General features: G+C 40.9%; 4 protein-coding genes across 9 annotated transcripts in view; 1 reads left to right on the top strand and 3 right to left on the bottom strand.

Moving 5' to 3' along the window:
- LOC123773969 (blood vessel epicardial substance) overlaps positions 1-8,450 on the bottom strand; it is a 51,305-nt gene extending 42,855 nt beyond the window's left edge. The window contains exons 1-2 of the mRNA XM_069318695.1: positions 8,370-8,450; positions 6,830-7,117 (exon numbers count right to left, since the gene is read on the bottom strand). The gene's annotated coding sequence lies outside the window, so the exon portion shown is untranslated. The remainder of the gene's footprint in view (positions 1-6,829; positions 7,118-8,369) is intronic.
- Positions 8,451-12,853: 4,403 nt separating this feature from the next.
- LOC123773970 (popeye domain-containing protein 3) lies at positions 12,854-25,070 on the bottom strand. Its single transcript, XM_045767986.2, has 10 exons — positions 24,430-25,070; positions 20,620-20,726; positions 20,278-20,415; positions 19,797-19,978; positions 19,271-19,402; positions 18,806-18,913; positions 15,170-15,322; positions 14,298-14,413; positions 13,902-14,071; positions 12,854-13,751 (listed from the first exon to the last, which is right to left on the bottom strand). Exons 2-10 carry the CDS (start codon positions 20,723-20,725, stop codon positions 13,537-13,539), a joined length of 1,320 nt encoding a protein of 439 aa, XP_045623942.1. The 5' UTR covers position 20,726; positions 24,430-25,070; the 3' UTR covers positions 12,854-13,536.
- A 4,029-nt stretch (positions 25,071-29,099) lies between these two features.
- Positions 29,100-44,028, bottom strand: PGS1 (Phosphatidylglycerophosphate synthase 1). 2 transcript variants are annotated; one of them, XM_045767982.2, is made up of 9 exons: positions 43,879-44,028; positions 40,107-40,365; positions 39,782-39,904; positions 35,409-35,552; positions 34,391-34,518; positions 32,277-32,457; positions 30,807-31,181; positions 29,652-29,877; positions 29,100-29,450 (listed from the first exon to the last, which is right to left on the bottom strand). In XM_045767982.2, exons 1-9 carry the CDS (start codon positions 43,917-43,919, stop codon positions 29,248-29,250), a joined length of 1,680 nt encoding a protein of 559 aa, XP_045623938.1. In that variant the 5' UTR covers positions 43,920-44,028; the 3' UTR covers positions 29,100-29,247. The 2 variants fall into 2 exon arrangements, with proteins under 2 accessions (XP_045623938.1, XP_045623939.1); XM_045767983.2 differs by having other exon boundaries at positions 43,674-43,907.
- Positions 44,029-44,133: 105 nt separating this feature from the next.
- On the top strand, positions 44,134-58,754 carry LOC123773967 (E3 ubiquitin-protein ligase RAD18). Of its 5 annotated transcripts, none has more exons than XM_045767977.2 (13): positions 44,134-44,293; positions 45,288-45,353; positions 45,731-45,809; positions 47,011-47,143; positions 47,802-48,023; positions 48,231-48,491; positions 48,637-48,774; positions 50,998-51,138; positions 51,399-51,516; positions 51,956-52,016; positions 52,628-53,413; positions 56,639-56,907; positions 57,582-58,754. In XM_045767977.2, the coding sequence occupies exons 2-13, from the start codon at positions 45,303-45,305 to the stop codon at positions 57,693-57,695; spliced, it is 2,373 nt and encodes a 790-aa protein (XP_045623933.2). In that variant the 5' UTR covers positions 44,134-44,293; positions 45,288-45,302; the 3' UTR covers positions 57,696-58,754. The 5 variants fall into 5 exon arrangements, with proteins under 5 accessions (XP_045623933.2, XP_045623936.2, XP_045623932.2 ...); XM_045767976.2 differs by having other exon boundaries at positions 44,137-44,293; positions 45,059-45,353; XM_069318694.1 differs by having other exon boundaries at positions 44,137-44,332.
- The last annotated feature ends 13,335 nt before the right edge of the window (positions 58,755-72,089 follow it).

The following is a 72,089-nucleotide window of genomic DNA, read 5'->3' as shown; positions in this document are numbered from 1 at the left end:
TTATAATAAGTGTAATTTTGGTGAACGTTTGGTGAACTCCTCTTTCAGCTGAACTCTGATGCAAGAGCATTAGTAAGAGGGATAGAAGCCCTAAATCAGAAAATATTAAATACGGAATATGCTGTCATATTCAATGAGACATGAATAAAAGAAAACCTGCTGCCCGTATACACCAATATATATATATATATATATATATATATATATATATATATATATATATATATATATATATATATATATATATATATATATTTATATACATATATATATATATATATATATATATATATATATATATATATATATATTTACATATATATATATATATATATATATATATATATATATATATATATATATATATATATATAATATATATATAATATATATATTATTAAATATGACCGAAAAAGTAAGATTAATAATTCTAACACGAATTTTCTCAATCTTTCGTACATTTCTTTTCACTGTTGGTGGTAATTCAAAAATCAATTCTCCAAAATTCATTTTTATTTCTAGTCTGACGCGACACTTGAACGCGTTTCGTAATAACTTATTACATTTTCAAAGACTTTAGTTTACACACACACAACTATAACCTGCAAACACTAAACAGAGTTCTTCTATGCTATAATTTTAAACAGCTTTCATCTTATATACCTGCATTTGGGTGAGGTGATATGTTACAACAGTTTTGGATGAGGTGAACAAAACATTCAACACAAGACAGAACACGAAACAATGGGTATATATTGGGTAAATTAAAGGGAAGAATGGAAGTAACTGCAAAGGGCCTATTGGCCCATATTTCTTGACGCTTTTATATTGGTACGGAGTCTTGAAGTGGGTAGAATATAGTTGTGCATTAATTGGCTGTTGATTGCTGGTGTTGACTTTTTGATGTGATACACATGAAGAGTCGCTAATCTTCATAGTATGTTGTACAGTGAGGAACCAAAATGTACAAAATATAACGTATTAGTTGAGAGGTCGGGTTGCTCTACCCACACTGCAGAGACTTCGTCTTCTTATGAATGGCGCTGTAAAGCACCAACATAAGTTACCGGTGAATATATGAAGGTATAAACATATATGAGTGAGAGTGTACGTATATACTCTCCTTCCGACCAATCATTTTCCCGCAGACTCCAGCGGCCAGATTCACAAAAGCACTTACGAACCTGTACATCTTTTCTCAATCTTTGGCGGCTTTGTTTCCAATTATTAAACAGTTAATGAGCTCCGAAGCACCAGGAGGCTGTTTATAACAATAACAACTGCTGAATGGAAAGTTTTCATGCTTGAAACTGTTTAATAAATGTAACCAAAGCCGTCAAAGATTGAGGAAAGATGTACACGTTCATAAGTGCTTGCGTAAGAGCTTTCGTGAATTTGGCCCCAGAATCCCCTCCCACCCCTTTGAAAATGAGAGTGTTCTGGTTCATAATTCACTCGTAAAATTGACTAGCGTATAAAATGCATAGACCTATTACCTCCTTTAAACGTAATACCTGACTTTAGACAAAAATTATACCCCACCGAATTTACAGCTTTTTATTTTAAGGAAATATAAAAGTAAAGGTGTTATTTCGGGGTTACATAAAAGCGAACACGATAAGCACATTTATATACAATGTGCCTTTTGTCAACAAAGATTGATGCAAATTATTTTAATATTGGATGAAGTTGAAATAATTCACAACACAACAAGTAGCCTCGTCATAGATCTTCATGTCTTCTATAATCCACGAATTCCATATAATCTTACATAAGCTGCCGTTGCTACGAGCCTCCCCTCACAGCTGGGCCGTGTCATGAGTGAGCCAACAATATCGTCTTCGGTCTCCCGCGTGTTTGTAAACACTGGCCAACCACGTGCATCTGCGCGTCATCTTTGAAAATAGTGCTCAGGCTGAATTTAAGGGCCGGTGAGGGTGGAAAAATGACGGACGCTCAATTCAGCGTTTCTCAAGGTTCTAAATATATTCACATGGTTGACTTAGGTACCCGGTCGGCCGGAGCGGACAGCACGCTGGACTTGTGATCCTGTGGTCCTGGGTTCGATCCCAGGCGCCGGCGAGAAACAATGGGCAGAGTTTCTTTCACCCTATGCCCCTGTTACCTAGCAGTAAAATAGGTACCTGGGTGTTAGTCAGCTGTCACGGGCTGCTTCCTGGGGGTGGAGGCCTGGTCGAGGACCGGGCCGCGGGGACACTAAAGCCCCGAAATCATCTCAAGATAACCTCAAGATAACCCGAGGATGTAACACTGGCCTCAGCTTCCCTGGACGAATTTAACGGTACCCGAGGTTGCCAAACTATTATGGAACTAAAATTATAGCACTTTGCATCATAGTGTAAAATTATTGAGTGCTTCGTTTAGCATGAGAACATGGGAATTAAGAAAACTTTTAAATTATCTGATAAAACGAAAACGCTGGACTGATGTAAGCATAAGTTATATAAATAAATAAATAAATAAATAAATAAATAAATAAATAAATAAATATATATATATATATATATATATATATATATATATATATATATATATTTCTCAGATCTTTTTCCCATTTAGATTTATCAATTTTAACATTGCCAATGTGAAATATGGTAACTATTATTACAAAACTCTAAATTTCAATATTAAAAAGTATCTAACAATATTTCGTCTATATCAAAAGTCTATTCTAATCATTTTGTAATGATCTATGATCTATATTTTACTTTACCCCTGTGTGAATGCAGATATTTATATTACAAATAGATGGGGTACCCGACTTTGCCCGGGTCTATTTCTCCCATCCCCCCCTCTCTCATCTCTCTTCCTCCCCCCCCCTCCTCTCTTTCATTCTCCATTTCTCCCAATCCCCCCTTCTCTCTCTCTCTCCCACCTCGCCTTCTCCTCCTCTCTCTCCCCCGTCCTGTTCACCTGTCTCCCTATCATCCCCTTTTAGGATGGGAGTCTTCCCACAACCTATGATTTCATTTCAGACTTCTTGATAGACACAGGGAGGGAGGGGGTCGTTTAAAATGTTGATATTTCCTAAGTCATGACACATGGGCCGACACTGACTGGCCTATGATTATCCCATACCACACATGTTTCATATGTAGAAGTTGAGTGAGCCTAGCCCCTAGAGTCTAGCCCCCCTACGTCGGACAGACATTCTCTTCGATGGATATAGATATATGTAGACAACGCACGAGACAAATATAAAGGATTCCATATCTTTAAAGGCGTTTTCAATTATGGCATCAAGAATACAGCTTAATACTTCTTAACTGCTTATTAAAGCAATGGCAACTACCTTATTAAGGCCCTATAAAAGCTCTATTAATATCTTGTTTAGGCCCTATTAACTGTCAATTAAAGCAATTACATTCTCGTCAGGTTGTTATCAGTGGTATATTAAGCACCGATTAGCGGAGCCTATTCAGAGCACGGTAACTGTATATTAACCCACACTAACTTGTTACAGCCCAGGGAGGGAAGAGGGGAAGGGAGGGAGAGGGAGGGAGAGGGAGAGGGAGAGGGAGAGGAAGAGGGAGAGGGAGAGGGAGAGGGGGGGAGAGAGAGAGAGAGAGAGAGAGAGAGAGAGAGAGAGAGAGAGAGAGAGAGAGAGAGAGAGAGAGAGAGAGAGAGAGAGAGAGAGAGAGAGAGAGAGAGGGAGAGAGTCCCTCTCTCTCCCCCTCTGGCCTCCTGTCTTCAATTCCCATCCTCAATACTGTACAATTGCAAAGTTTGAACTCTAACAGCCATTTGTTTGCCTACTTCTGATTTTGTCACGGTCTTCTTGTAATTGTCTGCAGTATTGCTCCGTGATCATATTTCTCATTAGCTTTGCATTATCTTCAAACATTGACATTGGCCAATAAGTATTCACTATTAGGTCATTCGCATAAATTTGGAACAAGAAAATTCCTAGGACCTACTTTTCGGAGACCCCTACCTGTCAGCCCTCCTCTTCATTTCTTCCCTTACTGCGACCCTTAGATTTCTCTTCCTCGGGTACTGCCGTATCTCTCTCTCCATATTTCCACAGTTAGCTTGTATCCCCATATTGTATCGTTGACCAGACCACACTCTAGAAGGTGAAGGGACGACGACGTTTCGGTCCGTCCTAGACCATTCTCAAGTCGTTTGAGAATAGTCCAATCGACATGAGAATGGTCCAGGACAGACCGAAACGTCGTTGTCCCTTCACCTTCTAGAGTGTGGTTTGGTCAACTTACTTTAGCCACGTTATTGTGACTCATCACCTCCATCTTGTATCGTTTGACGAGTAACAGAATCAAATTTTTGTAGACACTCGCCGAAAGGTAGTCTACCCAGGTTTCGTTCTCTTGCCTTCTTTTAGAAACCTTATCATATAACGCCGTCAAGTTTGTCAGACAAGACTTTCCCGTTTTCTAAATTCCTCTTGCCTTTCCTTAACGATGTGTATCCCCTCCATACGCTCCATTATTTCCCTGATTATTCTTTCCGGCAATTTACAAGGCATGCATGTCAGCGACACTGGTCCCCAATTTTGTCTCCAGACATAGTAATATTAAGTCTGGTGTTATTGCTTACAATGCCTGGTTGCTTGGTTGCTAAACTCTACTAGGTTGTCAGATTTCCGAAAATCAGATTGTGAGAGATTTAGAAATTATTTTGGAGCAATAGATTGGGGGACTTGAACATGGTAGGTGGGCTGTCTTTTAGGCGAGCCGTTATAAAGGTAGAGGCATATGGTATTGTGGGGGTGCGGGAGGGTGTTATCCTAAGTTGGATTCGGACTCGGTTACTTCAAAGAAAGCGGAGTTAGCATAAAACGGAGTTATGTCCGAATGGTAAACCGCTTAAGTGTTGTGCCTCAGGCTTCCGTCCTGGGAGCTCTCTTTGTTTATTATTTATTTCACTGATTTACACAGGATTAAAAAGCAATATTTTCAAATTTGCAGACGATACCAAAATTAGGGTGAGAAATAAATTCAGACACAAAACTGCTACAAGGCGATCTAGATAGGCATTCAAAATGAACAAAAAGATTGGCAGATGCAGTTTAATGCTAACAAAAAATGCAGGGTTTTGAGGCTGGGTAATATAACAGTTACTAGCTGGGCAATTTTGAATTTGTGAAACAGGGATGCAAAAAAGATGTTTAGTAGCAATCTTAAGCCAAAAAATCAATGCATAAAACATACAAAATAAAACAAATAGAATACTGAAACTTAATTCTTGAAGCGTTAGCAGTATGACATTTAATATTCGTCTTCGGCTTTATCTTACCCTCCATTATTTGCTCCCATTTTAATTATGCAATTCAGTTTTGGTCTCCGTACTATGTAATGGACATGGAAATTGAATATTAATTTTGTCAATAACGATGTGAATCATCATCTCTGTATGGAGGCACTTAATATTTTTAGCCCCAGGTACTTTGACCATGAGTTTTGATTTCCTGTACTTTGTCAGGCTGTGAGAAACTTGTACAAAGGTCTGTCTGATCTTGAAGAAATTAATAGGAATCTTGATCTTCAAGAAATTAATAGGAACCCCAGGAAGGCCTTATGAAGACAGATTGAAAAAAAACAAATGACATTCGCCAGAAAGACGAAGAGTAGTGGGTGACATAACTGAAGAATATTAATGAATAAAAGGGTAAAACAAGAGGCTATACATTACTTTTTGTGGGGTTCAGTCCCTGAGAAACAGGCTTATGTGCCTCTGTAATCCATTCCACTACCGCCCACAGGATGGGTATAGGGTGCATAATAAATGAACTAAACTAATATATGAATATAAAATGGAACACGAAACAATGCATAGAAATTGGAGAAGTTCAGATTTAGGAAAGAGCTCGGAAAATACTGATTTAGAAATAGGGCGGCTGATTTATGAAACAAATTACGGGGTAATATAAAAAAGACGTGAGATCGCTAGTTTGTTTCAAGCGTAGGTTAAACATATTTGAGTTTGGGTGGATATAACTAGGAGCTGGCTAGTTTAGACCAATAGGCCTTCTGCAGTTTCATTAATTATTATTATCTTATGTATGTCTGATTATATTACTATGCTCAATTTTGTTGCGTCCTATTCCCAGTCTCCGTGGTGTAGTGGTAAGATACTCGCCTGGCGTTCCGCGAGCGCTTTGTCATGGGTTCGTATCCTAGCCGGGGGAGGATTTACTGGGCGCAGATCCTTAACTGTAGCCTTTGTTTAACTCAACAGTAAAATGGGTACTTGGTTGTAAAAACGATTCTTCATGGGGGGGGTTATCTTGAGGTTATCTTGAGATGATTTCGGGGCTTTTTTAGTGTCCCCGCGGCCCGGTCCTCGACCAGGCCTCCACCCCTAGGAAGCAGCCCGTAACAGCTGACAAACACCCAGGTACCTATTTTACTGCTAGGTAACAGGGGCATAGGGTGAAAGAAACTCTGCCCATTGTTTCTCGCCGGCGCCTGGGATCGAACCCAGGACCACAGGATCACAAGTCCCGCGTGCTGTCCGCTCGGCCGACCGGCCTCCCCTCCCGCTCGAATACGACCCCCCCCTGGGGGGTCGTATTCCAGGGACCTGCCCGAAACGCTACGCGTACTAGTGGCTGTACAAGAATATAACAACTCTTGTATATATCTAAAAAATATATATATATATATGCAGGCGATGAGTCACAATAACGTGGCTGAAGTATGTTGACCAGACCACACACTAGAAGTTGAAGGGACGACAATCGACTTGAGAATGGTCCAGGACGGACCGAAACGTCGTCGTCCCTTCAACTTCTAGTGTGTGGTCTGGTCAACAAATATATATACTGTATATTATTACTAATTCTTACCCTCTTTTTGACTTCCAATTGCGCCGAAATCAAGTAATACGGCTCTCCAGTCAATGGTATGTGTGTGGAAGCCGATGGAGTGGTTTGTGGTACTGACTAACCAGCTTGTGGCATTTATTAACCAGCTTGTGGCATTTATTAACCAGCTTGTGGCACTTATTAACCAGCTTGTGGCACTTATAATCCAGTTTGTGGCACCAATCACTCTAGTCCGCTTAACCACTGGTTTTTGTACCAACTGTTGTTTTCACACCACAACCCAGCCATTCTATATACAAATGATTCAACCTGGAAGATATATATTAGATCATAGTTCTGTAATGCACTTACATAAGAGCATAAAGATAATCACATATATTTTCTGTTCCATAACATAGGTTAGGCCTATATGGTGTTTCCGCAAAACAAGTTAGGCCTGTGTGGTTTCACAACGAAGGTTAGGGCTATATATGATTGACAGCGCCAGTTATGCCTGCAAATTATTTCACAACACTTCCAAGGCATATATGCTATTTCACAACACTTCCAAGGCATATATGCTATTTCACAACACTTTTAAGGCCTACATGCTATTTCACAACACAGGTTAGACCTATTAAATATAGGTCTAACCTATATTTGTTTCAAAATACTCGTCAGGCTTGTAAGTTATTTCACAATACACGTCGTGGCCTACAAGTTATTTCACAAAACACGTTAGACCTATAAGTTATTTCACAATACAAGTTAGGCCTATAAATTATTTCACCATACACGTTCGGCTTATAATTTTATTTCACAACAGGTCAGGCCTATTTGCTGTTTCACATTACAGGGTGATTATCCGAGCATTTATTGATACACAAATTCAATTTTTATACAATTATGTAGGCTTCTGAAGTAATGTTTTCCATTTTCATCGAAGCCGTAGACACGTTCACCTCCTTACTGGGTTAAGGATTACGGGGTCGGACTCCAGCTCCTGGTTGCGACGCAGGGATGTGTGGCGTCGTTTCCTCCTGACTTGTGGCTGGCCTGAGGACAGGTTAATTGGCGTCCTTGCTGCTGAAGGAAGGCAAGCTGCTTCACCACCACCTGTGACGGTAGGCAGCCGTCGGCAAAGGACACTTGCCTCACCGCCAGAGCATCATGGACATTAAACACCTCCGGAAACTATTACAGGAGTTGGGCCCCCGTGATGGCTGACTGAAGAGTCCTCACTCCAACGTCACCTGGCCTGTCAGGTGACACCACCTGCAGGTGCTGCACTCACCACCTGTCTATTGAGGTACAGTTAACGCACCGTCGGATGTTACAAGCGGGACGAGGCGAGATAAACGGCCTGGACTGACGGGTCAGGAAAAAATGCATCATAGCAACAGGTCTGTCCAATCTGATGCCTAACTAATAACAATTGACACTCCAGGCTCCCGTGATGCGCGCATAACCCAGCACGCTACGTCAATAACGCATCCCCACGGTCTCACTTTTCGGCACGTGTTCACCTCTGGATCAAAACACAACAACGGGTGTAGTACAAGTCTGAAAAAGCTAAGCTTACAGGATTAGAAAGGCGACGACACTCAACCGGTGGTCAAAAATAGTCTGAAGCCGCAGTGGTGGAGGGGACCGCTGGTGCTGCCGCCATCGCCTCCCACACGTCGTACCGCGCTCCTCCCTGACATACGCATTATCGTAGCAAATGCTCTTTTTCAGGACCTTGTTCAGAGGTCTATATACTACGGACATCAATGACTCTTTGGGATATTAATGGTTATTTGGGACATTATTGGTTCAGTTTCCGCAAATGAACTTTTTTCTGGATATATGCTTCCTAAAGTAGATAATGGAGAGAAGTACAAATAAGGAAAATAATATAGCCTATATATTTTTATAGGCTATAGAGTGATGTTTACATGATAAAATGTCATCAACGAAAAAAATTAGTAATTCCTAACAAAACTAATTTTGGTGAAAAGTGATTGTGTGTCTGGGTGAAAGTTGGGAGTCTAGCGATTTGGCGAAGCGAGGCTTGTCAGTCATTTGTGCTCTGGAGGCTACCACAGCAAACTGTTGTGATCAATATGGTAAGGGTGGAGACTGATGACAGTGGCGTAGACAGTGTTTGTGGTGTGGGTGTTGGTAGCGTGCTCCTTCCCCATTACACTCGCTTCCCCTTACCCCACCTCGTGTGTGTGCGTCTCCTATGACCCCAAGAGTCGATGCCTGGAAACCTCCTTAAAAGGGAGCCGTCTTCAAGAGAGATCCCGAAGGGTGATCGCCATCCAGAAGGATGTAATCCATGAAGACTCCTCCTTTTCTTAGGGACTTCTTCGAGTCAAAGTTTCTCTAAGGAGGAACTCGGTCAATTAGGAACCCGGCTAAGGGGGTCGTTCTTCAAGGGGACCTGGTCAAAGGACGACCGCCTTCCTAGAAGACTTCCTAGCGAGGGTCGTCCATAAGTAAACCCCCTCCAGATGTAACTCATGGCCCAAAGGTGTCTTCCGAAGAGAGGGTTATGTCCAGGCAGCGACGCACCTTCCAGTTGGTTCCAGGAAGGTGGCGGTGAAGACGCGTGCGCCCGCTGCGGGACCAACGCCCTAGTTAGTGGAGACCTACTGCAGGCTACGTAAGGTACGGCGCTACCACCTGCCTGCCTTCTCCACTCCCGTCCTCTTTCACTATGACCCGTTTTGCACTGCAAACTGCCTACCCGCCAGACATATAACCTTAACAGTGTAGCCTTCAGTGTCCCACCTCACCAGCCTGTAATTTCGCCACAACCTGTTTAATCTACTTCAAGCGACGCTGTCTGTAAGAGCGTCGTTCTTACAACCCGCCATCCTCGCCTGTATAGCTGCCTGGTCCACTGTAGCTTGTAATAATGCCACAAACTGCCGCGCAACATCCGTTACTTCTCCAAGCTACCTATCCTGCAGGCCACACTGATTAATATTCTTTATTACCCTGTAGGGTAGACTACTTTATAATAGATATCGTACTACTCTGGAGATAGTACTACCCTGCAGGCCGCACCATCCACTCTGCAGGATACACTTCTCGCCCCGCAAGCCACACTATCTGCCCTACAGGTTACACTACCTGCCCTGCACGCCACACCTCCCGCTGCCTCTTCTTATTCCTCTTCCTTTTTCTACTGGTTGATACCTGGTTGATGGGGTTCTGGGAGTTCTTCTACTCCCCAAGCCCGGCCCGAGGCCAGGCTCGACTTGTGAGAGTTTGGTCCACCAGGCTGTTGCTTGGAGCGGCCCGCAGGCCCACATACCCACCACAGCCCGGTTGGTCCGGCACTCCTTGGAGGAATAAATCTAGTTTCCTCTTGAAAATGTCCACGGTTGTTCCGGCAATATTTCTTATGCTTGCTGGGAGGACGTTGAACAACCGCGGACCTCTGATGTTTATACAGTGTTCTCTGATTGTGCCTATGGCACCTCTGCTCTTCATTGGTTCTATTCTACATTTTCTTCCATGTCGTTCACTCCAGTACGTTGTTATTTTACTGTGTAGATTTGGTACTTGGCCCTCCAGTATCTTTCAGGTGTATATTATTTGATATCTCTCTCGTCTTCTTTCTAGCGAGTACATTTGGAGGGCTTTGAGACGATCCCAATAATTTAGGTGCTTTATTGCGTCTATGCGTGCCGTATATGTTCTCTGTATTCCCTCTATTTCAGCAATCTCTCCTGCTTTGAAGGGGGAAGTGAGTACTGAGCAGTACTCAAGACGGGACAACACAAGTGCCTTGAAGAGTACAACCATTGTGATGGGATCCCTGGATTTGAAAGTTCTCGTAATCCATCCTATCATTTTTCTGGCTGTCGCAATATTTGCTTGGTTATGCTCCTTAAACGTTAGGTCGTCAGACATTATTATTCCCAAATCCTTTACATGCTGTTTTCCTACTATGGGTACATTTGATTGTGTTTTGTACTCTGTATTATGTTTAAGGTCCTCATTTTTACCGTACCTGAGTACCTGGAATTTATCACTGTTAAACATCATGTTATTTTCTGATGCCCAGTCGAAAACTTTATTAATATCAGCTTGAAGTTTTTCAATGTCCTCAGCCGAGGTAATTTTCATACTGATTTTTGTGTCATCTGCAAAGGATGATACGAAGCTGTGACTTGTATTTTTGTCTATATCTGATATGAGAATAAGGAAAAGCAGTGGTGCAAGGACTGTACCCTGAGGTACAGAGCTTTTCACTGCACTTGGACTAGATTTTATATGGTTGACAGTTACTCGCTGAGTCCTGTTTGACAGAAAACTGAGTATCCAGCGTCCTACTTTACCGGTTATTCCCATTGACTTCATTTTGTGTGCTATCACGCCATGGTCACATTTATCGAAGGCCTTTGCGAAGTCCGTGTATATCACATCAGCATTCTGTTTCTCTTCTAATGCCTCAGTGACTTTGTCGTAGTGCTCAAGTAGCTGTGAGAGGCACGATCTTCCCGCTCGAAATCCATGTTGGCCTGGGTTATGAAGGTCATTGGTCTCCATGAAATTGGTGACCTGACTCCTAATCACTCTCTCAAATACTTTTATGATGTGCGATGTTAGTGCAACTGGTCTATAATTTTTTGCCAATGCTTTGCTCCCTCCCTTGTGTAGAGGGGCTATGTCTGCTACTTTAAGTGCATCTGGTATCTCCCCCGTGTCCAAGCTCTTCCTCCACACTATACTGAGTGCCTGTGCTACCGGCACTTTGCATTTCTTTATAAATATTGAATTCCATGAGTCTGGACCTGGGGCCGAGTGCATGGGCATGTTTTCAATTTCTTTTTCAAAATTTAGTGCGCTCGTATTTATATCAGTTATATTTACCGGGGTTTGAATATCCCGCATAAAGAAAATGTCTGGATCTTCCACCTTCATGTTGTTTATTGGAGTGCTAAACATGTCCTCATACTGCTTTTTTAGGATTTCACTAATTTCTTTGTCATCCTCCGTGTATGAACCTTCACTTGTACGAATAGGTTCAATACTGGCAGTGGTTTTTGCTTTTGATTTCGCATATGAGAAGAAATATTTTGGATTTTTCTTTATTTCCTGAATTGCTTTCTGTTCTAACTGCCTTTCTTCAGTTTCATATGAGTGTTTCAATTTCCGCTCGATTTCTTCAATCTCCCTATTTAAATTATTCCTTCTTTGACGGGAAATTCGTGTCTGCATAAGCAGTTCCGTTATTTTTTTCCTGCGTTTATAGTGTCGTCTGCGTTCTCTTTCTACGTTAGATCTCTTTCTGGCTTTCCTCAAAGGAACATGTTTCAGACAGACTTGATACGCTTCTGAAGTAAGTTTTTCTATTCCTTCTGTAGGACTTGTATTATTTAGAACAGTTCCCCATGGAATGTTTGTAAGTTCCCTGTTTATTATCTCCCAGTCTATCCTTTTATTATTAAAATTGAATTTACTGAATAGCCCCTCTCGCTTTATCAACGTTTTAGGTCTATTCTGAGTATTGATGGTCGTTTGCACTTCAATGAGTTTGTGATCTGAGTATGTGGTATCTGATATCGTAATGTCTCTGATAATGTCTTCATTGTTCGTAAAGACCAGATCTAGAATATTTTCATTTCTCGTTGGCTCCGATATCTGCTGATTGAGTGAAAATTTGTCACAGAATCTAAGTAGTTCTCTAATCTGTGGTTGGTTAGGTCCTGATAGATTTCCTGGTATAATATTATTGTTTGCTGTTCTCCACCTGAGACTAGGCAAGTTGAAGTCACCTAGGAAAATAATATCAGGTATCGGGTTCTCCAAATTATCAAGGCTATTCTCTATTTTGCTTATCTGTTCTGTGAATTCCTCAGCCGTTGCATCTGGCGGTTTGTATATTAGTATAATCACTAAATTTATTTTCTCTATTTTTATCTATCTCTATTACTCTTTTCTTTTCTTTTACTTCCATAATATATAATAGTGAACTCTTGAACACAAAAGTGTTTTGAAAAAGTTCCCCCCCCCCCCCCCCAAAAAAAAGAAGAAAAAAACGAATTGGGAAATTAAAAATCACGGTTTGGAAACACCTTAAGCCTTTATTATACACATATATTATACAGTATACATTATCCGTCCTATATCAGTATAGAACACAGGCACACACATCCTGCGTGCGTGTATGTGTGCGTAATAAATTAATAAATAAATAAAATCTGTTTTTTTCTTTAGATCTAGACTAAAGACTTTCAATATCAAGATTAAGCTTTAAAAGCTGGACGTTTCGATATCTATTATAAAGTAGACTTTATTCATCACTGATTTGAACATTTTTCATTATATAGTTCCCTTGATGTAGCTACTAGCCCCTGGTATAGCTCTTAGCTTCACCAGGGGCAATGCTAGAGTTCGCGTTGTAGCTCCAAATTCTTAGTACAACTCCTAGCCTATCTAGTAATCCCTGACGTAGCATCTATTCCCTGGCGTGGTTCCTAGTAATGTTATAGTTTCTGGTATAGCTCCTCGCCCCTGGTACAGTCCCAGACGTTAGCCCCTAGTCCCTTAAGTAACTCACAGCCGCTTGAATAGTCCCTAGTCCTCTGGTGGAGCTCCAATTTGTCCCTGGAATAGTTCCTACTACAGCCTCTTATCTAGGGTGTAGTCCTTTGTAAACTCCTTGGTTCAAGCTTACAAAATCATCCAAGATACACTCCCTTCCTCCAGACTCCGGCAACACTGCATAGCACCTAGGGACACCCTTGCTAGTGCTGGGTGTATCGCGAGGAGTCTTCAAGCCAGGTCTGTATATCGTGGCTAGTGTCTGTAAGAGAATCGGTGGACGGCAGCTCTGTCAACGGCGTCATCTCTGGACGGCCGTTCGGAACGTAACCGTTCTCCCGGTAGGCCAGGCACGTGTCCCGGAAATTGGCCCGGCTCTCTCGGTACGTCAAGTCCAGCCGCTCACGTCCCTCGTGTCCTGTGGGGAGAGAAGGGAGAGAGAGTGAGATTGAATCATATTGTTGTGCATTAGGTATAGATAATATTTTCTATATCAGTGGACACTTCGAATTCTGCTAGGCGAAGGAAAAATAAATATATATATATATACACAGTGGCGATGACTTACGTGGGGCGGAGGTGGGGAGGATGGTGTAACCAAGGCGGGAGTGCTTGGCGCCCATGCCTAGGCCGGCCACGCCCGCGAAGGATGAGGCTAGGCCGCCCGTGCAGCCCATGCCAGCCCCGCTGCTCCCGCTACCCCCATGGCCCACCCCAAAGCCGCCCCCACCGGTAGACCTGAGGATACACACGTGTTCTCTAGAACACCTGTCATAGACTACAACATCTGCATGCATTTTCTATCCAAACATTTCCATGCCAACAAATAACATTTTTCCCAAATAGAGAAATGAGGCAGTTTGTCTTTTGTTTATGGACTCTATAGATAAGACTTGAAAGAGTGTTGGTATATGAGATAGTGTAGCCATGCGATAAAGGGCGTGGGTGTGAGAGGAGGACCTGCCTGAGGGAGAAGCGGGCGGGGGAGCGGAGGGAACCGTCGCCGCCACAGGACGACGACAGCGAGGAGGTCAGAGACGGCAGCCGGATGTCCAGGTGGGACCCTTTCTCCGTCACGATCTGTGGAAGTAACACCAACGTTACCATCCACAGTCCCACCATCACCACACTTTCTTGTCAGGAGATCGAGGCATTATAGATAACACTAATCAAGCAATGTATCGATACACAACTAACACCAAATTACACTCTGCCAACGTTCAGAACACGACGGAACACAGAGCATACTGTCCCAGCCGACATGCCAAGAGGAGAGTGACAAGATACAGTGAGCCTGTAAGTGCTTCACCTTCACCTCATCCTCGGGTACATATCCTGCCGCAAGAAACCTTGTAATCCTTCCAATTGTGCCGCTGACAATGTTGACAAGAGTTAACGAAACGAAACTCTTAGCGTGAGATAAAATAAAACTGTAGAAGAATTTTTTTTTGGAGAGTTTATTTTCCAACTTCTTTGTGTGAGAGAGAGAGAGAGAGAGAGAGAGAGAGAGAGAGAGAGAGAGAGAGAGAGAGAGAGAGAGAGAGAGAGAGAGAGAGAGAGAGAGAGAGACAGACAGAGACAGAGAGAGAGAGAGAGAGAGAGAGAGAGAGAGAGAGAGAGAGAGAGAGAGAGAGAGAGAGAGACAGAGACAGAGACAGAGAGAGAGAGAGAGAGAGAGAGAGAGAGAGAGAGAGAGAGAGAGAGAGAGAGAGAGAGAGAGAGAGAGAGAGAGAGAGAGAGAGAGAGAGAGAGAGAGAGAGAGAGAGAGAGAGAGAGAGAGAGAGAGAGAGAGAGAGAGAGAGAGAGAGAGAGAGAGAGAGAGAGAGAGAGACCCACCTTCTGGTTCATGTTATAGAGCTTGGTGGTGATGTCTCTGGCGATGATGGTGGAGAGGACGGTGGCCAGGTAGGACTCCTTCACAAACAGGTACTCCAGGCTCGTCCGCTGCCAGAACACGTACCGGCACGACGTCGCTGCGATGATTGACACCTGTCGAGGGTGTGGCCTGCTGTTAGAGGGGTGTGGCCTGGTGATAGAGGGGTGTGGCCTGGTGATAGAGGGGTGTGGCCTGTTGATAGAGAGGGTGTGGCCTGTTGTTAGAGGGGGTGTGGCCTAGTGCTAGAGGGGTGTGGCCTGGTGCTAGAAGGGTGTGGCCTAGTGATAGAGAGGGGTGTGGCCTAGTGATAGAGAGGGGTGTGGCCTGGTTGTAGGTAGTACTAAATTATTTAATGCATCTCACGTGAAGAGAAAGGAATCTGACTACTGTTAAAGAGGTTTAGTGTGGTATTATGGGAAAAGTCTACTTATGCTACACTGAGATACACGTCTCCACCACACTGAGACATCTCTGTGGGACAATGGCGCCCGACTGGACGCTTCAGTAGGCTCCGAACTAATTATTTACCCGACATCTAAAGGTGAGAATGGGAAGGAGAGAGATAGAAGAATGGAGGGAGACAGAGAGAGGTAGAGGGATGGAGGGAGATAGAGAGAGATGGGGAGAAGATCGAGAGAGATGGGGAGAAGATCGAGAGAGATGGGGAGAAGATCGAGAGAGATGGGGAGAAGATCGAGAGAGATGGAGAGAAGATACGAGATGGAGGGAGATATATATTGGGGAAAGTATAGGAATTAGCGCATTAATGACTGATGTGAACGTGTCAATTCAACGGGCCAGCCCACATTCAGATATTTTCTGAATAATTAGCAAAGTAATCACGGTCTGTCTCTGGTAAATGATTGTGAACAAGATGATAACAAGGAGTGAATAACTGGAGCACAATGGTGTTCACTACTTACAAGGAGTGAATAACTGGAGCACAATGGTGTTCCACCTAAATATACATAATTACACTGGTGAATGTACACTCCTTCACCACATCTGTGCCGGTAAGCACCCGGTGCGGTACACAGGACAGACGGGAGTATCAGGACCCAAAAGATATAATCTAATAATCAAATGAATAATGAATAATAAAACCAATACTAAATTCATCGTGGGACAATGACAGTGAACAAGGGGTGGGGGGGAAGGCATGTACTTTTAACTGCGATGATGCGCTTATTAACAGAAGCCTAGCTGACTATGTAACAAGAAAGCAGAAAGTGAGATAGTCAAATCTCAATGCCATCAACCTCCGCCCCTCTTCACTCCTCACATCCAACTGGGTTAGACATGAGCATGACTTCTTGTTCACGGCCGGGTTGCTGGTCCTCTAATTATTTAGTATTTTAATATTACTAGTTACAACTGTATGGCCTTCCTGACGTCATTAAATTTACGTTATATATTTAATCAAAGGGACAGAAGTAGCAACAAGTAATGGCGTGCAATAAAGTGGCCCTTAGTGAGCTACAAATTATTATGTAAATTCTCAGGTGAAATATCTCTAATCGGGCAGGCTGTTGCCACATTTCTCAAGCGTCGGCCTCCACAAGCTTTATTACTAAATATTGCCTTGCAATTCCACTAGCAACTATTACGGGAAACACCAATATTTAATACTTACTAACATAAACCCAAGAGCTAACTTGGCTCAATATTTCTCCCCCAAACTGAAATCACATTTTAAAATTATGCAAACATCTGACACCGCTGCTCGCCTTCCCGCCTTCTCTACCGGTTTTCGCTCGGTTTTCCACATGTAACCGTCAACCTCTGATTTCAACTAACATTATTCATCCTTTAATTACGCTATAATTATTTCCTGAGACCCGCAAGTAAATTTACATTCCGCACCAACATTGCGTAAGGCTTTGAGGATATGTTCCTTGAGAATCTCTTATGCAAATTAAAACAGCCTAATGATAATCTCATTACAGCTGTGTTCACGCCATTATTTCGTCTTCAATAAAACTGCCGAATCAGGACGGAACAATTAGCATGGAGGATTTATATTAGTTAAGAATTGAAGGTATCTGATGTTCTGCGAAAAATTACAGTAGCCTAATATGCAACTGGTTATGACTCATCCTAGACCGTAAAACTCCGTACATTATCCTTTCATTTCTCTCTTATTTCCTTTATCTACCTTTCTCTTTACCCATTCCGTCACTCTTTCTTGTTCTAGCTATCCATTCCGGTTTCCTTTCCTTCTTTAACAATTGCCGCCATTCTTGTCATTACAACTTTATCCCTTACTTCCATTCTCCTGGGCTGTATGGGACTCGAACTGGGGCCCCCACGCGCGTGAGGACGAAGCTCTATCGACTGAGCCATGAGTAGTCTTAAGAAGGAAAGTTTCCAGAAGCAGCAGGATGCTGCTTCTGGAACTATAGAGTGCTTCATAGACTACGTGAAGGGCAGTTTGTGTCGCGAACTACCTGTAGGATACAAAGATCCCCATCTGGCAGGATGGGTTGTCCCGCAGGGTCGGCTGCTCAGTAAGGTAGCGCTGGTTTGAAGGCGTTATGAGGATCTCTTAAAGTGCACGAGACATGATCAAATGTACACGAAGGGCTGTTCTGCAAGTCTACGGTGTCACAATGCCGCATTTCAGTATGTGACTGGCACAGTTATATGTAGGGGCGGCGGTGATGTCAGTACAGGTTCAGGTACAGTTTTAATTAGAGATATAAACATAGGTAAAAGTGGAGGCACACAGACACACACATACACAAATGTGCAAAAAGTCTACAGTTTAGACCATTAACTGATATTCTTCTGGTCCTTGCAAAGAAATGCCAGTATAATATTGGTAAAATCACATAGAATGACTTAAGTTTATAATTAATTAGCCTATTGACCTCATGAAAGATTTCCAAATGACCTTCGGGGTCATTTCCTTTCCTAATGACTGTAGGCAGTCTTCGAGTGCCCTCCAGATGGCATCAGAGTAACCTTTGAGTGACTTGAGAGACAAACAGTCTCCGTGGTGTAGTGGTAAGACGCTCGCCTGGCGTTTCGCGAGCGCTTTGTCCTGGGTTCGTATCCTGGCCGGGGAAGTTTGACTGGGCGCCAATCCTTAACTGTAACCTCTGTTTACCCAACAGTAAAATGGATACTTGGTTGTTAAACTGTTTGGCGGGTGGTGTTCCAGGGAACATTAGGATAAAGGACCTGCCCGGTACGCTACGCGTGCTGCTGGCTCTACAACACTGTAACAACTCTTGGATACAGTATATAAATAAATACATAAATAAATAAATAAATAAATAAAATATTTGGGTCACCCCGGAGTAAACGAAAATAGATCACGGTGCGGCTTTCTTCCCATTTGAGGATCGAGGATTTATCTGGTGACATCGGCGTCACCAGAACTTTGGATGCCGTGCAGTTGATCGAGTGGAGGCCTGGTCGACAACCGGGCCGCGGGGACGCTAAGCCCCGGAAGCACCTCAAAGTAACCCTTTGTGTGAATTCAATGACCTTCGAATGTGCTTCAGGTGACCTCTGGCTGACCTCCAGCGACATTTAAGTTCTCTTCGGTAGACCTGCGACAGATCTTTTGGTGACACTGAAATAATACCCACCTTAAACTTGTCCTCAAGCGACGCTCTTGACGACTCGAACTCGGGCGAGTCGAGGAACTGCATGTTGGTGATGGAGTGAAGGAACTGGTTGTCCGCCATCACGTTCACCTGCGAGGGAGAAGGGGTTATGGTGGTGTTGTGATGGTGGTGTTGTGATGGTGGTTGTTGATGTAAACATGGAACACCACGATCCACCACAACTAACCTTAAAACAGAACTACGAATCAACCATAAAAAAATTTACCAATATCCTTTAGAGAAGACATTAAAAATGTTCTGGGTCTCCTCACAAGTCAGCCAGAGACGCTCCGTCGTCCCACATAAATTATCTTGAAATATATTCAAACCCCACACAACGGTATCTTATAAAAAAGCAATAAACTCCTTGGAAGTTACAAGACAGTATTGATATAAGCCCCGTAAGGGTCAAAAGTCAAGATGCAAGCCAACCCGATGAGAACTGACCTTTCCGGAGAGAAGGAGGCCTAGTCTGTCCGTGCGGGTGAGGTTCTGCATGGCGTAGGCCTCCCCCGCGTGGAGGGACATGACCTGGGCGTACTCCACCGACACCAGCCTCTTGAACAGCAGCCGCGGCACCTGCACACACACAAACACCTCTTTACACATCCGCCACAAGCAACAGTCGTTTGTTGCTTATCAACAGTCGTAAGAGAACCCACTTACCTTCTTGTCTGTCTGCAAGATAATCTGGTTGTCCACCTGGAAGGTATTGTTGTATAACTGCCAGTCAGTTGTTTACACACACAGGAGCTACTCAATAACACTGCGAGACGGGCCATATTGTTGACTAAGAATATCACATGTTCATTTCCTGCAATCACCACCACACACCTGTTCGCTATTAGTTACACCTGTCAATTTGTTACCTGTGCATGTAAGAAACATCTGCTTCTCCGATTAAACGGGTCTAAAATATACAATGTGTATAAAGTGTATAACACAAGGACTATGGAAGTACTGCAGAGCTTACGTTGAGAGGCTGGAAGAGAGCCTCATACATCGCCTCCAGCTCCTTGTTGACCTTGACAGGACGCATCTGGTAGATAATGTAGAGCGTCTGCCCCATGTTGAGCAGCATGAAGGTGAAGTTCCAGGAGAAGACGTCTGGCGCACAGATCACGTTCCATGCCCACGTCGAGTACAGCAGAAATCCTGCAATGACACTCGCGTAGAGTAAAGGTAATCTTTCCCCCTGACATCACACCCACGTGCAGTAGAGCACAGGAAAACCCAGCAAATGATAACTTTTTGGCGTTTTCTCAACCCACAGAACCCACTAGTTATCCTCTGAAACCCACACGTCCTTGAGAGTTACAACGAAGTCAGGAAACGGCGTTCTTGTTTCACCATCAGTGAAGCACGCACAAACTGATACACAGGTCAAAAGGGGGGGAATGACGAGTATACATATAAGAAGAGAGAGAGTCCGAGTAAGAGACGCAGAGACATACCCAGGATGAGAACGAAGTGCATGAAGAGCAGCCCCTTACGCTGGGATGGAGCCAAGTAGCTGACGAAGAAGCAACCGTTGGCCAACTGGAAGAGGAGGTGCTGGGGCTGCGTCCACTTGTCGCAGGAGAAAAGCGCCCCTGCCACGGAGAAATAAAAAACACTTCTTATGTCTCTATCTCGCTGTAAACAACGATAATTAACCACATGTGTCCATATATTTGCAGCGCAAAAAAAGAGGTGTGAGCGTGTATATATAAACAACACGAAGATATATAATACAAACGGAAAAGGGGGCTAAATCAGATGGGGGAATGTGCAACCATAAGAGCAGCACAACATACCGAGGAAGGTGGCGTTGACGAAGGTCTGCCAGTCCTCGTGGGTGGCGTTGAAGGACTCCACCTCGGTGATGTTGTAGTCCCAGTCAGAGCCGCCATCGTCCCCCATCCTGCCCGCCAGCCGCCGCACGACCACACCACAACAAACGCGCGCGCCGGCAAAAGGTTCAACAATAATCATAACACAAGCAACAGGTGTCACATCAGGTAACTCTCAAACACTTAGGAATTAATGTAATATTAATAGTTTTATGGATACAAAACTAATAAATGACTGTGATACTGCTACTACTACTACAACTATTTTGATTAAAATAACAAAAGCTATCGTTTCTACAGCTACTACAATAACAACTGCTACGGCTACCACTGTTTCTGCGACAACTTCTACAACTATTACCGTTTCTACTACAACTACTACTACTGTCTGAACGACAATTGCCATAACTGCAACAAGCACTATTGTATACACAAAAGGGCCAATTTGTACGCTTTGTCGATGCTACTAAACAGGAAAATGGGAACAGATGCCATCGTGAGTGAATCTGGTCATCTTGAAACCGGGTCGAAAGAAAACATTGTTTAAAAATGTCTCAACTGCACGACTGAGAACTGAGAACCCTTCAAGAGGCTGACGTTGGTAAGGTCATTTGTGCATGGAGGAAATGTTCAAGACGGATCTTAGAAGTTCATCCTCGCTCTCCTTGTATAAGAAATAATATACAAAAGAATATATTTTTGTTGTTTGAAAGGAATTTTGCATAAAATAATCACAGTAAGCTCTCTTTTTTTTCATGCGTTCGCTTATCGCTGGCGATTCAAACTTTGTAATAGAATAGAACTTACGAATATGGATCTAGCAGCTCTTCCGGGTAGTATTAAACATGGAAGGGTAGCTGGGATTAACCCTCCCCCCTGATGGGTATCTGTTCCGCAGTCGTGTCCCGGCCGAAAAGGTTCCGGGTTCTATTCCGGCGACAGGATAGAAGCGTTTGGGCAAGTTTATTTTTCCTGGTGCTTCTGATCGCCTAGCAGTATGTAAGCACCCTGGAGTTATTCGACTGTCGTGGATTGCATAATGGGGAAGAACAGTACTGCAGTTGGTTTAAAGGGACCTCGATTAGACTTAGAGGCCACCCAACCATTGGAAAACCCATTAATAGGAAACTATTGTCACAAATAAACAGCTTCTTGACAATTTAAATAGTTTCGAAGCCTATTACATGATCAGTGTTCAAGAGTAACGTAATTCAGACGAGCCTCTGCAAATGTTGATAATGTTGGCTCACCGGGTACAATATTCAACACGGGTGTTGGTTCGACGTTGAACTGGCATTGCTCTTAGTATTTGCAATACGTCAATGGAGCGTTTAGAGAGGCGCGAATCAAACAAAGGAGGTAAACGAAGCACAGCTCCAGAAAAGTTCAGTCGGCATCAGCTGTGAGTTGACTAAGAGGAGGAATGTAGACATTTACATACCACAGAGTCTCTCCCAGATGAAGAAAGTGATTCGAAACAGAGCAATGCGAAAGATGTACAGTGACCACAACACAGCAGTTGCAACATCAGGATCTGAGGGTTGGCACAAGAATTCAACCAACTACGAACCACTTAGTTTGATGAACGGGGGCAGTAGAACAACAGAAGTGCACTTACATCGCATCAGGCTTGGATACCCATGTGCATGGGAAATAGGCTTACGGGTTCCGGAAGATGAGAGGAAATGTCAACACTGTGGAGAAATGCCCGATAGACCACTGGAACATTATCTAACACAGTGCACAGTTACAAACCCGTTAAGATTTCACCTTCGATTCAACAGAGCAGAGGAAGTTGTTAAATACATATGGCAAAATCTTACTGAAGCGACCATACGGGTCATACATGCTCATCCTCCGCCCAGGTAAAACAGAAACAAGCATCACTTAGTGGGCCAGCCAGAGGCTTAGGGCCCGCGCAGGATTATCCCTGCTAATAAGAAAAAAAAAAAAAAGCTGTGAGTTATTTGTGAATCTGTTGTTCATAATGCTGTATTATTCATGCCCTATACATGCTTCTATTGTTACCGTTGGCATTTTTATTATACGTTATATAATTATAAAGATTACGTATTAAGCTCTTTTTTATTACTTTTTTTGTGTGTGAAAATTAATGGGTTTTTGTGCAAACTAAATCTATTATGAATGTTTTATCAATCTTTTGCGAATAATGGATTTTAATTTGATTAATCTATATACATATTATCTTCGTAAGTTGTAATAATTTCATGTTTTAAAAGAAACTTCCTTGTCAAACTAAGTCTTACAAATATAATTTAATGTATTTGTGTTTCTTGATATTCATAGACTGTTCAAATTGCCATCAATTCTTATTATTTTTAGCGTCTGTGAGTCACCATTCATATTTTATTCTATAGGCTTCGTTAATATAAGTCTCAACACTCTAACTGTAAACTGTTAGTTTACTACGACTGTAAACACTTCTACTTCAGCTGCACTTGTAAACATTTATATGATTCAATTGAGAATGAAGCTTCTAAGTCTAAATGAAAGCTGTTATTAGAATCATTACAACGAGGGTAGAAATAGCCTAAGCTACTCTATCCTTTCTGAGATGTATTTCATTACCTCAATAAACCTACTTGAACTTGAACTATCATTACTATTGCTATTACAATTACTACTAAGCTACCAGTAGTACTGTTATTACTAGTATAACTAAGAGTGTAGCGAACGAGATGCAGTAAGAGTAATTAATTTTGTCAATAAAGATGTTAATAATAATAAGTCAAGTATCAGCATGTCAACAGTGTTCCTCTTATCACCTGCACCATCTGCGTTGAAAACGGAGAAGAGGAGAAGGAGGAGGAAGAAGAAGAGGTCTGTGGTCAACCCGTCCTCTCCAATAGTAGTACATTGCATTTTGACGTATTAAATTCCCTTCAGACCAAAAACTACTGTACTAAAAAATCACAACGGCTCGCAGAAATTGAAGTGATGTCCCGTTTTCTATTCGTGGGTCTTCGGTAAGGATAGAGTCGGACAAATTAGAACTGTACATCAGTGTTATGTTACCGTGTTTGGAACTGTTTCATTCTGTTACTGTGTTTGGGCCAGTGGTAGCTTTCTGTTACTGTGTTTGGAACTGTGTTTCATTCTGTTACTGTGTTTGGGCCAGTGGTATCTTTCTGTTACTGTGTTTGGAACTGTGTTTCATTCTGTTACAGTGTTTGGGCCAGTGGTATCTTTCTGTTACTGTGTTTGGAACTGTGTTTCATTCTGTTACAGTGTTTGGGCCAGTAGTGTCTTTCTGTTACTGTGTTTGAACCCGTGTTACCCTTCTGCTGCCTGTATGTTCATCCGTTTTCATTCTACCACGTCTCTACTTTTTTCTTGGAATGGATGTTTTTTATCCAATTTCCGTAGCAAATTACACATGAATTGGGGGGGGGGGATATTCTTTGTGATAAGCATTCATGTTTTGAGTAGTTAGTTCAGTGTGATAATCCCTGCGAAGAGTTTTTTGGGGACCGGACGAACACAAAGTCAAACATGCGAGGCGCGTAGCGTTGGAGTATTGTGTGGAGGCCGCCCGCCAGCGCCGCCTGGGGCCGGAGTTGGCACCCCAACAACAGGTGGCACTCTATGAAGGGTCACCACCCAGCTCTTGCTTCTTCCTCCACGCAATGATATAGCCTAAAGCAAGCTTAATCAAATTTACTTTATTGCTTTGCCAAATGAGAACAGTTCAAAGCTTTACTGGGATGTTAGATGACTATATGGATGGGGCTGACTGACAGGCGCTCCACTCACCTGAGAGGCGATCAGAGGGGGAATGGAAGGTGTTGGTAAGACGCCTTGCAGAAGGGGGCCGACGCAGTCCTGTCTTGTGACGCAGGACAAGCTCACTCTTATCTCAGTCAGGCCAGCACTTTCAGCAAGGCACACTTGGCCTGATGAACACCTGAGACCTACAAGGTAGGTCTTATAGCAATTTGTTGACTTGTTGTTCGGTGGCGGGGGGAGAAAAGACCACTAGAGGCTCAGCGAACATCATTAAAACTCCAACTGCAGGGCCGCGATATGCGTCAAGAGGGCGTGGTTGTGGCGTGGCGGCCGGGTGGCGACGACAGGTTAGCCTCCTGCCTGCACCTACGCCACACTGAGGTATATTTGGTGCAGTACCGTGGTCGATGGTGGCTCCCACGCTCCCACTCCTCCCACAACACTCCCACCAGCTATCCTCGCATCACCCCCCCTCTCACACTCCCACAGTCGTGTTTGCTTGTGAATTAATACGACGCAATTAGTGAATCATTAACCGAAATGTAGAATCCCCCCTAAGAGGCTTCCGGTGGACTGGGAAGATGAGGGGAGACTGGGGAGGTTGGTATCCATGACAACGAGTGATGCCACACGTCTCCGCTCACGCCGGCCAGGTTAATGCTGCATTCCCCTCCCCCTTCCCAGCCCCACGCGTTCACAATAAACGTAAATAATAACAAATGGCGACAAGAATGACGTAATAATGCTTGTGAAACACCGTTATAGAAACTCATAAACTCTTTGTTTTCCCTAAATTTCCCGCGGCAAAACAGTAAACAAAATTGTTTTTCTCGGGAACTTCATGACGTCATACAGGTAAATAAATTCAAATGTTAATATTGGTAAAAGAACTAACTGTAAACGGGCGGCAGGTGTAAAAACTTCCACTTCTTTAAGATAAAAAAGTAGTTATTTTTCTTTTGCTGTATCAATGAGTCCCTGTCTTTTACTGCATATTGTTTAAAGGGTCTTGTTGTGCTCACGTCTCAATTTTCCTTATCTTGCATTTGTATTGGGTTTAAGTTGACTAGCCATCTGTTGCCACATTTTGAACTTGTCCAAAAGGCTATGAAGTCATCCCGTTGTCCTCTACCCACTAAAACCTCTTAACTGCTGTTTTCTCATGCACTATTGGATGTATATTTTGACTAGTTGTGTCACACGTCACCGTCAAATAAATACCATAATATTTTAACATGTTCGTCATAGTCGTCGGGAAGCGGTTGGAGGTATCTTGGAGTTGGTCTCTGGTAAGTCTTTTGTCGGTGTCGCTTCTCCCGTTGTAGCTTCCTCCTCCATATTTGCTTGGGGGGACGACAGAATTACCCTCTCATCCAAAACGCTCTCGAATTTATCTTTTGTTTTCAAACTAAATTGTTTGCCAGGCAGTTCACTGACCATGTTCAATACGTTTTGAACAGCTGCTGTATCAGGGTATGGGCGCATCCTCATCTTATACCATAACACTTCCTTGAAGTGATCTATATTACAACTGCTTACTATGTCTAGGAAGGTGAGGGCGTGATAGGCACAGGTCTTGGCCGTTAAACATTGCATTTCCATAGTAACGACTGCAACTTGTGTTTTAGTAATGTTATGTATGTAGACAATGAACATTACTGGTGCAAGAACTGAACCCTGTGGTACTCCACTTGTGACATTTCTCCAGTCTGATACATTGCTTCTGATTAATGCCCTCATTTTTCTATCAGAAAATTTTTCATCCATGTTAGAAGCTTACCTGTCACCCCTCCAATATATTTCAGTTTCCAGAACAACCTCTTATGTGGAACTCTGTCGAAAGCCTTTTTTAGGTCCAGATAGATGCAGCCAACCCATCTCTTTCCTGTAAAATCTCTGTGGCTCGATCATAGAAACTGAGTAAACTCGTTACACAGGATCTTCCAGATCGAAAACCATACTGTCTGTCTGATATTATAACACTTCTCTCCAGGTGTTCTACCCATTTACTTTTAATTGTTTTGTCCAATATTTCGACTATTACACTTGACAATACCTGTTAATGACTATTACACTTGTCAATATACTTTATTAATACAATTGTCAATGAATTGTCTATTGACTAGTACACTTGTCAATATACAATACACTATTAATATAATCAAGTGCAATATTACACTTGTCAATATACTATATTAATATAATCAAGTGCAATATTACACTTGTCAATATACTATATTAATATAATCAAGTGCAATTCAACACTTGTGTGTTTAGTGAAGTTCGTGTATAGTGAATATCAAGTGTAGTGATGGTCTTGTGTTGTGAAGATCATAAGATGCTAACTTCTCTTGTTGTGAAGAGCCTGCATGGTGCAGCTCTTGTGTGGTTAAGTTTGTGTGTAGTACAGATCGTGTGTGGTCCACAATGTGGGTAGTGTAGATCATATTTAGCTACTCTTTCCCTCCCTTAAGCAACTCGAAGGTGTAGCCCTGAGCTAAAGCCCAACATTACACCCCTTCCCTCTCACGGGAGTTGTACAACTGTTGTATATTCAGTGTTTCACATTTACATGTCTTGCACCTACCTGGGGCCAATAAATTCCAGTGCCCTATACTCTTATATTATTTCTTCTAGGACCAGCTGGTGTCTGATTCTACGTTTGGGAAGTCTGTTTCCCCAAGCAGCATCTGTGCCATCACAGGGACTCCTACAGCTGTACTGCTTGATATCTTAGCCCATAGCATCTAGTCACCTTCTCACTTCATTCTTCCTTCTCTAACTTACCCGAAATTAACTTAAAATACAAATAATTAATTGCATTTTTAACAATTCAGATTGTTCTTTACATATTAATATTAGTATTGCCCTTCATAATCTTGCCATATTCACATCTATGCTTCTCCGGAAAGTGTAAAAGCTATCTGTTTGATATTCCTTATATTGGGCTTAATTTATTCAGCATTCTTAAAGTTTTCCCAAGGATCTTTTTATGGAAACTAAGAATGTGCACTATAATGAAAGTGGTCTCCCTTTAGGCAAGGAAAAGCTGTATGATAATATTAGCATTCTTCTTACGAACACTAATAGATATAAAACCACAAACTCGTATTGTGACTTCATATTTTGGAAATTGCCAACTAACCCATGAGAAACATCTTATCCTATATATATATTTATTGATACATTTAAAATTGGAGATTCAGACCACCTTACCTTCATTATTGTAGAAAAACAACAGCACCCTAATAATTCTCATATCAATATTTATTGTACATACATGAAAAAAAGTACACTGGGTTTTCTGGTGCACTTATACCACCAATAATTATGTTGAAAGGTTTCATGTGACCCAATGTTCAAGTGACTGATTACCTGATGTAATTAACTAGGCCACAAGATGGCTTTGTGGCCATTTCTTAACACTTTCGCGCTATCTGGACGCGCCGGCGCGTTCGGTTTCGTCTAACGTAAACGCATAGTGGACATAAAGTTATGTCTACTTTTAAAATATTTGTATACAATTCAATTTTTATCCGATTTACTTTGGGTTTGTTTCAAACTGCGCGCTATGAGGCTCTCTTTCTCACCACTAAGCTGCATGGTACAATAAGTTCATGAAAGGTGTGGATAACTTCGATCAAATGGTATTTTGTCCCAAACGGGTTGCAGGTGGGTGACTTTAGCCGTTTATACTGGTAATTCTTCCCCCATATCATGTATTATATGCATATGTCTGTTTAGGGAATTTTATTCCGATCAATATACAACCAAAAATAACTGTGTGCAACAAGTATAATCTTGACAAACATAACAAAAGTAAAAATATTTCGTGTGTATTTGAGGCTCACTGATATGTTCCAGCGTTGTTTTATATTTATCGCTATTCTAACTTACGCTTTGTTGATATTTTTTACCTATGGGCACATAGAACATTCTATTGCGAACACATTGACATAAAAATGAATGACGTACATAGAAAATTAATGTCATGAGAGTGAAATAAGTATAAACTTTCAAAGCGCCGTGCGTCATCCCGTCACCGATACCGGGTAACAATTTCACCACTTCCCACACTCTTGCGGGCGGGCTGCATCATTATTCTACGCTTATATTCATATCACCGTGTTGGGAATTTCATTGCGAGTCCATTGATACCAAAATTAACGCTGTAGAACAAGTGTGGAGGTGATTACAATCCCAAGAGTAAAAACATTTTATTGCTGATGGGCGCTCACGGCGAGTCATCTACGTAGTTATTTATTTGGTGCTGGTATCCCTATATGTTTCGTGACTTATTTTACTAATGTTCTTCTAGAGATTTTTATTGCGAACACGTTGGTACCAAAATGAAATACGTAGCACGAGAACTAAGGTCAGAAGAGTAAAAAGAGTATACACATTTTTGTTTTTACGCTTAAGCGATAAAAACGCAGCGCGCACATTCGGTTGGCTGAGTGACCTTTGCGGAGAGCGCGAAAGTGTTAATTACTGTGACTGTGTGTGGGGATTTGCAACAGAATTAAGCTGTGTTGGATAACTTTGACTGTAAAGTATTTGTGTAACATGAATAGAGCATTCAAACTCATAAAATTTGTCTTTATATACCTGAACTATATATAAAATTATGTCTTTATATACTATACTTTAAGCGTTATCCTACAAAGTGTTATGTAAAATGAAAAATAAAATACAAATTTATGTAAAATATAGCCCTTTATTATAAATAACTAAAAGCTATATACATTTTTTAACAAAAATCTAAATTAATATATTCCTTCATGGGCAACATCAATATAATAATGTACAGTATGTAAAATTTTATAAGACAACAAGTGAGGGCTGTTAGAAAAACACTTTAATAATAGGCATGACCAGGCGCACCCAGTAAGGAACTAGTCGGTCCTGCTGGGTAAAGGTCTGTTTGGTCACTGGACTAGAATTCCAGAATAAACGGTCTTGTTCGTGATATAGTGCACTCTGGAGGCCGAAATTTTTGGTCGCCACAATAACTTGAGTTTCTAAATCTCGATTCACGGATCGCCAACCTGTACAATTTGTAACAAACATGTTAAAACTAGTGATAATATATAGTAATGCATATACTGTATACACACAATTCACATTACTTCGTGTCTATAATCCCTGCACAGATGAAAAAGCCGTCATGCTTCAGAGCATATTTACAGAACTTGTGACATATAAACAATAAAATCAATAAAAATTCAATGTGAAAATGCTCCACTTACCAAAATTTGGAGAACCAATCATAGTGAGACAAGGCAAGGACTGATAGGGCTCATAATACCACAGTCCTTTAGCATGGAATGTCCAATTTGTTCTCTGATACTCGAACAGAGATATGCGCTTGGTCTGGCCTCCATGTTGCAACCTCTCGAAGAACAACTTAGCAATTTGAGTGTAAGCAGCTGGAATAGCCCCAGCAAACCCACGAGCCCCAAGGAATCCATTGGCCTGTAGATAATAACACTTGTAAGAAATGTTACAAATAAACTCTTTCCATAACAAAATAAAAATGGTGTGCATATGTGCCCAAAGATGGTTCAGGCTAGAATGTATAGTTAATTATTTGTCAATCAACATTTTATATCTAAGCAAAAACTGCAGAACAAGTGTAGAGCTGTATAAATTTTTTATATCATGTCCTACAACATTAGAGCATAAATACTGTTCATAAATTTGTCTATGGACTTCTCCCTCCAGACAGATTGATGTAAATTTATGTCATCACCATATTATTTTTACTGATAATACTTAAATACATAAGTAACATCTCTCTACTACTGTACAGTATTCTTATGTATACTATGCGGTACACTTATATATGTAAGTATGCCAATGTAAAGCCTCAACAAAGATTTAAAAAATCTTTGTTGTACTATAAATCTATAATGTACTAACTTTATTTTAAACTAATATTAAACCCATTTTACTTCAGACATATGGAATTGTGGAACCATACTCAAGTTATTTTTTAAGGGTATTATTATAAAGACATTTTTCACAATGTTCAATGAACCAAAGTTGCTAATGTAACATGGAAAATACATACATGTTGTTAAACATGCTTACATGTGTGTGTAAATCATGAAGAAATTAACACGTGATGAACAATGTCAGACCACGAAGGAAGGATTAAGACAGGAATTTCCTTATTCCTTAAGGACTTTCGTATTTAATAATACATCTTCAGAAGGATCTCTCTTCTGAAGATGTATTATTAAATACGAACAAAAGTACTTGAGGAAATTCCTGTCTTAATCCTTCCTTCGTGATATTATTTATATATATATATATATATATATATATATATATATATATATATATATATATATAAAATTGATTATAAAGTAGAGTAAATGCTCTATATATATAAAACTTACCTTGGGATGAGCCATGAGAATACTGCAGGAAGCTAATGACTGCTGGAGGATGCACTGCATGTATTCTTCTGTCAAGTTAAAGTACCCAGATGCTAACTTAATCCTCGAATTGCTCTCAGCAGTGGCTAAGAATTTTTTCGTTATCACACTATCATTCATAATATTAAAAGGTCTCATTTGTAAAGTTGGAAACACTAGAGTGTCCATGTTTTGGTCCAATTTAGAGTCTCCTGAAAATTCCTCTGATTTATTAAAATCCTTCTCTGCAAGACGTTTTGAAGCCTGAAGCAATCTGACTGACGTTTTACCGCACTCTTGAGTCCAAACTTTCTGTAAGGCCACTTTCATAGCTGAACAGTATTTATTATAATCACCCTGAAAAATGTAATACAATAAATTCAAAGCCAAATGGGAGAGAGAAAAAAGAAACATACAGTACAGTATACTTGGCTTTCTCCATGTTGCTAAATTTCTTACACAATTTTACTAGACTAATCATAACCAATATTCTCAAAATATCATGATCCAAACATATTATATCTCAGAATACACCATAGTTTATACACTCATAATTAGCCTATATATCTTCCTCTAATGTTTGCATCCACAATGCACATTCAAATTTCTCTTGCAGAGGTGCAACTCACTTTACTGGTTTAATTTGCATCTTCACAAGGTTTCCTCACACACAAACACACTCTTAAACTTAAGTACCGTATCACTTCTTGATATTATGGTAAGACCAATAGAAGCCCTTCCAGCATTCTATTGATTTACTCTAATGCTATAACTACTAGCCTCAACTTCTCTCATCAACCAATTACTGGTAATGTAGCTCCTGCATAGCATGATCTTTGATACCTTTAAGGCCAACAACCATTCGTATACCACCACCTGAATACCTACACATTCATACTCTGTAAATACAAATTAGAGAGATATCAGATCCAGCACTTGATGATTACTGCATTTACATTGCCAAAGACTACAGAGGAAAATTGATTTGATTTAATTACACGCAAACTTTCTACATAATCTATAGTAACACCGCAAAACTAAATTAAAATATTATATCACTATATATATGTAAGTATGCCAATGTTCATAATAAAACTATTCAAGATATGGCTAGCTAAAAGGAATAATCAAACTCCCGCCCCTCCTAACAGAAATGGAAGCAAGAGAAAGGTTTAATCAAAAAGCTGCAAAAGAGCTTGTTGGGGAAGTCAAACTAGAATGAATTGACTTTGAGAACATGGGGGGAAAACCCTAAATACTTTTCATTATTGCAATTTGGAAGGGATCATATATGTTATGCAATTATGGGAAAAGATAAAAATCACAGGGCTATATATTTTCCTTTAGTAATGAAATTTTCTTGGCCTTGCAGTTTCATATCCGATTTATAGCTAACCAATCTAATACAGTACCATCTTTACATAAAGCATAAAATTTTCAAACATAACCTACCAAGAATGGGTGCACTTGTGTCTCTGAAAGAACTGAAGTAGTATTATCCATTTGCAACTGCAGTGAGAACTTGCTGACTGTGCCAATGATTTTATGATAGAAATCTGCAAGATCAGGACAATCATCGAACAGAAAGTACCTGTCCTGCCGGTTGGTGAAGTAGTCATTACTCAGATTAGCCCTGAAATTATATAATAAGTTACAATTAAACAAACAAATAGCTACATTTCAAATACAGTGGAACCTCAATTTATGAATGCCTCTACTTACAAATTTTTTGGGTTATGACCCCAATTTTGTCAAAAAATTTGAGTCGGGTTATGACCTTTGCCGTGACTTGCGACTTTGTTGATACACATATGGGTCGACCAAGTGCATTATTCCTGGTGGCACAAGTGATCCCGCTTCAGTTTACCAGATCGCCCGCTTAGTGACGATCACGCTGAATTTCTTGTAAAGAATTTCATCGTTTTTGTGTTTTTTGTTTTTTGAACATAAAAGTAATTATTATTATATCACGCCATGGGCCCCAAGAAGGTCAGTGGTAAGGTTCAACCTAAGAAAACACGCGAGATGCCATAGAGGAAAACAAGAGATCATTTGTAAACATGAAGATTGTGTGCGGGTTGTTGATCTAGCTAGGCAGTACAACAAATCTACGTCGTCAATATCTTCAGTACTTGCTAAGAAAAAGGGCATTATGAGTGCTTAAGTGGCAAAAGGCATATCAATAATCACAAAACAAAGAACACAAACACTTGAGGATGTTGAAAAGTTATTATTAATTTGGATACACAAGAAGGAATTAGTGGATGAGAGCATTTCAGAGGCCATCATTTGAGAAAAAGCAAGGCTATTACAAGAAGATCTTATTAAAAAAAAAGAAGTGGCATTCATAGTGTTGAGAGTTGGTGGAGGAACACAGCAAAGAACCGACCACCAAAGAACTCCTAGCCCTTCACAAGGAGCAGCAACAAGAGACAGCTAAGGAAATTTCTTCAGGGGGAAGGAGGCAGTACATTATGTTCCTTCCTCAACGCTTAAGAAGTAGTGTGCAGTACGGGAAGAAATGCAAAGTTGTGTTGAAATGACTCGCCCAAATCAAGCTGTAGGAGGCCATTGCCTTAACCTTTTCAATGACACTGATATCTAACTACAGACAAATGTTAAAACATAGAGAAAAACAAATCTCTATGGAAAGGTTCTTAATGAGAAAAACAAGCAGTGAGCCACAAAGGTCCTAGTGGTATGCAGGCAAAACATAGGAGAAAGTGTACTCCAGAGAAGTCATCACTGCATAAAGTTATAATGGAAGGGGCCTCCCCTTCCAAACAGTAACACCTCTCCTCCTCCTGCCCCCCCCCCCTTCCTCACCATCTTCCATATGCCAACAAGCTACCAACAAAAGCAAGCAATAACTTGTACATGTTATAGTACAAAATATGTGAGTGTACTATGTATGAAATGTATTTTGAAGTTAATATTTTTCGGAGTGTGGAACGGATTAAATCAATTTACATTAATTCTCATGGGAAAATTCATTTCGGGTTACGAATTTTCGAATTATGACCCATCTCTTGGAATGGATTACATTTGTAAACCAAGGTACCACTGTACAAGTAAGCAATTTCATAATTCTATTATTATTAACAAAAATATGTGTCTTGGCATATTAAATCTAAAATAATATGCAGAATTAATAATTCTTAATTGTTTAATGTGTAAGGGAATGAAATAATTTAAATTACAGCAGTAGTATTTATACAGAAATATATACAGATGAAGTAGAAGGTGAAAATTTTTTAATGGACAAATGTCATTCCACAAGTTAAGACATAGGCAACTGTCACAGAAACTAATACAATAATATGATATGGTGTACTGGAGGAGCAAAGTGAGTTTAAAGACACATTTAAACTAAAAAACCATCATGTGAGAAACGAAACAGAGTTACAAAACAAATCATAATTGAATAAACAACTGAATTATGATAAAGATATGAGGACTACTCTTTACCATACATACATAAAAGAAATGTCAGAAATAAACAAACGAATCCAATACTACAACAATCCCTAATGATTTCATTTTAGATACTTTACCAACTTTCTTACCCAGATATAAGAAGAGAATCATCAAAAACATAGAGCTTCATATGCTGAAGCCCAATTGTTTCATTCCAGCGCTGTGGTATTATCCATTTTAGAAACCCACGTAGGTCCGGAGTGTGATAAAGTGACACCTGTAGAAACAGATGTTATATAATACTACATATGTAAAACAATACTACAAAATGCTTTATTATTTTGTTGATCTAGTATATGACAACAATAAAATACGTCAGAAATGCATATGGAGAGCGCCTCTCTCGGGTGGTCCTAGGTTACTTTGTATGGGAAATTTCCATTCCATTAAGTAGGAAATGTATCAGGCAGTTGGACAGGGCAACATTCCCATACCAGCACTGCATGGACCTTTCAAAGTGGTCCTTGCATGGTCATAATGGTAACAAGGAAAACACAAAAATATGTAGCTAAATGGCATTTTACATAAGGCCCAAATCAAGAAACTTAAAACACTAACAAATCTTTACTGGCATCAAACTGCCAAGAGTATCAGACAGTTAAGTAACAAGCAGTCTGCAACCCACCCTAGCCACAACCAGGTGTTGGTATAATACACACAAAAAGGTTCCCCCATTTAGCTCCTCACTGAATTCCAGTCAGATGGTATTTTTAAAGCCTTCCTAATCCCAAGATGACACTAACAGGGGCTGCTTGAAAAGTTCCTAGGGTGCCAGTACCAGAATGTCATGCTGCCTCATGGCATAATTGTTTATCATGAGAGTGGAAACTTACCTTTGAGAACAACTAAGAGTAATATCTCAGAAATATTGGGGAAGTACATCAAAAAATGAAAACCTGTTTAACAATTGCTACATCTAAATAAGGAATTATTAACTAAAATCTTGCTTTTTTAAAAGGTACTGTATTAGAAAATTTAATACAGTAAGATCAATTTTATAGCAAAATATCCACATACCAGAAGAACACAATTTATTGCTTGAAACAAAAATTAATCCTGTACAGTGACTTCTGAACATTAATTTCTGTTGAATGTAATTGCACTCACTGTGAATGTTTTTGGGTATTTGCAGATAAGAGGTTGCAGCATCTTCCTAGAATTGAAGTCACCACGTGAGCCTCTAGTATAATCTAAGAGCCAGTGCACACGAAGGTTCTTACAAATAGAAGCACGATTATCCATGGCCAATATCTGTAAAAATATATATTATAAAACAAAGAAAATATATAGATATGTAAAATATACACTGGAGTAGAGTGGGAAAAAGCATTTGGGTTACAAATGACAACAAATAAGTCTCAATTCAAGCGTAGCTAAGCATATACAGTGTCACATCGACTTATGACTGCCCCTACTTACGAATTTTTTGAGTTACGACCACAATTTTGTCGAAAAATGCGACTCCACTTACGACTTTGTTGATACACGTTTGGGTCAACTGAGCAAGTGATTCCTGGTGGCATGGGTGACCCCCACCTCAGTTTACCAGAGCTGCCCCGCTTAGTGACAATCACGCTTGTAAAGAATTTAATTGTTTTTGTGCTTTTTTTGTTTTTTGAACATAATAGTAATTATTATACAGTATATCACGCCATAGGTACCAAGAAAGTCGGTGGAAAGGTTCAACCTAAGAAAATAGTTGTGAGTAGAGGCATTAGAGGATGTTCCCTCCTCATTAAGAAAATGTGTGAAGTATGGATAGAACTGCAAAGTTTTGTTGAAAAAACTCACCCAAATTAAAGCTGTAGCAGGCCATTGCACTGACCATTTAAATGACAATGTGATGTCTCGCAACAGACAAGTGTTAAAATGTAGGGAAAAACAAGTGTCTTTAGACAGATTCTTAGTAAGACAAACAAGCAGTGACCCACAACCAGGTCTAGTGGTATGCCTGCAAAACGTAGAAGAGAGAGTACCCCAGAGAAGTCATCACTGCATGATGATATAATGGAAGGGGTTCTCCCCTTCCAAACAATAACACCTCTCCTCCTCCTACCCATCTCCTCACTGTCTTCCATACACCAACAAGAGTCCTCAATAAAGGTAAGATATACATAATGAATTGTAGTCCAAAATGACTGGTATTTGGTATAAAATGTATTAATAAGTTAATATTCTTGGAGGAGTGGAACGGATTAATTCAATTTACATTATTTCTTAAGGGAAAATTCATTTCAACTTATGACCAGTCTCTGGGAAAGGATTAAATTTGTAAGTCGAGGCCCCACTGTACTAGTATTGGCATTTCAAGGAAGAAGACTCGAGCCAAGGGAAGGGAACTATCTGGAGAAAGTAAAAAGCCATTACGACTATATAGCACTTGGAAGGGATCAAGGTAAGGATTTGGGAGGAATGGTGCCCAATCACTTGGACGGTCGGGGATCGAACGCTGACTTGCATGAAACTAGACCGTCGCTCTACCATCCACATCAAGTGGTTGGAGAATCTCAAGCCATGCATGTCTGGCTACTTTTACTTTAGTTTTTTGCTTCTATGTCAAGCACAGGGCACCTATACTGTACTTGAAAAAAAAAAAAAAAAAATTAGAGGCTAATATACCTATTAACAGTTTTCAGAGCAACTTGTAGATCTTCAAAACTTGAATAAAAAACCAGCAATGAATGTAATGAAACACCATTTTCTGCATGAGCCCCGGAGCTTACCAGGCTGGTATATATCTTTTAGATCGTGGCATCAGTTGATTGGAGTTCTTGCCTACCGGGTACCACGAGCCAGAACCTGGCCCCCTCAGAAAGGCACAAGGAGCAATGGCCTATGGAAACCCCCATTTATTTGGAAGCATTTCATGTCTGCCATCGACTGGAGTCAGGCACCCAGAAAGGTAGGTGTAACAAAACAAACTCCACATGGTAAAAATTGCTACTAAAATCTCAACAGATAGGCAAAACTCCCAAACTAAAACAAGCAAACGTCATTAACGCCGTAACCCCGATCGTCCGCTCAGCCCCGTCCCAACCGCTACAGCATTCAGTTCCGAGGCTGAGCATTAAAACAACACGAAATAATGCTGATGGGAGGGAGGGAATGTGCCAGGGAGCCTCCGGGGTTCACCCAGGTAATGGCATTTCATTACATTCAACACTGGGTTTCTGTGGGGAGCCCCTATGGCTCCCTGGAGCTACCTAATCCAAGAAAAATGAGAAGGACTTACCTGGGAGGCAGCCGCCACTCGGGCTGATCCACCTCTTTCAGCAGACCGATAGCCGCTGATCTGCTGAAAGAGGCGGAGCCACAGACAACATCGCGGGTTCGGACACCGAGCAAGCAATGCCTGAAACCAAGGCTGGGCCGGCCACCGAGCCAACAGGACTACCCTCTCCTAGTAAGTCTCCAACTGAGCCAGGATTCGAAGTAACAGCTGGACCGGGGGAAAGAGGTACAGGTAACCCCCACCTCGACCAGTCCTGCTGAAAGGCGTTCACCGCGAAAGCCTTACAATCGGGAAAGGGCGCCACATAGACAGGAAGATGCCCCCAGGTAAACCTGTGCCACAGTGGAAGCCTCCCACCATTCAAGCATTCAGGTCCGACAAAACCCATGCCACGCTCCCAACGAAAAGAAAGGAGTCTGCTAACCAGGATGACTCTGGTACCTCGTAATGTACCCAACAGGAAAAGATCGAACTGAGCTCAAAAGACGACGTATCCATCACCAAGGCGTAATCCAGGTCTCGCAGGAGGTAAGCTGCAATGGCCTCCGATGGCCTCCCAAACCTCCCTAGGCAGGATTTGAGAAGCCAAAACCCTCCAGAAGGAAGGAACCGAAGAACCCAGAGGAACCTGGAACCGAACCCGGGGAGGAGCCTAACCCAAATCATACTCGTACAGGGAAGGGTACGAAAACCCCTCCCCCCCAGCAAAAACACTCATCCCCCAACAAGGATACCAACACCCAAGCAGGGTCAAACGGGGCCCAGGCCCCCCCCAAGTCAACTACTTTCCAGCCCTGGGATCCTCTACACCAGGACCCAGGGCAGAACTGTCCTCCACACCCTCTGCCCCTAAAGAAAAGGCAGAGTTCAGGGGAAAGGCTGAGAAGACGGGGGTTCGCTGATAAAACCCGGAAGCCTCGGTAGAAGGAGCAGGCTCGAATGCCTCCATCACCGACCCGGAAGGGGCAGTCTCCCCAAAGCCACCCAAGTCTCACTGACACCTAAACCCTGGAAAACCCACTGGGGCTCTTTGGATCTATGGATGCATCCCTACGACGTGTACAAGCATGGGGGCATAGTGGAGGAACACCAAAATAACAGAAGGTGGATAACCAAGGGGGCAGACCTCCACCAGGCAAAACGAACAAAAATAAAAAGAAAACCCCGCGAAAGCACAACGTCCCCAGGAGAACAGAACTGGCCACTGTGAATACTGTAATGGGAGAAGAGCTGCACAATACTGTACCTTGCACCCCTACCAACAACGTTACCACTTCCTACCCAAGGCCAAACAGTGGCAATAAAAACCCCAGCTGGCCTCAAGGGCGGGAAATTGCTGAGGCAGCAAAAGACCCCTATGGAAGTGGTTCCCGAATGCCCTGTGAAAGATAACCCCAAAACACAAGGGCAGTATTTACAGGGCACTTAGGGAAGGTGGCCCTAAGTGCATGCAGCCCCAGTACTGATGAATTACTCCTGGCCTGTGCACCACACATAGCAGAAATACACCACAAGACACAGAACTTCAAGAGTCAGAGGTCATCAGAGTTGACGACCGCCACAGTCAACATCATCCGAGGAACTAAATGCTGTAGCAGCCAGTGCAGGGGGGAAGGCTGCATGGCCGATCGGCGCGACAGCATTAGTGACATTTGCTTGTTTTAGTCTGGGAGTTGTGCCTATCTGTTGGAGTTTTAGTAGTGATTTTTACCATGTGGGGTTTGTTTTGTTACATCTACCTTTCTGGGTGCCATACCCCCAGTCTATGACAGACATGGAATGCTTCCAAATACATGGGGGTCTCCATAGGCCATTGCTCCTCGTGCCTCTCTGAGGGAGGTCAGGTTCTGGCTCATGGTTCCCGGTAGGCTAGAACTCCAATCGACTGATGCCACGATCTAATACATACATATCAGCTCGGTAAGCTCTAGGGAACTGTAGGGGCTCCCCACAGAAAACACTTCTACCCTTTCTTGCTGGGTCTACTTTCTTAGCTCCTTCAAATCTGAGTTACTATAATATTATTAAAAGACATCAAAGCCATCTAATTACTGTATCTGTAAAATGTATAACACTGAACAAGGAAAGAAATTCAAGAATACACTAGTAGTTTAATCTCAAATCATTAGTATTTTGAGAATTGACATCACTACTATGGGGGTATAAACTCCACTATTGCTTAACTAACATGTAACAAGAGAGCTAATTAGAACATCCGAGTGACAAATAAAATTGAGTTGCTACTCACAAAGTCTTTCTCAAGTTTTTCAGTCCCAAGGTAGAGTGAAGACAAACTTATTCGACGTGATGCACTACTGGCCCTGGAGAGAAGTACTCTATAAAATTCATTAGGGTCAGTAATCACTCGTACCTGTGAATCAGTAAGGTATTATTGTAGAGACAAACTTATGGAGCTTAAAATGAAAAGTTTATATATTATCTTGACAAACTCTTTGCATAAATCACAAAGGAAAATTAAATATTATACTGTACTACACCACTAAAGTTGTCCTGAAATACCCCACTGTGTATAGGCCCTATACAGTGTAAAAAAGATCCAAGCTTCCCATTACCTTTGAGCCACTGATGGGAAAGACTGGAGAGTACTCCAGTAACCACTGGAAATTGCGAGGCAGTATTGAGCACTGAGAAATTGAAGTCATGGTTTCTCCTGCCTCTTGTGAAGGTGAGCCAACTGGAGTGGGCCGTGCAGGGGCGTGGTGCTGTGTCGTTTCCCTGCTGGGCGAGGCAGTAGGAATGGGGTCCAAAGCTTGAGCTGCAGCAGAGTGAAGCAAGCTGCTCACCACCTTAATCTCTGACCACAGTGATTTTCTGGAATGATGCAGTGTAAGATAAGACTTGCAGTTCAATCAAGCCATTTTAATGATATTCTTATTCCTTATGATTACTATGCCATAGAAGGAAAGTTTGTAACTAAATTTTAACATTAAAGATAATATGAATAAAATTATAATGAACATTTTTTTTCTTTAACATTTACATCACTGATAGATAAAATATACAGAGGAACCTCGAGTGATGAGGAGCCCCATCTACGAGCATTTCAGGTAACGAGCAAGCCACTCGTTGACAATTTGTCTCAATCGATGAGCTTTTGCTCAATTAACAAGCAAACCATATGGTGCGGGTCTCGCAAATTCTTGGACAAATTCAATTGTACTTTTCAAGTACAATTGAAAACAGTGATATACAGTATAACATTTATAATAATTACATGTACTGGTATTATAATTACAATATAAAATGCCATGTTGATGTTTTTCAGGGGTGGAACGGTTTAATTTTATTTCCATTATTTTAAATGGGGAAATTTGTTTCGCAAGTTGAGTGTTTCACATAACGAGCTCGGTGCTGGAACGGATTAAATTCGTTAATCGAGGCTCAACTGTATCCTGACGACTTTTTTACTAAGTACTGACAGACTGGGTAACCTTTGAACTTTGGGTAAATAGTTACACCTAATTTTTTTTTTCTGGTAGATTTCAGGGAACACTTAGAACAACATTGATCACAGTCTTGAAACTTAATATTTTGAATAAAAGTATTTGGGTACATTGGTGCCACATGCTGCAAAAATTCTTGCTGTCCCTAATGACTTTTTATGTATAATAACTTGTTTAGCATTTTATTAGGTACTTACTGGTAATAATAGTCAGACAGATGTCAAATCATGGATATTATAGGGTTTTATAAGCAAAACCAAATTTCCTTACATTTGTAGTGAGTCATATTATATAAGCTGGATTCACACAAGATGAAACTAAATAATTTTTTCCAGGGAACAGGAAGCCTGTGTATATGTATGTATGTATGTATATATATATACATATATTAGTATATTTTGGTAGCAGTCTTTCCTGTAGACATATATTATTAAATATGACCGAAAAAGTAAGATTAATAATTCTAACACGAATTTTCTCAATCTTTCGTACATTTCGCTTCACTGTTGGAGGTAAATCAAAAATCAATTCTCCAAAATTCATTTTTATTTCTAGTCTGACGCGACACGAGCGCGTTTCGTAAAACTTATTACATTTTCAAAGACTTTAGTTCACAAATACACAACTGAATAGAACTTACGCATCTCCGATTTTATATCTACATTTGAGTGAGGTGGAAGGGGTGATGTGGCATTAACACAAGACAGAACAAAATGTGGTATTAATAGGGTATTAATTTCATCAACACAAGACAGAACAAGAGTATTAATAGGGTATTAATTTCATCAACACAAGACAGAACACGAAACAATGGATATTGAATAGAAGTGTTTGTAGAAAGCCTATTGGTCCATATTTCTTGATGCTTCTATATTGGAGCGGAGTCTTGAGGTGGGTAGAATATAGCCTATTCTACCCACCTCAAGACTCTGCTCCAATATAGAAGCATCAAGAAATATGGACCAATAGGCTTTCTACAAACACTTCTATTCAATATCCATTGTTTCGTGTTCTGTCTTGTGTTGATGAAATTAATACCCTATTAATACTCTTGTTCTGTCTTGTGTTGATGAAATTAATACCCTATTAATACCACATTTTGTTCTGTCTTGTGTTAATGCCACATCACCCCTTCCACCTCACTCAAATGTAGATATAAAATCGGAGATGCGTAAGTTCTATTCAGTTGTGTATTTGTGAACTAAAGTCTTTGAAAATGTAATAAGTTTTACGAAACGCGCTCGTGTCGCGTCAGACTAGAAATAAAAATGAATTTTGGAGAATTGATTTTTGATTTACCTCCAACAGTGAAGCGAAATGTACGAAAGATTGAGAAAATTCGTGTTAGAATTATTAATCTTACTTTTTCGGTCATATTTAATAATATATATATATATGCAATTGACGATCACAAAACACTGATCATTTTATGCGGAAAATCCACAGAGAAATATGAAATGAGGTGAACGTTTCGGCTTTGTTAAAGCCTTTGTCAACACCAGACTGACTAAGGAGAAGGGAGAAGGGGGAGGATATATAGGCCGACACCTGACCAACCCATCCCTAGGGTTGGTCAGGTGTAATAACCAAAATCAGGTATAGCTTAGCTTAGAATGGTCAAAGAGGATTAAGCGGTCAGAGAATAAGGATGAAATGAGGCTTTCATGAGGTTCATGAGGCTTTTCTTTAATCTTTCATCCTTATTCTCTGACCGCTTAATCCTCTTTGACCATTCTAAGCTAAGCTATACCTGATTTTGGTTAATTACACCTGACCAACCCTAGGAATGGGTTGGTCAGGTGTCGGCCTATATATCCTCCCCCTTCTCCCTTCTCCTTAGTCAGTCTGGTGTTGACAAAGGCTTTAACAAAGCCGAAACGTTCACCTCATTTCATATTTCTCTGTGGATTTTCCGCATATATATATATATATATATATATATATATATATATATATATATATATATATACACATTCATACATACATACACATACATACATACAGTATATATACTGTATATTCAGGCTTGTATCAAGGTCCCCCAAAGATCAAATGAGTGACCTCTCCATGGATGAAGCACCACAACAGTTGGCTAACTCCCAGATACGTATTAAATGCTAGGCGAGCAGGCGCATTAGGTGAAAGGAAGCTTTCCAACTATTTCTGTCTCGTCCGGGAATTGAACCTGGGCTTTCCGATCGCGAGTAGAGAATAAAGCCAACCGTGCCACGAGACCCCTATGTGACATAAGCCGTCTTCTAAGGGTCAAGGATGTAACATCATCAGTGCATTTGGCCCCAAAAATGCAAAACCATTCAAGACATAACAAAACAGCACATAACGTTGGCTTCAATCGTGGCTCTCAATCATAGAGGTCATGGGTTTGATTCCTGGGCAAGACAGAAATGGCTGAGCACGATTTCCTTTTTTAACTAATGACTCACGTATCAGTAAATTGGTACCCGGGAGTTAGGTGAATGTTGTGGGAGTTGCATCCTGCGGAGGCCAGTAGTTTGATTCTTGACTAAGTTGAGAACGAATTTCCATTTACCATTTATAATAATAGTAATAATAATAATGTATACAAAATAATACGCATTTACTGTAACGAAAATTTATGTATTGGCATATATATATTTTTATACCACATACAAACAAGAAGTATTTTGGACAAACCTTAGCATTATTATTATATATATTTTTTTTTTTTGAGGGATAACCTATGACCCTATACTATAGACCTAGTCTAGGAAGGTCAGTCCCTCCACCATCAAAACGAATCGCCTGCAACACCTCAATCATAGGACCCGAGCAGGAGCGCACATAGAGCAACAATAAAGAAGGAAGAATAACTTCCAGCTGGTCGACCAGGGCCACTCACAGGTGGTGGAGTCGCAGACGACGCCTGCCGGGGGCCGCCATGACGGGTCTACACCTTCACCATCTCCCTCTCACCTCATCCTCACTCTCTCTCTCTCCCCCACCCTTCATTACACACCTTAGGCATGTTTTGCGTCTACGGAGAATAATATTTAATTTGCTAGCAATGCATTAAATTGGTGATGGAAGAGTGTTTATATAGATTGTAAAGATGTATGGTGAGAGGGGGGGGGGGAGAATGGCGGGAAAACATGTAAACAGTGGCAGTGTTTGTGTTATTGTCTGGCACTCCGGCACTCACCTTCACTCGACAGCCCTCTCACTCCTCCACATCATCTGGGCCTTACACACACACTCTCCTTGACCCTCAAAACTATCCGGGCGCTTTTTAACCGACCCTCCAGAGCACTTGTGAGGTACAATGGCGTACACGGTGTTCTCCCTCGTCCCTCCTGGTCAGGACATAATTCAATTAATTATAATATAATTTTATTGAACTGATAACAGTTTAGTTTATTGAACTGATAACATGTTGTTAAGCAGGGTCTTGCTATTAAGATTCCTCAGGCCTGTCCAGAATTACCGGGTGTACTTTGGTTAGTGTCAGACTTCCTGTCAGACTTTTTGAGATATATACAAGAGTTACATTCTTGTTACAGCCACTAGTACGCGTAGCGTTTCGGGCAGGTCCTTAATCCTATGGTCCCTGGAATACGATCCCCTGCCGCGAAGAATCGTTTTTTCATCCAAGTACACATTTTACTGTTGCGTTAAACAGAGGCTACAGTTAAGGAATTGCGCCCAGTAAATCCTCCACGGCCAGGATACGAACCCATGACATAGCGCTCGCGGAACGCCAGGCGAGTGTCTTACCACTACACCACGGAGACTATGAACTGACCCATTGAAATTGAAGAAATAGAAAGCTATTAATTAATAATTTTTTGTGTATATAAGTTAATATTTTCCATTCAAAGGAGCATCGTGTAATCTCGGTAACATTATACTCCAGCAACCCATCCACTACAGAACACCACTACTTCTTGAGGTTATCTTGAGATGATTTCGGGGCTTAGCGTCCCCGCGGCCCGGTCCTCGACCAAGCCTCCTTTTTGTTACAGACCCCCCCAGGAAGCAGCCCATAGCAGCTGTCTAACTCCCAGGTACCTATTTACTGCCAGGTAACAGGGGCATCAGGGTGAAAGAAACTCTGCACATTTGTTTCCACCTCCACCGGGATCGACCCAGAACCTCAGGACTATGAATCCGAAGCGCTCTCCACTCGGCTGTTGGGCTCCATGACATGTTGACTAAATGCTACTTATAAAATGTTTCCCACTAGTTGTGACTTAAATTGTGTTAAACACTGAATCATGTATATTACTGTAATTAACTTTTTCCATTAAAAAGTGATGTGAAGCAACCATGGAGATAGAGGACTCTCTCCCGTGGCCGTCCAACATTCCGCAGTTAAAGGTGGGAAATCAAAGTGCATTTTTTGTATTAAAACTATTATTTTCTTATTGCCTTTCTATACTATTCATATTCAACTTCAGAACCCACTTATAAACCCAGAGTTTTCAGGTGTCTCCTATCTAATTATAAACCAGTTAAAACTTCAGCTGTACAGTACTTGCAAAACTTTTTATCCAATGTGTTAAACTACTGATGTGGAGCTGACAGTTTGCACATCCTTAAAATGGAAATAAATATCCTGTAGAATTCATGAATACCACAATTTTCTTTGTTTCTCATGGTTAAGTATAGGAATTACTGTACTGTATTGTTGACCAAACCACAGGCTAGAAAATAAATATCCATTGTACACTGTACTGTATTCTTTCAACTTGCAGCGTCTGGACGAGCTGCTACGTTGTGGTATCTGCTACGAATTGATGTCCACATCAATGATCACTGCTTGTTCTCATAACTGTAAGTTTTAAGTTATATTACTCTTTTTAAACTCATATAAATACATACAGTAACTACATTAAACAAAATAGGGAAGAATTGTTTGTGAGAAAATTTATAAATGAATGGAGTTGGTAATGCCACTCCTGATACAACTTAGCAATAAAGTGAACAGTGTGAGGAGGGGGAGAGAAATTTATAAAATATAATACTAATAAAATATAAAGCCCTCCCACTTCCTCTTTACTTACAGTACATGTATGTTAATTAAAAATGGAAATACTGAACAGAACACATGTAATATATATAGAAGAACTTCAAATACAAGTGATCGGCCTCTACTTATGGTGGAGACCAAAAACTGTCAGTAGTTTCAGAGTGTTTTATGACAGAGTACTGGAAAGATGGGACACCACGAGCATAGCTCTCATCCTGTAACTACACTTAGGAAATTACAATTATTTTTAATTTGCTGGATTAAAACCAACCAACAAGGTACATGCAGTACATTTATTAAAAAGACACAAGGATTGGGACATAATACAACAGGGAAAACATTTTTCAACTCACCAGAAGGACTGCTGTACTCCATCACACTGAGAAAGCTGAGGTAAGCCTCCGCCTGCTACTAGCTTCAGCTCCTGTCTCTGTGTGGTAGAGCAAGTTGCACGGATGCCACCCTTGTAAAAATATGCGTGAAATCTACTTTACACTCGGCCACAAACATTCCTTCATACACAATTTAATAAACTTGCAAACACTAGCATATGATACATAAAAATTAGCATACAGAATTTTAAATAAAACAAAACATTTATCTAAAAGTAAAAAGCAAGAAATTACTTACAGTACCAGTCATTACAACAGTTACTAAGGCCACTTTTGCATCGGCTTAGCAATAGAGTACAGTACAGTAATACCATTTTGAGGCATCTCGTAAATAAAGCAAACAGTTTGCAATAATTGTTCATTATGGAAATCAGAATCTGCCCTTTCACTTGATATTAATGTATCTGCTTTCATATGATTTTATTGTATTTTATTGCAATCTTGGTGTACCTATCTTGCCCTGTTTAACTAGGATTTAAGTATTATCTAGTTGATGGTTATCTATGTGGATGCAGTTTTTTATAAAGAGTCAATTATAAATTTATCGTTTACAATAAATAATATATTTATATGCAGTGGAGCCTTTTAAACAGCATTGAATTATATTGAACAGATTGCTCACTGTGCATTCGGCAGTATTTGTCCTATAAAACACAGTGCCCTGCCTGCTTTCAAGAGACTACCACTCAACATTTACGAAACAATAGACTGATTGACGAGATCATAGGGTTGTTTTCTACATTAAGGTAATAAAGTTGAAAATATTATCTCTCTCACGTTTACATCATTATTTTGATTAATGTTGACCAAACCACACACACTAGAAATTGAAGAGACGACGACGTTTCGGTCCGTCCTGGACCATTATCAAGTTGATTGTGATGAGACGAGGGAGACAAGGGCATTAAGTAAGGCAAGAGAGGTGAGGAGATGGAAATCTTAGAGGAAGATAAGTGCAAGGCAAAAGGTATAACTTCCTCTAAGATTTCCATCTCCTCACCTCTCTTGCCTTACTTAATGCTCATGTCTCCCTCGTCTCATCACAATCAACTTGATAATGGTCCAGGATGGATAGAAACATTGTCATCTCGTAAATTTTTAGTGTGTGATTTGGTCAACATTTTTCAGGCACATTATGACTTTTCATCTGCATTATTTTGATTAGTTTTGAGCATTTCTGTGATTATTGCTGAATCTTCCTGAAATTACCCAAGATTAATTTTATTTATTTATTTTATTTTTAATCTTTCTACTCTCAGACTGCATATCATGGCCATTTAAATACTGAAAGTTTATAACATGAATAATCCTGTCAGAATAAGGTACAGTATTGTAGAAAACTTTATTTTCTGTAACCTTCATTTTAATGAAGTACAAATCTATGCTTTAAATTGTGCTTTGCAGGGATAAAGTGGCTCGTATGAGCCAAGCATCAAAGGGTGGTGTCATCACTAGTTACTTGGAGACGAGCAAGTGTGAAGGGGAGGCTAAGGCAGACGAAGCTGTTATAAGTAGCTTTCCCTCTAGCCAGCCTTTTATCACCACTACTACAACATCTGGAGAAACAAGCAGCACGGGGAGGGAGGGAAAAATTGCCTCACCTAAGGGTTTTCTATCTACACAAAGGTTTGTTGGTAGTTCTTACTAGCACAGCCAAATGTATCTTTTTGCAAGATTAGTATGTACAAATTCAAGTTACTCTATCATTTTTACATTTTTATGAAATTCTTTGTGTTGAATGATAAATTTTTGGTGGGTAAATAAATAAAATGTTACTGTTATTTATAGTACTGTTTAATGCTTAATTTTAACTACAATATTTTTTTCAAACAGGAGTGACAGAGGTAACAATGTTCCCCACAAGATAAATTTGGGGAAGAATATGCTCTCAAGCCAAAGCAGTTCACCATTGAAAAGCAACAACAACAATTACACTACACCATCAAAAAGCAGCAGCAGCAGCAGTAGTAGTGAAGTTACACTAAAGTCTCCCCTTGGTAGTTTACAGGCATCTCGAATGTCTACCTCACAGTCACCTTCAACTCGGGGTGCTTGTCAAGTAGCTTCTGGACATTTTTCTATATTTAATCATAGGTAACTAACCTTAGGTGTCTGGTCAGAAGTGTATTCATATATTCATCCATTCACATTGCTGTTAAATAATTTGTGTAAATCTTGTTATTTTATAACAATTATTTTGGTTAACTTGTGAGTTTTAGTAATTCAAACTTTTTTTCAGCACAAGCAATGAGGGTAATGGAGAAGATGGCGGGCGTGTGCCATGCCCTGTGTGCGGTGTGGCTGTGCCCGAGAGAAATATAAACTTGCACCTTGATGCTTGTCTTCAACGCATGGAGAAAGGAGAAGATGTAGAAATGTTAGTGTTTATTTACAAGTTATTCACTTTAAAATGATTATACGGGCGGCAGACCGATTGGTGTTTGTCTTAAATGAAATTACTGTTGCACAGTGGTCAGTGCAATCGGTTCACAACCAAAAGGTTTGGTTGTGAGATTGCATCCGTACATTTTGCCTTGCTCTTGCCTTCCTCTAGGAATTTAATTTCCTCTTCCTCACCTCTCTCCACCTCTCTCTTGCCTTACTTAATGCCCATGCCTCCCTCGCACCCATCAGAATCAACTTGATATTGGTCCAGGATGGACCGAAACATCGTCGTCTCCTCATCTTCTGGTGTGGTTTGGTCTTCATATCTTCAGCCATGTTATTGTGACTCATCGTCTGCAAAACGTTTGGTGTATTTCCGGTGTAAACTGAAACATCTGGGCAAGTTTCCTTTTATCTGTTTCTGCTGTTCAGCTAGCAAAAAATAAGGCACCTGCGAGACAACTGTTGTGGGTTGCATCTTGGGGAAAGGTCAGTTGCTGGTCTAATAAGATCCTATTAAGCCTAACATGCTTCCTGTTCCCAACTACAGGAAACGATGTTTACAGTAACACTTTGAGTCACTGATGGTTATTGTCTTTTTTCACCCCTCCCCCCCCCCCCCCCCACACACACACACACACACACACACACACACACACACTCCAACTGCTGAGTTGCTTGGGTGTCAGTCCATATACTACTCACTTTTATTTTGTTGTCTTTTATGCAACAGCTGTTTCTCCTATGATTTTCTGTTGTAATGTTTTGTCTTCACTACTTTTTAATTTGTACTTACTGTACTGTAGTTATCAAGGTGAGTCCTCATTCTTTCACAACTGTAAATAGTTTGTACAGTCGGTCCTCATTCTTTCAACTTTATTTTTCTCGGCAAGCAACTAGTGACTGCTTGGCATATAATATAGCCAAAGTATCATGGTATTCTGCTGTTCCTTCGGTGGTCTTGATACCTTCAGACGGGTGAATGTGTAGAGAAGTTTTATTTGTGGTCATCCCTTTAGAGTAGTGGTCAACCCCCCGACGTATCTGTGGCCACCCCGTTATCCCTTTTGCTGCAACACTTTGTTACCCGATTTGTTCCGAAGAGTTAGAATGGATTTAAACCAAATTAATTTATATTATTATCTTTCTAGTTAGAAAAACAAACAATTCTTTTTATCCATATCATTCAAACTTATTAAAAAGGTACGGAAAATGACAAATTCTCAAAAGACATATTTTTAAGTTTCCATTTACAAAAAAAAAAAAAATTTTGAACAGCTCAGTACCAGTCTGTAAATGATTATATACCTTACCTGTCTCCTTTTTATTAAATTGATAAGAAAGTGAGATGCACATCTTTATATTTAACATTAATCTTTATAGCATTCAATCTTGATCATCTTAAACAAGAAGAAAACATTTACATGTGAATTAGATAAAAAACTACCACCATGCTTCCAGTTTGACTCCAATATACTGTACTTGGTTACAGTATATTTGTCACTTTAACATGTCACGATGTTCTACACATAACATACCTTAATTATGTTCCAAATACTTGTAGAAATTGATGGGAGTTTGAGGGAGGCATTCCATGAGTTTCTAGAGCTTCCATTATGGTGACATTTGGTTCTGTTGCCATAATTTGGTGCCACATATTTTGTTCAAGTGCCAGTTTTGAAGGTCAGAGGACCTAGTCAAACATTACAGGATGTGGAAACATTCGTAGCCACACGGAAAAAGAAGATAGCTTCTGGCACTGGATAACCGATTTTCAATAAGCAACCAGAGTTGCTTTTGTGGAGCTCAACGGTATAAGAAGGTGAATTATCAATGGTCACACCTTCATGAAAAGAGAGACTGCTCTGGCCTCCCCTCTGAGGAAAGGGATCTTGAACTCAGACTTCAGTAGTATATAGACATGTACAAATAATTGTAGCAATTTATTACAGGATACCAATTTATATCTTGATTTTTGTTTATAAATTTAAATATGAACTCAAAATATAAATTGGGTAATTCGGCCCTATGGGAAAAATACCAGATTACTTAACCTTTTACAATGGGGTTGAACTTTATTAATGTAAATGCAGTATTATATGCTCTAAATTTGGATAACATCCTTGATATTATTTTTAGTTTTGTGGATTTAATACCGAATACAATATTTATCAATATAAATACATAACTTGCCCTGTGGTATTATCTTCATCAGAATTATGGAGACTTCTAAACGGAAACTCTTGCCGAAGTTGGTATACTCTTTGTTGTCAGAGAAGCAAATGCGACAGAAGCTTAAAGAAATTGGCTTATCATTTCAGGGTGATAAAACAGCATTGGTCAATAGGCACCGCAGGCAAGTACTGGCAACAAACATAATGGCTCCAATATAATTGTCTTGTCATGTAAATATAATGTGACATTTTTGTTGCAGTAGGAATATGCCAAATAATACATAAATATCAAATTTTATAGAGTCCTGACTCCAGTTCATAAAAGACATACAGTATTTAAGGGATATCTCCAATAAGAATACAGTACTACCTTAGTTTTAATAAAATTTGATGTATCCTACCTAGTTACTCTTTATTTTTTAAAGAAATGTTATGTTTTCAGATATGTAACTCTATATAATGCTGAATGTGACGTAGCAGAACCACGTCCTATACCTGAGCTGCTGCGACAAGTGGAGCGCGAGGAGCGGGAGAAGGCACGAGTGGCCAGTTCTCAGAGTGTGAGTTCATTTGTATAAAAAAAAAAGTTAAATTAACAGTGCTGTATATTTTTTGCAACTTTATTAAAATTCAAAATAAAACATATACAGAAAACCAAGATTAAATAATCCAAAGTTTATAATTTATTATATAAATTTTGATACGGTAATAAGATACATTATACTGAAAGCGCTGAAATTTACAAATACTGTATTGTAATAGTTTTCTATTTGTTTATTTATCAATGCCATAAACATTTATATCTACAGGTCAAGTACAAAGATATCGGGTTTCCTCTGTTAGTAGGTTAGGCTAATCTGGCTTCAGTTCACAAGTGGAGTATCTGAATTGGTCCTTACCAGGAAGGGGGGCTAGAGAGTAGTGAGCTTGCATTGAGTTGATAGAAAGTTATTAAGTGCTGTACATTTCATCCGTATACTGATCACTATTCAATTGCAGATTTTCACATATGACAGAAAAACTGCTCCAGAGATTATTGAAAAGGAACAAAAAAATTACAGTAAGTATATTATTATTTCTTTTTATTTAAAGTTTCTTACTCTTTGCCTTTCTAGAAGTGATATACTGTAATTGAAGTATTAAAATGAATGACATGGCACTATAAAGGGGATATTAGTAAGGTGTTAAATATATCAATACAAAATAGAACATGAAACAATGGTTAAAAATTGGATAAGTTTAGATTCCAGAAAGACTTTGGTAAATATTAGACTTTTGATAATAAGGTGGTTGATTTATGGAGCACAATACATTACTGGGTAACATAATAGACATATGAGTTTGGGTAAATATGAGCTGCCTCATATGAGTCTATAGGCCTTCTGCTGTTTGCCTTTAGTCTTATGTTCACTGATAATGGGGAAGTACCTGAATGACGAAGAGACTCGTTTTCATTTTGTATGCGTGGCTTAAGTTCTTTACCTTTTAGTGTATTTTATTTCTCAACCTCACAGGTATATGAGGAGTAACACAGTTAGCCTGCACAATACCGCATGCTTAGAGTACAATACAATACATGGGAATGATTTATGCTTAGGTGTTGTAACTTCACATTTCTCAGAATGCTATATACTGTAATCAACTCATATATTTTTTAACTTACATTTTCAGTGAAGAAAAATAAAGATCATTTTGCACAGCTTATTGATGATGTTCGGAGAAGGAAAGAAGAGCAACGTAGGGAAGATTTAAAAGTGCGTGCAGCAGAGAAGCAGAAGGACACGTGTGAACAAATGCTGGGTGGTAATTGGACAGATAGCAATTTAACTAATCCGAGCACCTCCTCAGGTGATACACTGTTGGGTAAATATACTCAGAGTGACAGTAGAGTTATGAAAAGTAGTGAAATACTGAAATTAAATGAAAGTAAAGATGAAAACATTAGTGTTCTTTCCAAGAAAAAAAAACATTTAGTTTGTAATAATTCAGTAAACCCAGGAAAAAATAGTGATAAACAAGGTAAGAAAGAAATATTTTACCCAGTTGATCCAGAAACAGCAAACAGTGTTGACACGTGTGCAGTGCAAAAGAAGAGTAAGGCGAAGTGTGAAGTTCATCTTGTAGATGAGCATAGTTTCAAGCCTCGACAAGAAAATTGTTTCGGCAACCATACAGACGATGCAGCTTTACTTGATAGTGATGACCCGTTGCCAAACAACATTTTACCCAGTGAGAAGCGGGTAGAGTCTAGCCCAGACTTTTTTCTGGCTAGTCCATCAAGTTCAGAGGGTAGCGGCGAGAGTGTGAGCTTGCTGCAGGACTCTGAACTTGTGCTGCAGGACTCTGAATCTCTGCTGCAGGACTCTGAACCTCTGCTGCAGGACACTGAACCTTTGCTGCAGGACACTGAACCTTTGCTGCAGGACTCTGAACCTCTACACCTTGCTGTTCCACCAGGTCAGCATCTATAGGCTTATCCAAATAAACTTATACAGTGCAGTATTTATTAGATATTCTTGTTTTATATTTCAGTCGAGTTCCTAAATTAATTGGTACAGTATATTTGTTTTATATTTTTGTAATTACAGTATATAGTAGCAAATAATATTTGAATTAAGTAAATAATTTGCTTTTGTTTCGTATACAGGATTTATATTAAATTTAAATGATTTTAATTACCAAGATCTGCACGATATTGATTTGTTCTCGTTACTGCGAAATCATTTTATTGATGATGTACACACACTGTAGCATTATGATGCTACTGAAGCACTTGGAAATTATAGTGTAAGATATTGGCATACAGGTTTTGGAATGTGTCAATGTAAATTTAAATTCATTAAATGTTGGTAAAATTAAAAACCTACTGTATTAAGACATTTTAAGTGAACTGGCAAATTTTAACCTTGATGTCAGTCAACTTGTGGTCATCTTGAGTTCACAAAGAACTTAAATGGTTGTAATATTTTTACCAATAAAATTATCCTCAAAATATTTAGCAAAGTATTATGGCACTAGGAAATTATAAAGAGAGATATAGTATTGGAAAACGGTTCAATTTTGGTATTATCTCTTCCAAATGAGAAGTAAAATGTCCCCAATCTGTCAATTCAAGGAAAATGTTGGAATATGCAGTCGAATCTCTTGGGATGGAAACAGGTTCACAGCAAATCTGGATACAATGGAAGGATACAATCCTTCAATTGTATCCATTGTCTATTTTTTTATGCTTGCTACATAAGAGTTTTTGTACTAATTATTATTTGTGCAGATACAGTACTGTAGAAAACTGCACACACATGTCAAGGAACACCAGTTTGTCAACTTGGCAACAATGCTGTAGGAAGAAATCCAAACTACATTACCTGGCAAGAGCAACTATGCTATGGCCTGATATCTGTATCAATGAATTACCTATGTCTGCTAACACTGAAAACACAAGAACAGCCCAAGGCTGATAGTCCAATCAAGGGAAATGGTATCTGGCTGTCTCTAGTACTGTACTCTAGCAATACCCAGTCCCAGTAACACTTTCTGCCAACCTATAATACACTAGTATAAACAGTGAACTAGCCTCAATCAGAGGTTCTCCCAGCTGGATATAATGTCTGTATAATTTGTAGCAAGTGCAGGTTTAGAGATTAATACTCGGTAAACGTGATGCGAAATAGAAGGGGGGGAGGGGGGACTTATTAAGGTTCCTAAGGTTCTGGGTTTGATCCCCAGCAGAGGCAGAAACAAATGGGCACAGTTTCTTTCACCCTGATGCTCCTGTTCACCTAGCAGTAAATAGGTACCTGGGAGTTAGAAAGCTGCTACAAGCTGCTTCCTGGGAATGTGTAACAAAAAAGGAGGCCTGGTTGAGGACTTGGCTGCAGGAACGCTAAGCCTCGTAATAATTTTAGGATAACTTCAAGATAACGTACAATAGAAATATGTGCCCACCACGAGTGTTGTGACCCATTCACTGTAAGCACTAAATCAGTACACCAGTCATTGATAGTACATAGTTTGTGCACTGGAGAGTTATGGATCTTACGAGAGAAGAGCTCGAAGAACTCTCTCTTAAATTTTTGATCAATTAACTTTAACTTGGGTGCAACGTGAGCAGTCGAATGAGATGGAAGATCAGACACTTGCTGTCTGCAACCCCTCACAAGTCCAAGAGTGGAATTAGCCTACATCCTACAAAAATAATACAGTAAGCAAGAGGAATGTGCTTTGATGATATGATGTCTGTACAGAACAGAGAATTCGTGTTTCTCCATATCTCTAAGCCCTAAAGGCAAATTTCAGGAATTTATAAGAATGCAATATAATCAGAATATGAATTTCTTGTGTAACCTTTTTCTATGACTGTAAGAGACCAGAGTGGAAAACTCCATGGAAATGTCTTGGACTTAATGTGGTAATGCTACTAAGGCTGGTTGGTGACACTAGCATTACTAGGAGCATATGTGCAGTACTAGGGTCTCTTGAGGCTAGGAAAGAACATACAGTACAGTACTTGTAACCCGAGTTAGGCAACCAATGAAAGTGCAGCTCCTTTGGGCACGCCGGTTCTCGCCGGGCGCCGGTGAGAAACAATGGGCAGAGTTTCTTTCACCCTGTGCCCCTATTACCTAGCAGTAAAATAGGTACCTGGGTGTTAGTCAGCTGTCACGGGCTGCTTCCTGGGGGTGGAGGCCTTATCGAGGACTGGGCTGCGGGGACACTAAAAAGCCCTGAAATCATCTCAAGATAACCTCAAGAAGATGCATGCAGATAGTAAGGGATGCATCAAGACCTAGAAAGGATCTCCAGTGGTGTCCAAAGTACTACAGATCTTATAAGACCCTACCATTCCTGACTGGAAGGGCACAAAGGCCATATTCCAGTTGTTGAAGTCAACACAAACTGAGTTATATGAGTGCGGAAGTGTGCTGGTGTCTGATCAGACGCCGCTGGCAACTAACTGTAAATGATTATCCAGGCAGAGTTCTGAATTACCCTCTGGACAGGGTATGTACAGGGATATTCAATACCAAAATCTTGTATGCAAAAACAACTGACTTACCTCGATGCCTTTGGTCAACAAGGTCAATACTTAGGTTCTAATCGGTCCCAGTCAGTTGCTGGTAATTGGCAGAACCTGTCTTGTAGCAGTGCTGCTACCTGACTATGGTTAGGGACACTAGGTGGTGTGTTCTGATTTCTGGTTTGGTTAGTATGAGCTGGTACTGGCAGTCATGTATGTGACATCATTGGGGGAGGGGGCATGATTACTGTGGGCTTGAAAACACACTAATGAATATCTATTATCCTGGCCATTCAGTCATCTGTGGCTCCCTAACACCTCTACATGGCCCAACAATGGCCATGATGTATGTAGTACTTGGAGCATCAGCATCAATAAGCATCCAGGCAGACCTGTGATGTTTTCACTTGACTATTAGTGACTTACTCTATTGGTACACTCAGCACTTACATGTCTTAATATTGAAATACATAGTAAAGGAAAGCAATGGCTTGCATTCTAGGTAAACTACATGTTTTGCATAATTTGTATTATGGAAAACTTTATTATTAGCCATAAGAATAATGTGGGTGGTGAATGGGTTATGGGAGAAAGTGAAGTAGGTCACAGAGTTGTCATAAAACTTGCCAAATTCATTTACAATTATGGTATACATATTCTTTCAGTTAGACTGAATGAAAAGGAGTATGATGAAGAACTGATACCAGCCCATCAACCTGAAACATCACATGTCAGTGATGTAGAAGATAGAGAAGCTGAGTTCCAGGTACTACCACTGAGTCCAGAGGTTGGGAGGCGGTCTACTCGAGCCAGGATGACTGCTCCTCACCCTGACCATACTATCCACGATGATGACAACTTTGACACACAGCCACTAATCAGCAGTTCTCAAGGGGACCCTGAATACATTCCCTCCAAATTATCACAAGCATTGGTATGATTCTATTGTTTACATGTAATCCAGTATCATGCATATATTATTTTTTATAATGGGGAACTTCACTGCTGTATTTATTTATGTTTCTATTATGACTTTTCTGTGGGGTGCCCCTTTGGCTCCCTGGAGCTATCGGGCTAATATGCGATATATTAGTCTAGGGCATTATACTCAGTGGAGTTCAGCCTACTGGGTACCATGAGCCAGAACCTGGCCCCCCCTCAGAGAGGCAAAGGAGCAATGGCCTCTGGAAACCCCCTGTGGTTGGGGGGTATTCCTTGTCTGCCATCGACCGGGGTTAGGCACCAAGAAAGATAGGCATAACAAAACAAACCCCGCTTGATAAGAAAATTGCAAAAAATAAAATTATGTTGTAAAAATTGCTGTGCAGGTATTTTAGATTTAGCTGTTGATATTAGCTTCTGTGATTTCTTTACCATTATAAATACAGTATTGATAATAGGATAGTGCGTGTATATTCTAACCTAGCTGTGTGTGAACAAGCATGCTGGTGGTGGTGTGTGTCTAACTAACCAGGAATTGGCACCTTCATTGTTAGAAAATGCTGAAAAAAAAGGTATTGCTTATTAATGTTTTTCACCAAAACAGATCACATGATTTATACATGTTCTTCAGTTCATATTATAAAAATCAATTGTATTTTCGTTCAGGACTCGGAGGAACTTGATTTTGAAATTCCACAGCAGACTCGGCGCTCAAATCGTAAACGGAAGACTAAGCAAGAGGTGATGTCGTCACAGAAGGGAAGAAAGAAGAAAAAGTAGTGACCGAGGAAATGTTGGCGATAAACGTAAAAAAGATACAGTAATGTCTGATTATTATAACTAAGTTAACCTATCCAGAGCACCATTTAGTTGTGATATATAGAGTATATTCTTGCTAAAAAAAATAGATGTACAGTTATTTGGTGTTTCAATATATATTCTTGCTAATAAAAATGATGTACAGTACAGTTATTTGACGTTTTAAACATAATTGTAATATAACTATGCTTTTCAGACTTAGGACTAGAATTTAGTTTTCTCGAGATGATATAACCCAACCAGATGATGGTATCTAAAAATAATTATGCAGTAAAAGTGATTATAACCATAACATATTGTTTAAACTTTGGTATCGATTACTATATTTATGAATCCGATACCTTTGATATTATCACCTTGAATCCTTTTGTTCTCGTATTGACATCCGGACTGACATTTTGAACCTTTTGAATATCCAGCGACACAAATGCTGCTACATAGTCTTTCCAACTGGGCACTTTCTTCTGATAATTACGTACTGTATTAATTTAGCACCCTGTGTCCATGTTAAATCATCATTATCCTATAATACGTGATTTTGTAATTTCTCTTTTTTTTTTTTTCTTTCTTCGCTTATATGGATTTTCAGATATACTGTACTGACTCTTAAGAACCAATGTACCAATTATCCAGATAATCGGGTACAGTAGTACTGTACTAAGAAGTCACAATCATAATTCAGAGTTTTAATGAACTTCTTTATATTATTTATAGCTTTTAAAGCTCTGCAATATGATGATAACTTAAAACTTGTCAGATTATTCAGATCCTAGTACCTTTCTTAAAAAGAAACTCGCTTTCATGTTTGCGTACTGTATATGGTGATGTATAATACATTCGATGTACAGTATAGTATGTGTTTTGTAGCAATTTATTTCAAATAAATGTGTGTGTACTGTTTGATTTATATGTGCCAGATTGTGGGACTTTCGATATAAGGTACTATTGTATTATATAGTGGTCTAATCATCTTGATACATAAGAACCAGACCCTGTCCATTAAATCTGAAGATCTTTAAAGTTTTGGAATTTTAACTTACCAAGAAGCATCTTTACATTAGTACAAATGATAGACCATTTACTTTGCATATTATAAAGTATGTACTTTGATAACAAAATAACATAGAAAGATATAAATTTCTAATAGCAAAAATTACAGCTGCATTATTTGTACATTTATTGCCCTCTCATATTGGTAGTACAGCACTTAGGAGGCTACGGTATATGTGAACATGTGAACTGTATAATCAGGGTAAGAGCGACCATAATTACAATACTGTAGCTCTGTATGCATCTTGTATTATTTTGTTAAATTGATCTGAAAGAGTGGGAATTTACTGTGTGTTGATGGTGTGGTATAGTTTATTTTTAACAAAATTCTTTTATGTATACAGTAATTTGAATGGTAGGGAAAGGAGGATGTGTGTAGTTACAGGATGAGAGCTATACTTGTGGTGTCCTGTCTTCCCGGTATTCATCATAATGCTTTGAAACTACTGAGAGTTTTGGCCTTCACCACCTTCTCACTTAACTTGTTCAAACTGTCTACCGGTATGTGTATGTGTACTCACCTAGTTGTGCTTGTGGGGGTTGAGCTTCGGCTTTTTGGTCCCGCCTCTCAATCTACTGGTGTACAGATTCCTGAACCTACTGGGCTCCATCATATCTACATTTGAAACTGTGTATGGAGTCTGCCTTCACTACATCACTTCCTAATGCATTCCATTGATTAACTACTCTGACACTAAAAAAATTCTTTCTAATGTCTCTATGGCTCATTTGGACACTCAATTTCCTCCTGTATTCCCTAGTGCATGTGCCCTTTGTTAAATTAAACTGTCTTTGTCTACCCCTATCCATTCCTTTGAGAATGTTGAATGTAGTGATCATGTCCCCCTAACTCTTCTGTCTTCTAGTAACGTGAGGTTAAATGCCCCTAGTCTGTCCTCATAGTTCATGCTCCTCAGTTCCGCACTAGTCTGGTGGCAAACCTCTGAACCTTCTCACACAAACTCTGTATTCACCTAGTTGTATTCATCTGTGTGTGTGTGTATGGGTGTAAATAAGTAAATAATGTATGTGGTACGGTCATGTCTCGGCAAAAAATCCCAGGTTTAATTCCTGTGGCAGGACAAAGCACTTGGGGCAATGTGATTTCATGTGATGGCTGTTCACCTAGCAGCAAACAGGTACCCAGGTGTTGGAGATGTTGTAGGTTGTATCCTGGAAAGGTCAGTAGATTGCCTAAGAGGACTTTGATAAGCATAATCATAACGTTGACCAGTCCACACACTAGAAGGAGAAGGGACGACGACGTTTCGGTCTGTCCTGGACCATTCTCAAGTCAATTGGTCTGGTCAACATACTTTAGCCACGTTATTGTGACTCATCGCCTGCATAATCATAACATTCTTCATGTCCCCAACAGTGGGAAACCATATGTATCACAAATATACTGTACAGTATATTTTTGCAGATATTATTATTATTTTTGTCAAAGTACTCAAAACTGCAAGCTTGTTATTAACATCTTAGCATTTTGATGACACATTTTAGCATCATAAGAAGGAAGTTAACTGCAAGAAGACCTATTGGCCCATACGAGGCAGCTCCCAATCTCATAAAAACATAAGAAATTGAAAAGTAAACATTCCACTCAAATGCATCACCTGATCTCAGAATTTCCGATAATCATTTCCTGAATGATTCTACTCGCAATTTCATGAAGACACAGGACATACAGTGTGGGCGGAGCTTATTAGGAGCTCAAGCAGTAATCACTTTGGCCAACTACCCTATTGCTCAAGATGGTACTGTAATTGCTTTTTCTGTCCATATTTTCTTTACTGCTTTGCAAATTATCTAATAAAAAGTATGGAAGTTATGTTTATTTCATTTTTACAACAATATATAGTAGACAACATTGTGGGGTGCACATTTCCATATTTTTTTTTTTAGCTGTAAAATATACAGTACAATATATAGAAATGTAGGTTCACAAACATTTGTAGATTCAACGCGTTCACCCCTAATACATCAGTACAGTTTTTTCTTGCATCTATATTCTACAAGAATTATTTGCAAATATTTTGACACGTTTATAGCTATAACCTAAAAAATCACTTCAAAAGTGTAAAAAAAAAAATGAAATAGTGTTTTAAGAGTGGGGGCCTCATGGTACATGGTGAGAGACCAGAATGCTAAAGTGTTTAATAGCAAGTTGCATATAATATGACAACTTTTAAAGCATTCAAGTTGTTTATAGAACAACTTGACTGAAAACAAATCTCACTTGAACACCTGAACACCGTAAATACTTGATATAGAGCATCTGTTTTGTTGATAGTCTTTATTATTTAGGGGGAAAAAGAAGGACCCTCGCCAGCCAATGGTTTCCTTTTCCTGCTGCAGCCAAGATGTAACTATAGGAAGTGGATGGGTAATAGTAACTTCATCTGGCTCTGAGAGACATCAAACTACATCTGCAGTCACATGATACAACAGGCCACATCTATAGTCACATGATACAGCAGGCCACATCTACAATCACATGATACAGCAGGCCACATCTACAGTCACATGATACAGCAGGCCACATCTACAGTCACATGATACAGCAGGCCACATCTACAATCACATGATACAGCAGGCCACATCTACAGTCACATGATACAGCAGGCCACATCTACAGTCACATGATACAGCAGGCCACATCTACAATCACATGATACAGCAGGCCACATCTACAATCACATGATACAGCAGGCCACATCTACAGTCACATGATACAGCAGGCCACATCTACAGTCATATGATACAGCAGGCCACATCTACAGTCACATGATACAGCAGGCCACATCTACAGTCACATGATACAGCAGGCCACATCTACAATCACATGATACAGGAGGCAACATCTGCAGTTACATGATACAGCAGGCCACATCTGCAGTCACATGATACAGCAGGCCACATCTACAGTCACATGATACAGCAGGTCATATATACAATCACATGATACAGCAGGCCACATCTACAGTCACATGATACAGCAGGCCACATCTGCAGTCACATGATACAGCAGGCCATATATAGAATCACATGATACAGCAGGCCACATATACAGTCACATGATATAGCAGGCCCACATATGCAGTCACATGATACAGCAGGCCACATCTGCAGTCACATGATATAGCAGGCCCACATCTGCAGTCACATGATACAGCAGGCCACATCTGCAGTCACACATAATATCTAAGGATTTTTTTTCTGTCATGGTTGTCATAGCTTTCTATCATAGGTTGGCAGATTTGGTTAACATACTACTGTATATACTATTTCTGAGCGAGGTTCCTTGGTAGCTAGCTCCCTTGAGCCAAGATCTGACCCTACCTTGGACTGTGACCTTTGGGATTGAAATGGTGGCATTAAATTTCAGTAATTTATTAGTATCTTATTCCATGCCGGTATTTACTAATCATGTCATGTCGGTGAAATGAGAGTACAGTATTCTAAAACACTGGTTGTTAATATAATATATATAGAATATTTTTTATTTATGAAAAATTGGGCAGAGGAGCAGGGCTCAAATTAATGTTCTATGATGTGGGCAGATGGAGAAGAGGATTAAAATAGGAGGCTCATAAAGAAGATATATAATAATCGAGTGCAAAGGGGGTTAAAGAGTCTTAGTACAAAAGGCTTGTGTGTGATTGCATTACAACCTTCTTCATGGATATGGAAAGTTTATGACTGCCTAGTGGATAGGTCTGATGGTGGCATAATAAGTGTAAAAATGGCCAGATCATAACTTCTATAACATGTTGAAAAACCATTATTAATGTAAGAATTTGTTAAATTCTGTATAAGTTTTGATATTTAGATTGAGCTGCTTAGTAGCCTTTTTCATGGATGCTGCTTAAGGGACATATGAGGTATTATCTGTCAAGATATAAATAAATATATTTTTGTTGAAGTTTCAAGCCATGACTTTCTTAAATTGTTTTGTATTGGACAATTCTCAATAAATACTGCAGTATCTGTTATAATTATGTTAATGTGCATCTATGCAATAAATGAATATCAAAAAGCACCAGTGCTGTTTCATTTTAGCCAAATGACAAGGATATTGTAAATATTATAGACTGCGGTAGAACTTTTATGAGTTTTATTCTTATAACAGCCAATTGCTGGGCACCTTGTATGACAGCCAGGTGATGGGCACCTTGTATGACAGCCAGGTGATGGGCACCTTGTATGACAGCCAGGTGATGGGCACCTTGTATGACAGCCAGGTGATGGGCACCTTGTATGACAGCCAGGTGATGGGCACCTTGTATGACAGCCAGGTGATGGGCACCTTGTATGACAGCCAGGTGATGGGCACCTTGTATGACAGCCAGGTGATGGGCACCTTGTATGACAGCCAGGTGATGGGCACCTTGTATGACAGCCAGGTGATGGGCACCTTGTATGACAGCCAGGTGATGGGCACCTTGTATGACAGCCAGGTGATGGGCACCTTGTATGACAGCCAGGTGATGGGCACCTTGTATGACAGCCAGGTGATGGGCACCTTGTATGACAGCCAGGTGATGGGCACCTTGTATGACAGCCAGGTGATGGGCACCTTGTATGACAGCCAGGTGATGGGCACCTTGTATGACAGCCAGGTGATGGGCACCTTGTATGACAGCCAGGTGATGGGCACCTTGTATGACAGCCAGGTGATGGGCACCTAACATGAGACAGCAATTAAGATGGTGAGTAAAGGGACAGAATTCCTTTTAAAAAATGAACAGTGAGATAAAAAGTGACTCGTAACAATAAAAGAAGAGTCGAGAGAATAAACCGTAAGAAATGTGAAAATGATTTAAGAAGAGGGATTAAGAGAAATAAGAAGTGACGCTGACCAAGTTGTGTCGTCAGCTGAACGTGAAACAGCTGCCCTCGCAGATGATCAAAAAAAGTTTTAACGCTACAAAACTATGTAAGTTTTGATGTGCCCCCCCCCCTCCCCGGGGTGACAGGAACACAAGCCGGATGACTGTAACATTAAGCTGGATGACGAACATAAGACCGGATGACTGGCTGGAACACTTGCTCCCGTCAACACTACTGTAACGATAATTAGTGCTGTAATTAGATTTCCGTTACAAACTCGTTTTGGCATCATGTTGAAAAGTAAACATAAGTGTCAATGGGGAGTCTGACCCTCATTTATAGGTGCTAACCGATGAGAGCGTTGCCGGCCGACTATGGTGAGGTGCACGCAGCGTCTCTGCTTCCAACGTTCTAGATACCTTTGAGGGTTTTCAGAACCCACTGTTACATGGCACGCATTTGAATCGCGACGATCTCCTGGTCTTGGTGGGAGATCCAGAGGGAGTTTTCCTGGACAGTAAACATCACAGTAAGGCGAACAGATTGGAGGTGAAACGCCGCCAGCGTCCTGAGGTATCCTGTGATCGCGCCCCTGGCCCCTACGCGGTCTCAATAGACTTCTAGACTTCATTTTGTCTCAGCATCAACATCCTCTGTTCACTCAAGGTAAGACGTGTTCTCCTGCCTTACAAACGTTTATCATTGCCTTTGATGACGATACGCCCGTTGATATGAGTGTGTTTTGGAAACAGCAGGACACAAAGTCTCCTATATCATGCCATTCCCAAGTTCTTTAAGATCAAAGTGCACGATATCAAACCGAATACAATACAATACAATACAATACAATTTTATTTAGGTAAGGTACATACATACAATAAATATTTACAAGGATTGTTTGACTTATAGGTAGAGCTAGTACATACAATGCCTAAAGCCACTATTACGCAAAGCGTTTCGGGCATTCGGAATAAACGAAGGAACTTAATTGGAGTAGACCACAATCGCAGCTAGCGAAGACCTATAGCTTCCAGACGTTACTGAAATCTACGGTTACAAAGTCAGATGTTACAAACGACTGACCGATTAGCATAATATGTGGTCCATCATGTTGACATTAGTGCAGACGACATCTAAGCACAACTTCAGGCTGCTGACATTCCAATCTTCGGTGTCAGGAAATTTATGCGTAGGATAAATGGAGAACTGAGTGATACTGGCACTGCCCTACTTACTTTTTTAGACTACATTCTCCCTGATTGGGTTTGGACATTCTCCCTGATTGGGTTTGGATTAACGGCATCCTCCATGAACTGGAGGTGTAGCAGTCCACAGTAGTGTAGGTAAGACATTCGTCTGGCGTTTCGCAAGCGCTTTGTCCTGGGTTCGTATCCTGGCCGGGGAGGATTTACAGGATTTACGTCAATCCTTAACTGTAGCCTCTGTTTACCCAACAGTAAAATGGGTACCTGATTGTTAAACGATTTGGCGGGTCGTATTCCGGGGAACATTAGGATTAAGGACTTGCCCAAAACCCTGATTGACGTCCAACCTCCTGCTGCTCCCCTTGCTGTATACAACACGTTTGAACTGATACTGATTGATGAAGATTAAGCCACCCAAAAGGTGGCACGGGCATGAATAGCCCGTAAGTGGTGGCCCTTTTGAGCCATTACCAGTATCAAGAGCTAATACTGGAGATCTGTGGAGGTTCGACTGCACCCTGCATGACGGGAGATGTCTCCCATCGAACTGATACTGGAAAACCTCCTGGGATCGCGTCCCAGACGGACGCGATCACCCAGCCCCGGAATCCGTCAACATAACTTTACCCCATCCTCACCTACCCTATCCCAACCTAACCTACCCTAACCTTATACACATTCATCCCGTGTTCATTAATGTACTCGCACTTACCCTACCCTGCCCAATCTGATTAGCAACTGACTCACCACTTTGATACCACCATTGACACAACTCATTTTTTCCATCCTGGGTCCTTTCCATTCTTATGTTTCTTTTCTCTTTATCCTCGCACTAATAGAAGACGTCGATGACTTTCATTCTCTGCCAAATTGTGAACATTATTGCCACAACGTGAGTGCTCCCAACGTCACCACCCGTGCAGTCATCGGGGAGAAGCCTTAATTCATGCAAACTGCACGTAGTGCGGAGAAGATAGGTGCTAACCAACTCTTATTAAATGTGGGGTATTTTAATAACCCGAAAATGAACGTCATTAGTATTAGTATTACTATTATTCCTATTATTATTATTATTATTACTATTATTATTATTATTATTATTATTATTATTATTATTTTACTTGAGGTATTCAGTGGAACAAAACATACATCAATATATACACTATTCATTTTTATACATAGACACATTCGCTCAATGTTTACATCTTGTAAATGTCCTCAACACTGTAAACTAACGATTTTCTATTTCCAAGCGAGTTTTGGGGATCTCCCGAGAGGCTGGTCCACCTTTTTTTTTGTATGCAAATTAGGCACCAATTTAATTTGTCTTCATAGAAGGAAATTGAATTGCATTTTTGCCCTCGTTACTGTATTCGTTAATCTTTGAAAACGGTGCTGTTTGGATTCCACATTATGTTTGTTATCGAAAGTTACATTAGAATGTTTTAGTCTGGAACGGTTAATTATGGAATGTTTGAACTAGGCTGCTTAAAATAACATATATATTAGCGTACTAATATTATCATCATAACTATACGAACATGAATTGACTAAGAGTGAGGGAGGTAGAAATTAAAGAAAGAAGGAGATAGAGAAGAGAGGAAGAGGAAGGAAGGAGGATTGAGATGGAGATTTTGAAGTAGGAGCTAAGGAGTAGGGAAGGAGGGGGAGGCAGGTATTGGGAAGGAAAAAAGAGAGCGAGGGGAGAAGAAGAAAAAGAAGGAAGGAAGAAAGAGGAGGGAGAGTTAAGGGAGGCAGAGAGGAGGAAAGAGAGGGAGGCGGGTACAGGAAGCGCACGCTCCGACCACAACTTGCGTTATTACCTCACTGAAACTTGAAAACTAATTAAGAACTCGAGATGAATAGAATGAAAAAGTTAGTCAGAGGAAACGGAAATTCCAAGACATGCGATATGGACATGAAAGGTGTGTGTGTGTGTGTGTGCTCAACTAGTTGTGCTTGCAGGGGTTGAGCTTTGGCTCTTTGGTCCCGCCTCTCTACTGTCAGTCAACTGGTGCACACAGATTCCTGAGCCTACTGGGCTCTATCATATCTACATTTGAAGCTGTGTATGGAGTCAGCCTCCACCACATCACTGCCTAATGCATTCCATTTATTAACTACTCTGTGTGGTGGGGTTCTCCTGCCAGTGAACACTGTCAGGAGACAAAGCGTCCCCCGTCCACTCCTGCCGACCTGCGCCCCCGTCCACTCCTGCCGACCTGCGCGCCCGTCCACTCCTGCCGACCTGCGCGCCCGTCCACTCCTGCCGACCTGCGCGCCCGTCCTCTCCTGCCGACCTGCGCGCCCGTCCACTCCTGCCGACCTGCGCGCCCGTCCTCTCCTGCCGACCTGCGCGCCCGTCCACTCCTGCCGACCTGCCGCCTAACTTCCTCCAGGGCTCTTTGTTCACACAAGGGAGGGGTGGGGGGTGGGGGGGTTAGTGGCCCTGCTGGTAACATTGCTTCAGCATTGCTTCAGCATTGCTTTAGTATTGCTTTACCGTTGTTTCAATATCGATTCAGCATTGCTTCAGCATTGTTTCAATATTACTTCAGCATTGCTTCAGTATTGCCTCATCATTGCTTCAGCATTGCTTCAGCATTGCTTCAGCATTGCTTCTGCAACCGGTACGGTATACGCGTTTCGTGTCTCAAGACGAAGTAGGCCTAAGCTTTCAGGTGTATAAGAATTCAACAGCAGGCCTACTGGCCATGAAAGACAGTATGTGTATGGGGTCCACTACCCCTCACAGGATGGGTATGGGGTCCACTACCCCTCACAGTATGTGTATGGGGTCCACTACCCCTCACAGGATGGGTATGGGGTCCACTACCCCTCACAGGATGGGTATGGGGTCCACTACCCCTCACAGGATGGGTATGGGGTCCACTACCCCTCACAGGATGGGTATGGGGTCCACTACCCCTCACAGGATGGGTATGGGGTCCACTACCCCTCACAGGATGGGTATGGAGTCCACTACCCCTCACAGGATGGGTATGGAGTCCACTACCCCTCACAGGATGTGTATGGGGTCCACTACCCCTCACAGGATGGGTATGGGGTCCACTACCCCTCACAGGATGGGTATGGAGTCCACTACCCCTCACAGGATGGGTATGGAGTCCACTACCCCTCACAGGATGGGTATGGAGTCCACTACCCCTCACAGGATGGGTATGGAGTCCACTACCCCTCACAGGATGGGTATGGAGTCCACTACCCCTCACAGGATGGGTATGGAGTCCACTACCCCTCACAGGATGGGTATGGAGTCCACTACCCCTCACAGGATGGGTATGGAGTCCACTACCCCTCACAGGATGGGTATGGAGTCCACTACCCCTCACAGGATGGGTATGGGGTCCAATACCCCTCACAGGATGGGTATGGAGTCCAATAACCCTCACAGGATGGGTATGGAGTCCAATACCCCTCACAGGATGGGTATGGAGTCCAATAACCCTCACAGGATGGGTATGGAGTCCAATACCCCTCACAGGATGGGTATGGGGTCCACTACCGCTCACAGGATGGGTATGGAGTCCAATACCCCTCACAGGATGGGTATGGAGTCCAATACCCCTCACAGGATGGGTATGGAGTCCAATACCCCTCACAGGATGGGTATGGAGTCCAATACCCCTCACAGGATGGGTATGGGGTTCACTACCCCTCACAGGATGGGTATGGAGTCCAATACCCCTCACAGGATGGGTATGGGGTCCACTACCGCTCACAGAATGTGTATGGAGTCCAATACCCCTCACAGGATGGGTATGGGGTCCACAATCGCTCACAGGATGGGTATGGGGTCCAATACCCCTCACAGGATGGGTATGGGGTCCACTGCCGCTCACAGGATGGGTATGGGGTCCACTACCGCTCACAGAATGTGTATGGAGTCCAATACCCCTCACAGGATGGGTATGGGGTCCACAATCGCTCACAGGATGGGTATGGGGTCCAATACCCCTCACAGGATGGGTATGGGGTCCACTACCGCTCACAGAATGTGTATGGAGTCCAATACCCCTCACAGGATGGGTATGGGGTCCACAATCGCTCACAGGATGGGTATGGGGTCCAATACCCCTCACAGGATGGGTATGGGGTCCACTGCCGCTCACAGGATGGGTATGGGGTCCACTACCGCCCACAGAATGTGTATGGAGTCCAATACCCCTCACAGGATGGGTATGGGGTCCACAATCGCTCACAGGATGGGTATGGGGTCCAATACCCCTCACAGGATGGGTATGGGGTCCACTGCCGCTCACAGGATGGGTATGGGGTCCACTACCGCTCACAGAATGTGTATGGAGTCCACAATCGCTCACAGGATGGGTATGGGGTCCACAATCGCTCACAGGATGGGTATGGGGTCCAATACCCCTCACAGGATGGGTATGGGGTCCACTGCCGCTCACAGGATAGGTATGGGGTCCACAATCGCTCACAGGATAGGTATGGGGTCCAATACCCCCCTCATAGGACAGGTAGGGGGTCCACTACCGCTCACAGGTTGCACATTAAGAGCATAATCTCCAAAACTCTGTTAAATTTTAAACTCCAACTGGAAAAGATCATTAAAACAAATGGGGAACGGGGGGGGGGGGACCTTCGACAAGCCGCCGCCTTCCTGTCCTCGTCGAGGCCACTATAGTGTTAGTGGCCCCTCAAATAAATAATAGATGAACTAAAAAAAAAAACACTAGATGAGGTAGGGGGGGGATGTATGTTATACAAATTAAAACTGCATGTAATTGACTAGCAAACTCTCATTCCTTGTTTTTCTAAACTGTAACAACACTAGTTTTTTTGGCTTCAGGAGCCTCTGTAAACTTTGCTTCTACCGCTCAAAGGATCGACATGGTGTCCGCTACCCCTCACGGGATAGATATGAGGTCAACTACCTCTTACAGGATAGTTATAGGCTCAACTACCTCTCACGGGATAGTTATAGGCTCAACCACCTCTCACAGGATAGTTATAAGCTCAACTACCTCTCACAGGATAGTTATAGGCTCAACTACCTCTCATAGGATAGTTATAAGCTTAACTGCCTCTCACAGGATAGTTATAGGCTCAACTACGTCTCACATGATAGTTATAAGCTCAACTACCTCTCACAGGATAGTTATAAACTCAACTACCTCTCACAGGATAGTTATAAGCTCAACTACCTCTCACAGGATAGTTATAAGCTTTACCTCTCACAGGATAGTTATAAGCTCAACTACCTCTCACAGGATAGTTACAAGCTTTACCTCTCACAGGATAGTGATTTGGTCAACTATCGGTCACAGGATGGGTATGGGGGCCCATTAATTATCGCTCACAGGATGGGGATAGAGTGTACAATTAATTAACTAGTCTAAGCTACTTAACAGCTAGATACACGACTTTATATTAAGGAACAAAAATTTAAGGAGCAGGAACAGCAGCAGAGGCAGGAACTCGATCGACACCCAGTAGCATAACATCAGTAGCACGGGGCAGTAGTACAGGAAGCAGAAAGAACCAAAGTAACATATGCAGTAGCAATGACTAAAGTAGACGCAGTAGCAAAAAATAACAGCATTTGAAACAGTAGCAAATAGCAGGAACAGCAGCAGGAACAGTAGCACATAGCAGGAGGGCTGGCAGAGTTGGCACCCTGCCAGTTGCATGGCGTTGAGGCAACTATTGACGTCGCTATACGCGTTCCTGGTCGGCTCTCTCCAGCCCCCTACCCGCCGCCCAGGGGCCCCCAGAACACCTGTCCCAGGGCGCTTATACCCTCGCAACAAAGACGCTCCTGAACATCTGTCCTCGTCCATTGTCCCCCCAAAACATAGATCACAGCTGAGCACCTGTCCTACCACGTATATATAACTGTTAGGACAAAGATTAAAAACATATAATCGCCTTTAAATGTAATCTATAATCACCCCCAAAGAACAATAAATGTTCTCTTTTGGAACACTTAATTCTAGCATCTATTACAAGAACATGGAACAAATTAACTGCTCAAAAACATCTGATGTCGGGTAATTGTAATGATGTAATTAAGCTACGTGTCAACATTAATCCTTAAGCATAATCCCATTTTTTTTGTGTGTAAAATACAGATGTTTATTTTCTACGTTAAAATGCTAGGTTAAAATTAATTAAAAGCTTGAGCGCTCCGTGACACAAGTTATATATGAATTGTTCCTTGTGTGCAAAAAAAGAAATTAGAGCGTACATGAAATATGAAATACCTGCCGCGGCCAGCAGTAAATACCAAACGCACAACAATGCACATTTTGGCCGCCATATGGAGATATAAATTACAGATCTCGGACCAGAATATTAATGGACAAGTCGCCCTATAAATTTCCCGAGCCGTAGATCATGATAGTCTTCCCTGGACAATTGCGTTTTCTATAGAGGTCTCCGCTGCTTTTCCCGAAGTGCGGACGGAAAACGCCTTCGCGCTGCACAATGAAATCACATTAACGTGATGTATCGGGGGAGAAAATCAGTTTGGAGCCACGAGGAGGAAGAGAGGGGATTCGAACCCGCTCATGGCGCTTTCAACGGGCGGTTGAAAGAGGCATTAGTATTATTACTAGTTGTAGTGGCGTCTTGACGCCCTCTTTACTTGTAAATAGTAGTGTTTCTTGTCCACCTTGAAAGGTTATTTTTGTTTTGTTTTCGAGGCAGTTACAGCTCCGCTCCTGTGCCAGGCAAGTTCACTACGGGCTCACCATAGCCCGTGCTACTTGCAACTTTTTGTTCCCAGGAGCTGAATCTAAAACAGCAACAATTGAGAGATTACTCACTTTCTTTTGGAGGAGGGGGGGGGGGGGGGGGGGGGGGGGGGGGGGGGGGGGGTGGTTCTCGAAGTGTGTATTTTTTCTGTTTAGACTTTGTAAATATTTTTTATATTTTGGAAAATGAAGAATGAATACTAGATTAACTGTGTTGGCAGACAGTTTTGTTGTTCCCATCGTTGAAAAATGCTGGTTTGTTAATTTTCTTTAGAATTTTATATGTTGTTATCATGTCCCCACTTTCTTCCAGAGCGGTGTGGTCCAGTTCTCTCAATGTTTCTCAATTCAATTCATGCCACCAGGATCGAGCTGTTAGCTCTTGGACCCCGCCGTTCAAACTATTGCTTATCTAATGTATTGACTCCCGACCTATTTTTCTCTTATATATCTACTACATATATTTTTCTCTCTCTCACACACACACACACACACACACACACACACACACACACACACACACA

This window comes from Procambarus clarkii, chromosome 91 (assembly GCF_040958095.1).
Source record: "Procambarus clarkii isolate CNS0578487 chromosome 91, FALCON_Pclarkii_2.0, whole genome shotgun sequence".
Taxonomy (NCBI): Eukaryota; Metazoa; Arthropoda; class Malacostraca; order Decapoda; family Cambaridae; genus Procambarus; species Procambarus clarkii.
This window is presented reverse-complemented; position numbering and strand designations above follow the sequence as displayed.

Bases quoted from the DNA above. Each gene is read 5' to 3' on its own strand.
- LOC123773970 (XM_045767986.2), bottom strand. From the start codon at position 20,725: ATGGGGGACGATGGCGGCTCTGACTGGGACTACAACATCACCGAGGTG. The intron at 15,323-18,805 runs GTGGGTATTATT...CACCCTCGACAG, and splicing joins CGCTTGAGGACAAGTTTAAG to GTGTCAATCATCGCAGCGAC. The intron at 14,072-14,297 runs GCAGGTCCTCCT...GTGTATCCTCAG, and splicing joins CCCGCCCGCTTCTCCCTCAG to GTCTACCGGTGGGGGCGGCT.
- PGS1 (XM_045767982.2), bottom strand. From the start codon at position 43,919: ATGGCGGCCCCCGGCAGGCGTCGTCTGCGACTCCACCACCT. The intron at 34,519-35,408 runs GTGAGTGCAATT...CTGTTTCTACAG, and splicing joins AATACCCAAAAACATTCACA to GTGTCACTTTATCACACTCC. The intron at 29,451-29,651 runs GTAAGTGGAGCA...CAAATTGTACAG, and splicing joins GATTGGTTCTCCAAATTTTG to GTTGGCGATCCGTGAATCGA.
- LOC123773967 (XM_045767977.2), top strand. From the start codon at position 45,303: ATGGAGATAGAGGACTCTCTCCCGTGGCCGTCCAACATTCCGCAGTTA. The intron at 48,492-48,636 runs GTAACTAACCTT...ACTTTTTTTCAG, and splicing joins TTTTCTATATTTAATCATAG to CACAAGCAATGAGGGTAATG. The intron at 56,908-57,581 runs GTATGATTCTAT...ATTTTCGTTCAG, and splicing joins CCAAATTATCACAAGCATTG to GACTCGGAGGAACTTGATTT.